Below are 70754 nucleotides of genomic sequence, written 5' to 3'. Positions count from 1 at the left end.
TAAGTAAACATAGGGACCACTATATGAAAATGCCAAATGAAACATGTCTTGGTTATGGTCCATATTGCTCGGACTCTTCGATAACATCAACACGGGTGTACGTTTGGAGAGTCCGAGCAACATAGGACTTATGGTTACCTGAATCTGAAGTTTGTGTCATTCTTGATATACAAACAATGCACCGTTCATCTCACATGCGCGTCGACTAATTTCTGTCGTTTTTTTTTCTTGTTTTACGCTGTAGTTCCTCGATGATGATAACAAATGCTATTTGGAGATCAACTACACATTTGATATCAAGAAAGAATGGCAGGCAATATGAAGAAAACAATCTGTCGTTGCTCGAATCGAACCTTCTTGATTTTATTTTTTTTCAGTTTTTCAGTAAGAGGAGATCTTTAGCAGTTAGACTTTTGTTTGTTGGTAAGTGTTATTCAAATAAAGCTTTTTCTTTTATGTGATTTAGGTGTGATTGGTTACTTTTGAATGTGTCTAGAAATCAAGAAGAGATTGTTTCTAAGTAAAATAGAAAAGTTTCCTTCACAATCTGTCATGATAACAATTTTACCAGTTACTCCAAAGCACCCCACGAAGGGGAGCCTTGGAGTAACTGGTAAAGTTGATGCTATGTGACCAGGAGGTCACGGGTGCAAGCCTTGGAAATAGCCTCTGGCAAAAATGCAAGGTAAGACTGCATACAACACACCCTTGTGGGAAGGAGGTCACGGATTCATGCCTTGGAAACAGCCTCTGGCAAAACTGCAAGGTAAGGCTGCATACAACACACCCTTGTGGTGGGACCCTTCCCCAAACATCACTTATAGCGATAACTTTAGTGCAACGGGCTGCCGTTTTACTACAAGGCGCCCCACCCCAACTTTCATGTTAAATTTTCTTTTACATAAACTGAACTTTACTGTACTTGCATGATTGTTCATCATTGCTGAAGTTTGAGAATTGATTGTTTGGTACCAACTAGAAATCAAGAAAGTTATTAGTTCATCTGTCTTCTTTTTCTTTCATCTCCTTTACTCCTTTCATACTCCATTTGAATCGCTTTACTTGTCATACTTATTAAAAATACTACAACGGCAACAACATATCCTCCTGCTCAAGACAAACACAAACTAGAAAAAGACGAAATGGAGGTACAAGAGATAATAAATAGTAACAAAAGCACCAGATAGTAAGAGAAATCGAAAAACAAGAAACTACAAGAGTAATCCTACGACTCTTGATACAGGCAATGCACTCTTGTCTACTAACCTTCTACTTTAATTCACGTCGTCTGCACCGTTCTATCTAACTAAGGTCGTGGTCCCAGATAATTGTCATTTTAGAAAATCAAGAAATAATTAAATACATTTTCCCTTCCTAATAATTATTCTTGGAAATAGTAAACATTGACTAATCAACATAGAAAACAAAGTGAAGAACACATATACTACAATATTGTGATGACTTAGATTACCTCTCTTTTAATTTATTGAAGAAAGATTAATTATTAAAAGAGATAAGCATCCAGTACCTCCTCCCCCTTCCGAACTGAGGCCAAAGCTGCTACGACACACTCTAATTTCAAAGGGGTTCTTATTACTTTCTGAACTAAATTTTATCGTATTTTTATCACCCTTTTACGTTGACGTGACACATTTATTACATAAAATGAGGTCCACGTCAGTTTAAAAGGTTGATAAAAAGTGCCACATCAACTAAAACGGATGATAAAAATATGCTAAAATTTAGTTCAGAAGGGTAATAGGACTCTCGTAAAGTTGGAGTGTATCGTAGGAAATTTGGTCATAATTCGAGGGCAACAGATGTTTTACTCATTATTAAACATGATAAAGAAGGGTATAATAGTTAAAAACACATTTCTTAAGTTGGGTGGGGTGGGGGTGGGGGTGGGGGTGGGGGTGACAAGTAAAGTTGTCTCAGAGGGAGTAACAAACAAGGACTAACTTGGCCAAGATATCATGGGAACAATCCTCCCATGATATTCGGTGGTCAGGTGCACATTCTTTGTCGAAAAATTATGTTGTGTATATAGGTTAAATGTTATGAATGTGTATTTAATTTTACACGCTCTTAACGCAACCGAGCAAAAAATTTACACACTCTTAGTCAAATTTCTGACTCCATCACTGGGATGACAAAGGATGTCAAACATTTAAAACAATACATAGAGTAACAAGAAGATGAGTCACAATTGAGCAAACCAAGACATAGCCAACTTTTACTGCAAACAACCACAATAAATAGAACTTAAATGCTTATAAAGACCAGGACCAAAGATTACTAAATTTTAGGTTAAAATCTGTGCCAAACCATGCATGAATTCTATCTATATATGAATTATCCAAAGGGATAACTAATCTCGGGATTAACTTTAGGATGAGTTTATCCCATGTTCGGTTGGGATAAAATAGAGATAAGCATCCAGTGATCCCCGAACTATGACCAAAGTTACTATAACACACTCTAATTTCACAGGGGTCGTATTACCCCCGAACTCCATTTTAGCTTATTTTGATACCCTTTTGTGTTGATGTAGCACCTTTATTATATTAAAATGAGACTCACGTCAAAGGTGTCACGTCAGCTAAAAAGGTTGACAAAAATATGCTAAAATTTAGTTTAGGAGGGTAATAGGACTCCCGTGAAGTTGAAGTGTGTCGTAGCAAATTTGGTCATATTTCAGGAGGGTACTAGATGCTTTTCTTGATAAAATGCATGGGATAACTCATCTGGGGATTGTGGTGTTATTTTTATCCCACCTAGAGGGTGGGATAACTATTCTCGTCTATCTTAGGATAACTTGTTTCCAACCAAACGAACCCTTAGTGTAAAGAACAGTCAAGTTACATAGGTGAAATCAGAATTTAAAGTTTATGAGTTTTGAATGTATCGTTAAATTCATAGCTCATTTTCGTTAACAATTTATATATATTCGATACCATGTTCATCCCATCTCGTACCTAATATTGTAGCTCCGCCCTGTTGATGTGAAGTGAAAGGATTGATTCTTGTATCTCTAATATATACTTCCTCCCTTCGTTCCCATTTACTTGTCACTTTAGTCTTTCGAAACCCTTTAAGAGAACATTTATGACACTCCCTTAGTTTACTTTTGCTTGTCCGTGTTTAACTTGATACAACATTTATAATACTCCCTCCGTCCATTTTTACTTGTTCATGTATGCTTGATTTGACGCACCCCCTAAAATGATAACAACGGTGTTCTACATTGACTACAACAGCAATAACACACCCAGTGTATTCCCACAAAGTGGGGTCGGGAGGGATGGGGGTGGGATGTAAAGTGTACGCAGTCCATACCACTACCTCATATGAAGTAGAGAGGCTGGCTGTTTCCGATAGACCCCTGGCTCGAGACAGATAAATGTTCTACATTGACTACCCTCTATAAATAGGTCATATCCCTCTAGATACCCTCTCATCACAAAGTCACAATAGTGTCTTTACGACATACATAGAGTACTTTGTATTAGAAGAAAAACAAATGGGAAAGGGAAAGAGACTAACAAAGACACTACTCTTTGAGTGTCTGATAATGCTAATAGTACTAGTATGTGACATGATCATATTGCCAAGTTTAGCTTGTCCAGCAGATGGTGATGGATGCAGAAACTGCATCGTAAGTCGCATGAAAGGCGACTGTCCAAAATGCGCGCCTATGATGCGCTGCATGGCTCGGTGTTTGTGGGGTGGAGCGTCGCGTTCCAAATGCATAAAGAAGTGTGATTGCAAAGGCGTTTATCCGAGGCTTTCGGATTGTAAGAACTGCTTGTCACCATGCAAATGTAGCTGCAGCTAGCTCTGTGTAAAACATGTATCTCATTTTGCAATATGCAAGTTCAATGTTGTTTTATCAAATGTAGAGTTACTGCATTTTGATATCTGTTATCTATCTGTGTTTATTGTGTTTCGGTTATTACGCTATTTCGTTGTTGTTACTTTCATTTCTAAATATTCTGTAGTGTTTTTCTTATTTAGTTGAAGGGGAGCCTTGGAGTAACCGGTAAAGTTGCTGCCATGTGACCAGGAGGTCATGGGCTCAAGCCTTGGAAACAGCCTCTGGCAGAAATGCAAGGTAAGGCTGCGTACAATACACCCTTGTGGTGGGGCCCTTCCCCGGACACCGCGCATGGCAGCTTCAGTGCACCGGGAGTTGTCATAGTTTCTTCACTTCTGTATTTTATTTTTTCATAAATGCTTGAATTTGTTGCAGTTGAGCCGAGGGTCTTTCATACTTTAAGAAACAGAAGGTCTGCGTACACTCTACCTTCCCAAAATGCACCTGTGGGATTACACTGGATATGCTGTTGTAGTTGTTAGAGTACTATGTACAATTGCTACAAGCAGTGACGGAGCCAAGATGTTCATTAAGAGGGTTCGAAAGTGCACATACCAACTAGTCGAAGGGGGTTCATCATATAATATATATACATAAAAATAATTTTAACCGTGTATAAATAGTATAATTTTTCGCCGAAGGAGGTCCGGATGAACCCCTGGATATATGCTACATCCGCCACTGTCTACGAGTCTATATAGATTTGTGGTTTACCCGATGTTAAGACCCCCATTTTATCTCGTCCACGCTCAAATGTTCAGTGCTAGGCGGGCAAGGGGTGATGGGTTCCCACGTCTGTGTGGGATGAAACGTTTGGTCGGTTTGCTTGGGGTCTGAGTAAGGAAAGAGCTTGCGGCCACGTTATTGGCCGGGCTTTGTCTTGTTGATAATAACCTTGGGATGGGTGCCCTAAACGGAATCTTAAAAAGCGGAAAATCTTTTTGGGAAAAAGTAAGAAGTCAGATTCTAATGTTGCAACGACCAAAGGGTCAATTATATGGTCTTGGACAAACCTCACCTCAGGAGCTAGCTTTTGGGGTTGTGTTAGGTCAAAAGTAGTTTATTTTCTTAGAATTCAGATCGAAGTTTCCGTATAATCTATAGAAAGCATACATTACAATATGTTATTAGAATTTAAGACAAGTAGGAAAGAGAACTTCATAGGCATACAACAGGATTACAATTCAGATACATGTAAAGATATATACAACAACAACATACCCAATGTATTCCCACATAGTGGGGGCAGTCCATATCACTACCTCCGAAGAAGTAGAGAGGCTGTTTCCGATAGACCCTCGGCTCAGGATATATATATGGATATATAGATAACATATTCACTTATCAAGATCATTGGTCGCGGAGAAACCTTTGTAGGCATCGCAAGCCCAAATGCTCAGCACAAAACGTCTCCAGTTCATTGCCGCCGCCTCTCTCTTTGCATACATCCATTTCCATTCTCTCAACGACATCATCCCAGTCCATCAGAAATCCATCCCAGTTTTGAATTTTAGTGTCGGAGACAGCATCTAGTATCTCTTGCAGACCCACAATCCTGCGACTCAGGTCTCGTCTCAGCTCCCTGACTGTTGGATCAACTCCTGGTACTGAGTCTAGTCTCAATAGCAGACCCATTAGTGCCTCGTTCATCTTGATTCTCTCTCGCTCACTCGACCTTACAGCATCAACTGTTTCCTGTCACGAACGTGTTCATAGTGAAATAATCTATTGTTCTAGCTAGTAGCTAAGTTGTCTGTATTCTTTGCAACAATAGTTGATAACACAACACAGGAAGAAGCCAAAAGGAGATTCAACGTCTACTATTATATACACAAAATAATTTTAACCATGTATAAACAGTGAAATTTTCTATTGAGGGTGTTCATTTACCTAGCTCCGCCCCTGCCTAGAGGTTTCATATCATAACGGTAGCTCCTATCTAGCTCCCTTTGCATTACGCTTTGGTAATATAGTCACTATCCTTGTTATGAGATATGGCATTATCGGTGTCTTCTCATACTTTACTACTGATCATGGGAGTTTACAGTTCGCTTAAAATTGTGAAAACAGCAAAAAGCCATGACCAAACTTTGTTCGCGAAGCATGATCTTGCCAAATCACGGGGGATGCAAGATTTCATCAATTTGCACTAATTGTCACTACAACCGGTGATTTGCACTCACTGTGACTGCAACAACAACGTGCCCAATGTTATCCCACTAGTCGTCTGGGGAGGGTGGTGTGTATGCTGACCTTACCCCTACCTTGTGCAGGAAGAGAGGGTGTTTCCGATAGATCCTTGTTTGGGCTCAGATGTGTGACATGATAAGGCAAAAGAGAAGCCCACCTCTTTATTTCGACAACTGGCTTAATATTCTGGATCCGCCTCTTCATTTCAAAGTATATGAACTAATATAAATAGCAAAAACCATGACCAAATTTCATTCGCGAATCATGAGCTTGCCAAATCATGGGGGATGCAAGGTTTTGGCAATGGTTGACCGCCCAGGGGTGGAGCTACCCTTAGGCCAGCGGTTGGTAATAGCAGATGTTGAACCCCCTTCGGTTAGTTTATATGTTTATTTCTGAACTCCTTTCATGAAAATCCTGACTCCGACTTGACCAGGACCCTCACTCTCGAAATATATTATACATAATGGCAACATTTCATCAAATTGCACTCATTGTCACAATTGCGACTATCTTAAAATTCTGGATCCACCTTGCAAAGTACGACACTCGGATCTAATTCAACCCCAGAAGCTAGTTCACGATGGAAAAATTGTCCAAGTTCATATAAGAAAGCCAAGACACCATCCATTCCACAGCCAATATGGAAATCTAACCCACTCTAACACGCCTCTTTAATTAACTAATGAAATTCTTTGGAATATAATTATTTCTTCAGTTTGAATTTGTTTGTCCTAGGTTCCTTTTATGGCGACTCTATCATTTCAACTTTCCATCCGACATGTTTAACACTACAAGATCAAAAAGTATCAGTCAATACCTGTCGTTGGATAAGACGTTGTAAGAAATTAGCTTCAGAATTAACGGCTGAGATCTTCTTAACAAGATTTCGAACTACGTATGATCTGTAAATTGACTGTATCTTTACAGCAGCATTATGATCTCCATCTTCGGGTGCAGACTGAACCGGAATTTGAATAATCTTCGGACCAGATTGGACGCCTTCTGTACAGTAAGCAATCGTAGCAGCACCAGCACCAGCACCAGCACCAGCACCAGAACACGAGTAGAAGCTAGTTCTACTAGAAGACTTCATACCTATGAGTACACTGTCTGATATTCGAAATTCACTGATTCGGCTAAATTTGGTTTGTAAGTATTCGAAATTTACTGACTCGATTGGATTAAATTAGGAAAGTGGAAAGTGATAAAAAGAAGATAATAATCGTAATACATTTATTAGTGCTGATATCATACTTTTTGGCGGGTAATGCGCATTGGAACCGTTATGGGACCCGCCTTTTTAATTTTGTGTGGGGCCCACTTTTTTTATTTTATTTATTTAACTTTACTTTAACGGTATTGTTTTGTGGGTTATAATTGAGGGGGGTGGGGGCCTGTGGCTGTCGGTTGTTTTTTAAAAAAAAAAAACTAGTATACCTTTTCGCGCGGAGCGCAGATAATATTAAAGAAAATTAATTATATTTTTCTAATTTAATTTATTTGATATAATTTTTTTCATCAAATTGACGTATATAAAATCAATAAATTTGTGAAGTATGAAATATGACTATCAATATTATTGAATTCAACATCATCAATGATATATACATTAATATAATATTAAAAGTTACGAATCGTATGATACATTGGATGGAATAACTAAGTATATCCCATAAGGTGGGTTATCTCATGAGATTATTTTATCTCTTCTCCCCATTGGATAGTAATCTCAACATTTTAGTATAATTGATGGGACAAAATAATTTCAGAATTAAGTAATATCTTATACCAAACATGGGATAAATATAATCTCAAAATTTATCCCGAAATTCCTCTTCTTATTTCTTCTATCAAACGACCCTTTAGGATCATATCACAATTGCAATTACTTTAGGGCTTTTATAACACTTAACCTCAAACTATAAATTCTATTACGCAGAAGTTTATGGAGACTCTCTCTATGCATGGATCCTCAATCCCCAAATCATGCTAAAATTAACAATCTAAAACTTCACTGAGTAATTTTATAGTTTTAATATTAAGATATAAAGTAATAAATCTATTTAATCTTTATAGATGATAGAAACTAATATACATTTGCACTTCCTACTTCCTACTTCAAATACATCAATGAATAAATCCAAAATATTTAGGACATTAATAGGCTAAAGTAAAAATAAAATATATTTATGACCAACACCAAATTCAAATAGTTCTATATAATAATCAAAATAATAAGTCACTAAGAATTAGAATTCTCATATTATTCCAAATAAAATAGTAATTGTGTTTTGTGAATATTAACTCCCACAATAAACTGAAGGTGCTAAATAAGAAAAGTAAATATAGCTATGAGTACAAATAATAGAGACAATCAAAAAGATCGAGATGATTATTCAAATAGAAAGTTATATTTCAATTCAAAAGATTGAGTCTAAGTTAAGCGGGATTAAATTAATTTTAAATTTAGTGTTGAAAATAATGATTGATCAATATTTTTACAAGTTGGATTATTACAATATGTTAGATTAGGAGTCAAATTTAAATATTAAACATAAATATAGTTTAATTTAGAGTATACATTTTATATACAAACACCTTAGAGTGTATTGTATCTTGTTTAGGCGCTATTGATTATCCTATCAAATTAAATTTATATTCTAAGTCAAAGATTATTTACACATCTGACTTTAGTTTAGCAAATCTTACAAATATATAAATTAGAACATATAATGTATGTGTAGTTATTTCAAACTGAAATTTCTCTTTTATTTTTAATAAGCAATTTTGAGATTTGATTTTAAATTCGTTTATTCTTTATATATGTTTATGTACCGGTATAACTATATAATGAAAAAGAAACACAAAACTTAATATGTTGTAGGAGCTTTTATGTATTTTTGTGGTGTCTGAATAACATTAAACATGTCTTTAAACGCTTAATTTTAAGATGAATAATAAAAATAAGTCAAATTTATAAATTAAAATCTTAAATTATGACTTTTCACTTATAAAACATTAGCTATAAACAGGAGCAACTCTATGCCTTTCATCGGCTTATGCCTTCAAATTTGAGGGGCCTCATTTTTTTAGGACTAACAGAATTATTATATGACTTATTAAAAAGAATATTTTTTACTATTTATTGTAATTTGTTTAACTTTTTTCGTTTGCGGCTTGTTTCTAAAGAATGTTTTTTTTTCTTGGCCAACTTTTTAATATTATTTTTTCACATTACATTTGTAGCATCATAAATTATGAACATTTTGATGTATTCTATATATTTTTAGTTTAAAACTGAAAGATTCAATAGACTTCTTTATTTTTTTAAACTTCAAACTCCATGTCAAGTCAAATTGACAAATAAATTGAAATGAAAAAAGTATTATTAGTAGAAAAAATAAAAAAAATACATACAAAAAAAAAGAACTTTGCATCTCAAAAAATACATATATTAACAACTTTGCATTTTAAAAATTAGAAAAATAAACTTTGAAGTAAAAAAATATTAATTTTTTTTAAAAAAGATTAAGGTCTTCAATTCATTTTTGCAAGCCACCAATAGGCTTGAGCCGTCCCCAATTATAAATCTAGTCAAATGGGCTCTAATTAAATAAAATTATTTATCTTCAAAAAAAAATCAGAAGGAAACAAAAAAAATGAACAACCATACTCCAAGTGTAATTCATTTTGAAATACTATAATTGCTTATATGGTTACCTACAACATAAACAATAACACAAAGAAAATATAAATTAAGATAACAATTTAAGGTATTTATTTATGTATTTAAACAATATATACAAAATTCAAATTTAAAGTCAACATAAAAGAAGCCAATTTTCACGTACAATTCAAAAAGAAACACCGTATTTTACAACCGCATCATTAGCAACATTAACCACGTTGATTATTTAACTAACTAACTTTATTATATTATTTATTTATCTTGTCTTAGTTTAAATATAAATAAATATGTTATTATTTTAATAGAAAGCCCTTTCCCAGTGACATCTACTTTAATAAAGGTAAAGTAACACAAATAATTACATTTACATTTTGAAATTTTTTAATCATTAAAATAATTAATTTTACTATTTCATTCAATATTTCTTAAATTTAAATTAAGATTTTTAAATTTTTTAAAATAATCTTTCACGTTTTTGTGAGATTTCGCAAGTCAAATTTAAATTGAAAATTGAGAAACGGACCAAAAGATCATAGGCATGTTGATGAAAAAATTACAATATCATACACGTGAATAAGAGCGCGTGATAAAAGAGCATAAAAATATTCTAATATTTGACAATCCCGTTAGCACAAAAGAGCACATAAATAAAAAAAGTAAGTTTAGCGGTAATAGATTGTCAAAAAACGTAATATGCATTTTAATTAAAGTAAAATTATAAGGACATAACTATGAAAAAGCCAACTTACACTATAGCATTTTAGGTCGATATATGAAAAGATTAAATATCTGACAATCATAACAAAACAAAACAAATAAATTGAAACCCAGATGATAAAATTTGTTCATTATTATAACTTTTATATTTTTAAGTACAAAAGTTAATATTTTGAGAGAAAAAGATAATGGATACGTTTCGGGTTGATTGAAGGAGAAGATGCTATCAAATAATTTCATGTTTATTTAAGAGTTGGAGACATTTAAACTCCAAATCTAAATTAACTATGTTGTCAAATGAAGTTTGCAAAGAGATTCCTTTCTTGCAAATATGATAATTATGATGACAGTTATGCATGATTTCCAGATTTTAAATTTTGAAATTTGAAATAATTTTTGTTTTTTGAATTTTATGTTTCAAAATAATTTGTGTGTTGAAATTTATGTTATAAGTTTATATTGAAATTTTTTAATGCAAATGTTGTTGTGAAAGACTGAAAGTAAATTGACAAATAACGTGACGTGGGGAGGTGGGAGGGTGCATGAAGCAGAGTTAGTGTAATGGGGCAGTTTAGTTATTTTTTCTTTTTTTAAAAAAAGAAAAACTTGAATTTCAAATGTAGGTATTTGAAGTTTTTAGAAATTTTTATTTCAATGTTTTTATAAATCAAATATCAATTTATTTTATTTAATCAGTTTTATTTAAAAATACGTTTATCTCTTAGTTCAATTTCAAACGGACATATAAACTCATCTAAACATTTTCATTTCAAAATTAATTTATGTTACAGAAAGCAATATATAATCTGAATTGCTTTCATAAACATTACATTTATAGTTTTGAATTTGAATTTAAAAATTCATATTAAAAACTTTATATTAAAACATTTGCATTTGTTTTTAAAATAGGACATTTGCTATTTAGTATATATAGAGAGAGAGAGGGGAGGGGGGGAGAGGGAGAGAGGATATAGATATAAATATAGAATATAGATGCTTAATTCAAAGAACTATAACCTTTGCTTAGATTACGTTATGATCAACGTCCATTTCTCTCTCTAAATTCATAAGTTTCTAAGAAAGAGAAGTTTATTTATTATCCATGTCTAAGTCTTATAAACATAGAAACACGTGAAATTATATAAATTGTGAGACGAATAGGCAGATACTATTGACGAATGAATCCACTGACAAGTTTTTTCATTCCTCTCTCAATAGCCATTGAATATTTTGAAAATATAAAAACTATTAGGCTTGACACTGATTTTTCAAAGCATTAGAAATTAGAAAAGTTTAACTGCCCTAAATTCGAAAGTATAATTAATCTTTCTTTTTTAGTTTAAAAAAATTACTGTAAACAATTTGCAATTTTGTTGCTACAAAAAAGGATTAGTTGCAAGACGTGAGCTTATTATTATGAACCTCATGCAATTAGATAAGTGATGATCCTATCATTTAAAAAGTTTATATATGTTCCGAATATGAACTAACTCAAACAATATATTTTATTTTCATTATTCAACTATGAATTTTCTAGTTACAATTCAAATGTGATATTTTTTACAATATGACTTATCACAATTCAAAATAAATTCTCATATTAAGTTTAAGTATTTTTATCTTTCAATCAAATAAAAGATTCTTTCAATTCATTTTTTTATTTTATCATTTATATTAGTCAATATATATTCTAGGAACATAGCTTTACTGACGAGGTTTATTAAGGATCTATAATCATAGATTACATTATAGAATGCTATTAAATAAGAATTTTTTAGTCCGTTTTAAAAAAAATGACTTTTTTTCTTTTTTTTGACAATATTTTAATTCTAATTTTTCACATGACATGTTTAATACCACAAAATTAAAGAATACTTTGATATAATTGACATAACTTTAATTTAATACCACAAGATTCAAAAACCTTCTAAAAGTCAAATTCAAATATCTTCCTATTGTGAATTTATATTTACTTGATTACATATTCAAATATTATATAGTATTTGTTTAGCATTTTTGCCACATGTATATGAACTTAAATCAAATAAATTCAAGTTTTGAGCATGTTCTATCTGTAGTGAATTTAAAATTTATTTAATTAGAAATTTACATGTATTTCTTTTGTTTTAAAAAAAAAAGATGAAGAAAAAAAAAAACTAACAACCCACATTTCTTTCTTTTCCTGTCAAAATTGTAGTAAAATATTTTTCATTTTTCTTTATAAATTTCTATAAGTATAAACTCTCTATGACTTAATTCGGCAGTTTCGAAAATTAGTAGACATTTTTGTTTTTAAAAGATAAACCATAAATATATGAAGTCGTGGGTCCTATCTAATGTGTACATAAGAATTTTGTTGGTAACCTATTTTTGAAATTCACGTTTTAAATTTCAAAAAGAATTGTTTACCATTTGTTTTTTTTTTTTTTAAATAAAAAATAAATGCACAAAATAAAGTAACCATCAATATTTGATTTTTTAAAAAATAATACCCATATATTCCTTTCTATTTCTTTTAATTTTAAAAGTGAAAATATTTTTTAATTCCATCTTTAAATTTTTTGCCACTTGGAAAATTCTGACTTAAAAATAATTTAAAAAGTTATTCTCAACACGACTATTAAAATTTTGAAAAAAATTTAAGCGTTTATAAAATTTGAATATTTTAATAACTGAAAAATCAAAAGCAATTATTAATTATAGTGTTCATGATTCCAACACGAAATAGGTTATTTTCTAGATGACTAATTTACATTAACTAAAAATAAACTATATAAAAATGAATGAAATAGATAACCATCAGTATAATTATTAAATTGTAAGAATATATATATTTTTTAAAATAAAAGATTAACTATCAAATTTAAATTTTTTAAAAGAGTTGTAGAAGTTAAAAAGTAACTACTAACTAATTTTTACCTAATAAACTAATTGTCTTAAAAAAACACATGTCAATTTTCTATTCTTCCACTTGGCAACAATCTAAGCAAAACTTTCTTGCTATTTAGTGTATATAGATTATAAGGGAAAATAATATAAATTTCGACAGTTTGAAGTTTAATTACAATAATTTTGATATTTAATATAATTAAAAATCTCGATTTTGAATCTGTCGAGCTACATAATTAACTCCCGATACATTCAATGAAGATACATAATTAGCTCCCGATATATTTTTTTCGAGTTTGGATCTGTCAAGATACATAATTAGTTCTTCATACGTGCAACAAAGCTATATTTTTTCATTTGAAATGATTCATAATTAAATCTCAATATATTTTATTCAAGTTTGGGTCTGTCGAGATACATAGTACACCCAACGAAGATATATTTTTTCCTTTGTAAAGATACATAATTAATTTCTAGTACGTTTTTTTTTCTGATTTTGGATATATCGAGACATATAATACATCCAACGAAAGATATATTTTTTCTTTTGTAAAGATACATAATTAACTCTCGATACATTTTTTCTGCTTTTGGATCTGTTGGCATACGTAATTAGCTCTTCGATACATCCAATGAAGATACATAATTAGTAGAAAATTTCGTAATTGCTTTGTAAGGGTAGGGATTTGTGTAAATATAGTAAGTTAAGGTGTATGTTTATAGTATTTTTCCAATTTATTTATAATCATTTAGGGTCGTTTGATATTTGATTAGAGTTATGCGAGTATTAATTATGGAGATATTAGTTACGAGGAAATTTATGTATTATTCTATATAGGTATTAGTTGTGCAGACAACAACCACCTAAGTTGTGTGGACTTTTTATTTTTGATCTCGCACCTAAGTTGTGTGGACTTTTTTTTTTTGATGTCGCACTTGTATCGGATTCTTCAAAAATACACTAATTTTGGCGAATCCGATACGCATCCATTGACATTTTTGACGAGTCCGAGCAACATAGACAACAACATACCCAGTGGATTCTCATGAAGCGGGATCTCGGTAGGCTAGAGTATACATAATCCATACCACTACCTCAGACGTGAGGCAGAAAGGTTGTTTCCGGTTGACCCTCGACTAAAGAAAAAAAGCCTTAGTATATGAACAACTTTCCTTAAATGTGCTCTTTATTTTCAATGATTGGATCAATACAATGAGTAAGTTCCATCTTTCAGAAATCCAGAGACGGATTCAGGATTTGAAGTATATGAGTTTTCATAGTAACGTCAAGTTAACTGTCAAATAGCTAATAGGTTTCGACAAAAGCTACTGAGTTCACGTGAACCTGTAACAACAGAAGGAAAACATAGTATAACAACAGAAAGAAAGAGCAAAGACATATTGCTGGAACTGATGATACTGCGTATATAGTTCGCGTTACAAGAACTACAAGTACAACGATTTCATGTATGTATTCGATGAGATTGGAGAGGAGAGGATTCGCGTGGCCGATTTATGTTCTCAGTATGGTGATGGAAGAATTTTACCAGAACATTTTCCAAAACCAACTGTATAGCCATTGCCCTGCAATGAATGAAATATCATCAATGTGCAATACACCAACAAACTATGTAAACTACATATTCAAGAATTGCGTACTCAGGATTTAGGGGTTGTGGGTGCTCGGAAGGTTGAACACACTTATTGACGTCCAAAGCTTAAAGCTTTAAGGTTCTGCCTAGAAACTAATGCACCGCACCCGGCTATCTTCTTGGCTTACTGGGTGCTTTTATAAATCTTACACCAGATTTTATATATAATTATACTTAGTCTGCGTCGAATTTAACAGGAGCTGGAGCACCAAAAGTTTGCTATAGGTCCGCCCCTAGGCAAGTATGTACTCCAACTCTGTGTATGCACGTCTAGGCAACTCAACTCGTCTTGATTGTATCAGTTGGATACTACAGATTACAAAATAATCATCTAGATACCTCCAAAATTTATGTGTCACGTCAGCGTCGGGTGTCAACGAGAAACAGCGGGGAGGAGTTGGATGTTTAGTTGCCGGTTGAGACCAAGTTGGGAGTGTCTGTATATGTATAACGCCTTATCATTTTGTAAAAACGAGCAATTTGTTATGCCTGAACGCCCTAAATCTAGCAGTAGTAGTTCTGAAGGGCAGCCCGGTGCACTAAAGCTACCGCTATGCCCGGTGTCCGGGGAAGGGCCCACCACAAGGGTGTATTGTACGCAGCCTTACCTTGCATTTCTGCAAGCGGCTGTTTCTAAGGCTTGAACCCGTAACCTCTTGGTCCACATGGCAACAACTTTACCAGTTACTCCAAGGCTCCCCTTCAGTAGTAGTTCTGAAGTACTTCTGAAATTTACATGTACAATCGATATTTTTACGCTCTTTCTTACATTAGTGAATCGCTCACGTTTAGGTCAATCGACTCTTTTAGTATATTTTTCTTTTTCGTCTTAGTTATCATCATTCAATGTTCGTTTTGTCAGCTTCTGCATATGATACCTGGTTATTTCGATCCCAACAATTAGGTGATAGATATAAAAGGCTTATGAAAAGACTCGTACTGATTATATCAGACCAAAAGAATATCAGTATATCGAACCTTGCAACACCCGGTGAAGATAACTTCATCTCCGTCTTCTATGAATGTACGAGTTGCACCACCTAACGACAGAGGCTTTGTTCCATTCCACGTTAGTTCAAGAAGGCTTCCGTAAGTTCCTGGTTCCTGGACGGAATATTAAGCATTACTTCGGAATATCAACAAAAGAAACACCTTCTAAGATCACTCGACTTAAGAAGACGACAAAACAAGGAATGAATCTTACAGGTCCACTCATAGTGCCGGATCCAAGAAGATCGCCAGGCCTTAGGTTGCAACCGTTGACAGTATGATGAGCAAGTTGCTGCGAAATCGTCCAATATCTGTACCACCGAGACAGAAACAATGTCAGCATATTTAACGAGACTTTGAACAGGTTGCTCAGCGAAAACCAAGACAATATTAGTAATTCAATGACATTTTCGGACTTTGTGATCAGGAGAAAGACAGTGGCGGAGACAGTAATCTTACAAGTGCTTGAAGTTGCTTTTCGTGACAGCATACGAGTGTTCTTGTCCAGCAGGTTTAATGAAAACCTGTAAGCGAAGAGATACACGTGAAGTCAAAATGACATATTGGAGGGACGTTGATACTTATACTAGCAGAAAATCTAGAATACCTCCAACTCTATTTCGTAGTTTCTGGATTCCTTCTCCGCGAGATATGGTAATGGAGGAGGATTCTGCAACGTAAGATGTGTTAGTATCTAAACGCATAATTTCTGCAGTGATCGGCCTAATACTTCTTTGACAGAAGCAGTAAAACTACCTGCGTTGGACCATCACAAACGAAAGGTTCCAGAGCATCTAAAGTCACAATCCAAGGCGATATAGTTGTGCCTGATACAACATTTGTTACCGAAGTTCTCAGCAAAATCGATGTAATACTTTGGAATGAACCGACAAGTTTCTCTATTCCTTACCGAAGCTCTTCCCAAGAAAGGGTCCGAGAGGCACGCATTCCCAACCCTGAATATCTCTAGCTGCAAAGTTCAGCTTCTAATTAGTATGTTATCGGCATCTAAAGCCGATAAAGTAGAAAATGAATCAAAATATGTAACGCATACCGCTCCAATCATTCATCAAGACGAGGCCAAATATGTGATCTGCAGCTTCGTTAACATTTATAGGCTTTCCAAGTTCATTTCCAGGTCCAACTACAGCAGCCTTCAACCACATATCAGAAAATTACGAAAAGGAAGTCTAAACTAGTGTTCTTGTAACGGTCGTAAGGACTCTTACCATTTCTAGCTCAAAGTCCATTTTACGAGATGGTCCAAAATACGGTGGTGAATTCCCTTTCGGGCGATCCTGTCCTCTAAACAAAGATGTGAACAGTGTAAAGGTGAGAACGAAGAAATACACCTAACATCGTCTATGAGGGGTAAGACTCTCAAGGCTCGGAGAAGTTCAATCAGAAGGTCTTAATACTCGCCATACAGAAAAATGAATGGAAACAGTTACATCTCACAACTCACATGATGTCTAAAAAGGGCATTCCGGTGCACTAAAGCTATCGCTATGCGCGGTGTCCGGGGAAGGGCCCCACCACAAGGGTGTATCGTACGCAGTCTTACCTTGCATTTGTGCCAGAGGCTATTTCCAAGGCTTGAACCAGTTATTCCAAGGCTACAAAATAATTAAAGACGGAAACTTCTATCTTCATATAAGAACCGAGACTTCTCTTAATCTTGATCGGAGAATATGTCTCACCTTGGTCTTATAATGTCAGTGCCTGATACAACAATAGATGAGGCACGTCCATGGTACGCGATAGGAAGGCAAAACCTGATAGTAAGTCGATAATCCCATGAGTAAAGAACACATAAAGGGAGAATATGAAGCTATTTTAGTCTCGTACCAGTTTGGTTTAATCGGGTTCTCAGAGCCACGGAACATGAGCCCACAATTCGTGGCATGATTTATGTTCGAATAGAAGTCTGTGTAATCTCCTACTGCAACTGGAAGAAGCATTTCCACCTTGTCCTACGAAATTTACGTATCATCAGCACAAGTCCTCTATTACACATCGATGAATCTGAAGATGTCGTACCATAGGATGAAGAGCTTTTCGCCTCAGACTTGCATCGTCACGCAATGTTGGTTCAGTATCTATACATGGAATAAGTAGAATACACAATCTTGTAGCGATCGAGCGTAATAAACTTAAAACAGATGTAAAAGCGTTACTAAAGAAAATCGCAGACCAGATAATAGCTTCTGTAATGTAGCACGAGCTTCCTTCCACGCAGGTCGTCCCAGTTCCAAGAACTTGTTGAGATTATGCTACACCATCGATGAGAAACATAAATATCAACGATCTAGCTACAAATCGCAATCTCAAATAAGCAAAATCGAAGACATGTCGTAGTAAATGAGATCACCAATATGATTAGTAAGCTAGTATCTAGTACTCTGAAGTCTTCAGTCTGTTATACTAAAATGGTACTAATCGTGTTTTCTTGCAGATAGTCGCGGAGTCAGGTAGGGCTGAAGGGGTCATTTGGATCCCCTTTGGCTTCTTGGTGACCGATTTAGTGAAAATTCTGGCTCGTAGAGTAAACGAGAAAGGCAAACACCATCAAACTCCTATGTAAATCGTAATCAACCAACTGAGCTACTAAAATTTTCACATTTATTTTTCAAATTGTTGACGGGTGATATTATGCAACAACAGAAAACAATACAATCTACACATCAAGACATTACATTATGAAACAGTACGCAACAACCATCCAAATAGAGTTTGCGCATAACTTTCTTAAGAGGTACGCAACATCCAAAAAACATCATTTATTTGGACAGGAGAATTTTTTTTCCGAAAAAATTTGATGAAACACCTCAACTCGCTGAAATAAACACTCTTACTTGTTAAAACCTCAGCTAAACGCGTTAAACCACTAAAATAATACTAGTAATCTAAACTCCGTATTTAGTCAAACATCATCTAAAAAAGCAAAGCTCCCGTTATACTTCGCCTTATACTGCATTTCTACAAGAAAACCCCCTCGTCATATTGCAACAACTTTACCGGTTACTCTAAATCAAACGCTGTCTATTTTTTTTCCTTAAAAACTTGATGAAGCACCTCAACTCGCTAAAATAAACACTTTTTGCTTCCTAAAAGCTCTGCTAAGAGCGTTAAACCACAAATATAATACTACTGAGTTAAACTCCCTATTCAGACTCCCGTTATGCATGGGGTCCACAGAACAGTCAGACATAACACGCAGTCTTACCATGCATTTCTGCAATAAGCTGTTTCTACGGCTTAGCCTCTGACCCTCCTAATCACATAACAACAACTTTACTAGCTACGTCAAGCCAAACACCATCTAAATTTATATTTGGATGCACTAAAGCTCCCGTTATGCATGGGATCCAGAGAGCAGTCCCATGCATTTCTGCAATAAGCTGTTTCTACGGCTTAACCTCTGACTCTCCTAATCACATAACAGCAACTTTACTATCTACGTCAAGCCAAACACCATCTAATCAGAGTGAAAAAACAAACGAAAAACCTGATTAAAACAATCTGAACTTTTCAGTACAGGACCATCAAAAAGACCAGCAGTAGCAATCACACAGAGATCCAAAACATAATCACCAATGGCAACTCCAATTCTACATTCGGAATTTGTTTTCTTAATCCTGAAAACTCCATACGGAAGGTTCTCTAATGGAAAATGTGAATCCGAATGAACTTCAACCAATGATTTCAGCACCATACTTTACTGGAGAAAATGGCAGTGTATTTAACTCTAATTCAATTGAATACAGTGTGTATAATGTATAAGTAGTAAAAGAAAAATGTAGCAGAGTGCAGATGAATAATGGAGGTTGAATTATAGTTGTTTATTTTATTGAAATGATTGAAGAAGAAGAAGAATATTACAAATTATTGAAACCAGACATGAATATAATAAACCCATACTTATTATATAAACATGTAATAATGCAAAAATCACCAAATATTTAACATATTTTTGTCATACGTTTTAGCTGACGTCCTATTATCTCTGAACTAAAATTTACCTTATTTTTGTCGTACTTTTTAGCTGACGTGATACCTTTTGTCAATCTTTTTAGGTGATGTGGGCTCCATTGTAAATACACTAAAATTGAGTTCAGGAGGTAATAGAATCCCTGTGAAGTTGGAGTATGTTGTAGCAACTTTAGTCGTAGTTCGAAAGGCTACTGAATACTTATCTCTATAACTTATTTTTTGTCAACCTTTTTAGTTGACGTGACACATTTGATATGGGTCCCATTGTATGCAATAAATGTGTCACGTCAGCACAAAAAAAAGGGACGACCCGGTTCATACCTACTCCGTAGCTGACGTGACACATTTGATGTGGGTTCCATTGTATGCAATAAAGATATCACGTCAGCACAAAAGGATGATAAAAATATGTTAAAATTGAGTACTTCAGGAGGTAATAGGATCCTGAGAAGTTAGAGTGTGTCGTAGCAAGTTTGTTCATAGTTCGAGAAACTACTGGATGCTTATCTCTATAAACGTTACAAATTGTCAAACTTGGCATAAGCTAATAAGAATTTTAATTTTAGAGGGACACTAAACTTGGTTTCAACTAGCAAATAAATACTCTAACTCATTTCTGTGCCTCGTAGAAGCCTGATATTGACGTGACATATAAGTTGTTAAGAGTGTTCAACTGATATATTAGAGACGAATTGAGGTGTATAGACGTATATGCTCAAACTTATCAGTTGAATTTAAATTTAAGTATCTGTTTATGTATCACCAATATAAATTATTGTGATGGTGATGATTGATATTCAATCATTAATTAATTAAAGGTCTCGAATTTGAATCTCTAAAATGAAATAAATTTTTGCTCAAAGGCTAACCTCAAAAGTGGACTCCACAGTTCGTGAATTCAAATTTAATCGAGTTTCAATACAATATAAATATCAAATAACGAATTGGACAGAAAACAAGGAAATAATATACTCCCTTCGTTTCATATTAATTGATCACCCTCTAATAATACTCGTCTCAAATTACTTGTTCATTTACTAAATTAAGATAACATCAATTGAAATTTTCACATTTTACCCCTTCAATTAGTATTTTTTGAAAGTGGAAAATTAAATTCGTAAAGTTTCAAGAAGTATTTTAAGGGATAAATTAATAAAATTATCTTTTTAATTTATGATTTTTAAAATACCGTGTAAAAATAAAATGATCAACTAATATCAAACGATGTGATTAGTCTGAAGTTAGAAACATGTGACAAAATCAGTGAAATTATTGCTACTATAAAGTTGGTGTATGTTTGTCCTTTGCATGAATCAAGATAAGACCTATTGTGAATATTGTATACTTCTTTACTTATGAATTTTATTAAATTTAACTAGTTTAATGAAATGCTAGTAATAGTTTTTTAAAGTTTGATTTGATTATATTATCGGAGCATTTTAACATATTTTAAAGACTAATTCAATATTATCGAACCGTTTTCAACATATATTTTTTTTATTTTGAAGAGATCAAATTCGAGACATTAGATTAAAAAGTTGAAGAGATTTCAATTATTTCATCATAATTTATATTGATGCCTTGTAAGTATATTATTACGCCAACATGGATTGTGGTGCAATGGATGAGGTTGTTTCAATCTTAATTAGAGGTCGAGAGTTCAGTGGCGGACCCACACTTTTCACTAAGTGGGTTCAATTAAACTGATTGTTGCATAAAATAATTTAAAAAATGCCCTACAAGGAATCAAACACACAACTTAAGTGTTAGGAATTGAATCCATAGCTGCTAGCCCATAGATAATATATACCGGGTTCAATATATAAAAGAAGTTACTTAAGTTGGTTGTTGCATAAAATAACCCATAGATAATATATATCGGGTTCAATATATAAAAGAAGTTACTTAAGCTGGTTGTTACATAAAATAATTTTAAAAAAGCCTTAGGCTGATTGTTGCATAAAATAATTTTAAAAAAGCCTTGATAATATATACCCAGTTCAATATATAAAAGAAGTTACTTAAGCCGGCTGTTGCATAAAATAATTTTAAAAAAAGGCTTACAAGGGATCAAACATGCAACCTAGTTATTAGAAATTGAACCCACGACCATTGCGCTAGGCACTCCTCTTGTGCTTGATGGGTTCAATAAATAATATATATCTTTTACATTTGTAAAAACTGCTTATATATACATATATATACATATATATATATATATATATATATATATATATATATATATATATATACCGCGTAATTTTTCGACAAAGTGGGTTCATATGAATCCACTTGAACATATGTGGGTCCTCTCTTGCGAGGGTTCGACCCTGGGTATGAAGAAAACTCTGTTAGGAGCTTTGCCACCTTAATTGGGCCTTGCAACGCGCAATCCGGTTTAGTCGAGGCTCCAATACAGACATCAAACACCGGATGGAAAACCAAAAAACGTATGTTATTACAGTATAATAATGGTTTACACATTAACAAAATGATAAGTAACTTACAAATTATAATTAATATATTATAACACAAAGTGTGTTATGCATTACCAAAATTAAATTAATATAAGTGGTAATAGTTTAATTAATACTAAATTAGTTGCTTCAACTTGTCACAACTAGCCAAAATGAACAAAACAAAAGTGGAATTAATTAAACAAAACCAATCAAATCAAGGGTGTCTTTTACATGAAAGACTAGAAGTGAAAGGCCCGTATCAGTACGGCGCCAACAATTTTTACGTTTTAGGATTTATTTTGGAGTAGAAAGTTTAAGCAGTAGAATATTTTCATTAGTATGATTGAGTTGAGGGATCACAATTAAATTTTTTTTTAACCGTCTTGTCGAATTTTGCGATCAGAAATATAAAGAAAGAAGAGGCATAAATCTGATGAAATAGCTTAAATCAAATATCCAGTAGATTATTGATTTTCAATATTGCAAAGAATAAGAATCATATAAACTTACCCGATAAAGATAATACACACCTTAGATTCGCTATTGTTTTGTTTAATTAGGGGTAATATAATAAAAAAATTATTAATTCTAATATATAAATGATTTATAATAATTAATTAGGGGTAATATAGTAAATCACGGAGCAACTAGGGATAATATAGTAAATGACGAAGCATTGGTCGAAACCAGTGCAAGCAGACATGTCATCTATTTTTTAAATTAAATATTATTAATTTTTAATACATAAATGACTTATAATGATTAATTAGGGATGATATAGTAAAATCACGGTTAAAGCAGCTGAAACAAACGTCATAAATATCTATTTTTTTAATTAAATATTATTAATTCTAATATATAAGTGATTGATAATAATTAATTAGGGACAATATAATAAATATATAAATGGCTTATAATAATTAATTAGGAATAATATAGTAAATCACGGAGCAATTAGGGGTAATATAGTAAATGAATGGGGGTAATATAGTAATTTAACTTTTGAATAAAATATTATTAATTTCTTAATACATAAATGACTTATAATAATTAATTAGGGATGATATAGTAAAATCACGATTAAAGCAGCTGAAACGAACGTTATAAATATCTATTTTTTTATTAAATATTATTAATTTTCTAGAAATGACTTATAATAATTAATTAGGGATAATATAATAAAAAATATTATTAATTCTAATATATAAATGACTTGTAATAATTAATTAAGAATAATATAATAAATTACGGAACAATTAGGATATAATATAATAAATAATGGGGGTAAAAAAGCAAATTCATGAAGAGCTGGTCGAAACCAGCTCTTATATATAATAGAAAAGAAAAGATATTTTTTTCGAAAGAAATTTTATTTCACGATCAAGGGAAATCTATTTTTATCGTGTGTTTTCTCAGTAAGCTAGTTCAACGAAAAATAAGTGAAAAAAATATACTTATAACACAAATTTTCCATTGAATCGTTCTGATAAAGTCTCTATTTCTTAGTAGGGAAAACAAGTCAATTATTTTTCAAAAATATTTTCCTTCGTGCCAAACACCAGTGGCAAAGCCACATATTCTTTAAGGGATGTGTCAACCGACGTTCTTTCATCGGAAAATTACGTTGTATAGCTAGGTAAAAATAATTTCTTTATGTATATATATATATATATATATTGCATGTCGACACCCATATATAGCTTCTTCATGAATTTACTTCTTGATATTCTGATCTTCGTAATGAAATTCTGGCTCTGTCGTTGTCAAACACAACCCTTATATATTCTCAGGAGCGAAGCCAGCCTTTGGCTAGGGATATCATCCGATCCCCCTTCGACGAAAAAACATATTATTTATACATGATTAAAAATTATTCTCTCTATATATAGCAGCTGTAATTGAACCCCTTTGATTGATTTTTCTTCAAATATTAAACCTCCTCAGTTGAAAGCCTGGCTCCGCATCTGATTATTCTTCAAAACTATTACTACTATTTGGAGAGTAAAATATGATAATATCAGCTTCTTGAGGCAACCTAAAAGTCACCTTCTTCTTCTTTAATTTTCCACTTGGACTTTTAGTACTCATTGCTTCAAAAAACCCTAATTCTCCACCAATATTATTATTATTATTATTATCAACCTTTCTATTAGTTGATAATCTTTCAGATGAAATACTAATTCTTGGAGAAAATAAATCATCTTTATTGATAATAAACTCTGATGACATGTAAACACTAACTTCTTTATTTGATGAAGCCATGAGAATATCTTTCAAAGTTTTGTGTATTTGGAGAGGACTACTTCTTGTGTTTTCAAGATTTTTTGGTTGTTGGACTTGTTCATTTGGTTGTTTGAGACAACAAAGTTTAGCACCCATGATTGGAATAATTTTTGTTATAACAAGGGGTTGGAGAAATATTTGTGAAGGGGTTGGTTATAAAGGAGAAAAATAAGCCAGAAGGGCCTGGCAAGTTTCCAATTAAAAAAAGAACATAAGTGGGTCGCACAAATTTGTCCCTTAAAAAATTAAGTTCCTTGAACAACTGAGATAGTTGTGTGACAACTACGTTAGTTGTCTGAACAACTTCGTGCAGTTGTTGAACAACTTCTCTCAGTTGTCGAGCAACTACGCCTAGTTGTCGGAACAACTACGCCTAGTTGTCGGAATAACTTCGCGGAGTTGTTGAACAACTTCTCTCAGTTATCGAACAACTACGCCTAGCTGTTCAACAACTAGGTGCAGTTGTAGGACTACTACGCCTAGTTGTCGGAACAACTTCGTGCAGTTGTTGAACAACTTCTCTCAGTTGTCGAACAACTACGCCTAGTTGTTCAACAACTAGGTGCAGTTGTAGGACAACTGTGCCTAGTTGTTGAATAACTTGTGCAGTTGTTGAACAACTTTGGTAGTTGTTCGACAACTTTGCACAACTTTGGCAGTTGTTGAACAACTTCGCAAAGTTGTCGAACAACTACCAAAGTTGTTCGAACGGAAAAACTCAAAAAAAAATTATCCCTCCCACTTAATTTAAAAAACTTGAAAGACTCCTACTTAATTGGATAATTTATTTATCCCTTTTAATCCAAAGTCCCAGTAATAAAGGGATTTTTTTTTTTGGAGAGACCTAGAGAAGAATATTAATAGTGGTGTCTTGCTCTATGTTGTCTTAGTTAATGTCATTTGAGAATTTGATTCCCAGGTTTGCTAAGGTTGGTGATAAAAGCAAAGAAAACTTGTCAAGGAACATTCAAAGCGCCACCCGCAAACTTCAACGAAAACTCTCTCTATATATAGCTATATATATAGACTTAATATTAAATCTGGCACCCACAATATTAAAGTATTATCTAGTGCAAGTGGTAAAGCTCCCCTTTTGTGGGTCATAGATCGTGGGTTTGATCTTGGTCAGTAGAACATTAGTTTTAATTTTTTTTTTCTTTTGGTTAAACATTGTTGATTTTTTAAAAAAAAAAATTGTTAAGCATTGTTGATTAAAACATCATTAATTGGTTGGTTAATTATTCTATAGATTGAAGAAAATGAATAATCTGATTAATTTAATCAATAAGTTTATTTGGCATCTAGAGATTCCGGATCCTGGATCCACCTCTGAGTTTGAGGAAGGATCGATCCATAATAACCTATTAGTTATAGAGATAAGTATTCAATATCCTCTTGAACTATGGTCAAAGTTATTACGACACACTTCAACTTCACATAGATCCTGAACTCAATTTTAGTTTTTTGTTTTCACGCTTTTGTATTGACATGACATATTTATTACATGAAAATGGATTCACATTAAAGGTGTCATGTCAGCTAAAAAGGACGACAAAAATACACTAAAATTAAGTTCAGGAGAATAATAACACCTCTGTGAAGTTAGAGTATGTCGTAGAAAATTTGAACATAATTCGAAAATACTAGATACTTTACTCCGTATTATAAGCAGTCCTACTCTGCATTTCTGCATGCAAAAGTTGTTTGCACATCTCAAGAGAAAGGATAAATTGTAAAATTATATATTGTAAAATCTCATAAACTTCATGAAAGAATCGATTCACAATAATATTTCGCAAGCAGTCTTATTTTGTATTTTTGCACGCAAGAGGTTGTTTGCACATGTCAAGAGGAAATATAAACCATAAAATTATTGAAAAAACTCATAAACTTCACGAAAGAATCGATCCGCAATAATCTATTGTAAACTGTCTAACTTTGCATTTCTGCACGCAAAAGATTGTTCGCACGTACCAAAAAAAGTATAAATTATAAAATTATTATTCATAAACTTTAAACCTGAATCACCTTCGCACATATCCAAGTTCTAGAACAAACAACAAACAAACTCCTGAAGTATAATTTGTACCATACGTTTCAAAAGTTTTATTAATTTTTTTTTTTTTTTGGCTAATTACGACTATATTTATTTAAATGTGTCACGTAAAATAGAACGGAGGGAATAATTTGCTCTCCAGCTAAGCACTTGAAAGAACTATACTAAGCTTTCCCATTAGAAAACAAAAGAGCACAAACAACTAATCGGAGAAAAAAAACCGGTTGAGTCCGGTCCGGTTCAGTATAAATGGATGGAGTAGTAGGAGCTCGACTCGGCCGGTCGTCAGCTAGATATGCACCAACAACTGTATTTACCGGTCCGGTTCGTAAATGGAAGAAGAAATGGATCCACGGTTCACCGCCGTCTAACTCCGGCAACAACCATAACCGAACCGGCGGAGTTAACGGTTCTCATCTGTTGCTTTTCAAGTGGATACCAGTTACTGTTAGCCAGAATAGTAGTGATAGTAAAAACGACGTCGTAGAGGAACGGCCACGGAAACGGAAATTCAAGTATATTCCGGTACTATTTTTTTACTTATTTTAGTTTTTTTTTTTTTTATTTGCAATTATTGTGTGAATGTATGCAATTATATATATATGTGTGTGTATGTGTTGTGTGTGTGTACCATATATATTCAAATTGGTGCTGTGTATTGTATATATACCATATAAGTATACTTTAATATTAAGCAATTTCACGAGCTTTAATGCTTATTTTTTCTTTTTGTGGGATAAATTCAGGAAAAGATCAGATTTTTTGAAGGAATTCTGTGTGTATATTACTGGGGATGAACTTAATCTACTGTGTATTTTGTGCGCGTGTTTTTTTTTTTTTTTTTTTTTTTTTTTGTGTGCGTATACTGTCCTAGCCTTGTCCATGGACGAGTTATGAGTTAACTGTTGACGGGAGGTGGCAGGTATCTTGTGGAATTAGTTAAGGTGCGAAAAAGCTGACCTGGACACCACAGTTAAAAAAAGAAGAAGAAAGGAACACATAGTATCCCAAATTTACTGGACCGACTAGTTCAAACTGGCGTTCTAAGAACCGGCCTATTTATTAACTTTGTCCATTTTGACCCGCATAAATTCAGTACAACCTGTACATTTGACACCTCTCGCGTAGTGTGTTGTATATAACATTTAAGTAAACTTCAATATTAACCAATTTCGATCAATTTTAATGTTTTATTTTTGTTTTTGTGGGATGTGTTCTAGAAAGGATTGGATTTTTGTGAAGAAATGAACTACGTGTTAGATGATGGTTTAGCAAAACTGTGTTGAGGGTCTGTTAGAAACAGTTTCTCTCCCCATAGAGGTAAGGTTGGGGGGAGGAAGGTCATCCTACCCGGTTGTTGTTGTTTGGTTTGGAAGAACTAGTTAGCATTGGCGGACAGACTGTTTCAACGATCTTTGATGTTTTTTTTTGTGGGATGTATTCTGGAAAAGATCAGTTTTTATGATGAAATGAACGAGGTGTAGATGAATTTTGGGGTTTTGGATTTATTGTTTTTCCTTTTTTCTTTTTTTATGTAATGGGGTTCGAAGAACTGTGCTGAGGGTGCATCGGAGACAGTCTCGCTACCCCCACAAAGGTGAGGTAGGGGTAAGGTCATCCTATCCACTTGTGGGATTAGGCTGAGGATGTTGTTGTTGCGGGTTTGGTTTGGAAGAACTAGTTAGCATTGGCGGATGGAGTTTTTGAACGAACTTTAATGCTTTTTTCTTGTTTTTTGTGGGATGTGTTCTTGAAAAGATCAGATTTTTCGAATAAATGAGCTAGGTGTTAGATGATGGTTTAGGTTTTTGGGTTATTGTTTTCCCCTTTTTTTTAACATAGTGAGGTTTGGAAGAACTGTGTCAAGGGTCTATTAGAAACACTCTCTACCCCCACAAAGGTAAGGTAGAGGTAAGGTCATCCTATCCGCTTGCGAGATTACACTTGGTATGTTGTTGTTGTTGTTTGGTTTGGGAGAACTATTTAGCATTGGCGGACAGAGTGTTTCAACAAGCTTTGGGATGTATTCTGGAAAAGATCAGATACTAGGTGTTAGATGATGGTTTGCATTCTGGGTTTATAGTTTTTCCTTTTTTTACATAATCGGGTTTCGAAGAACTTTGTCGAGGGTCTATCAAAAACAGTTTTACCCAGAGAGGTAAGGTAGAGTTGGTCATCCTACCCACTCGTGGGATTAACTAGGTATGTTGGTGGTGGTGGTTTGTTTGGAAGAGCTAGTTAGCATTGGAGGACAGAGTGTTTCAACGAGCTTTGATGTTTTCTTTTGTTTTTGTGGGATGTATTCTGGAAAAGACCAGATTTTTTTAAAAATAAATGAGCTAGGTGTTAGATGATGGTTTAGGTTATGGGTTATTGGTTTTCCTTTTTTTTCTTAGTGGTGTTTGGAAGAACTGTGCTGAGCTTTTATCAAAAGCAACCTCTGTACTCCACAAAGGTACGGGTGAGGTCATCCTACCCGTTTGTGGGAATACATAGGGTATGTTGTTTTTGTTTGGTTTGGAAGAACTAATTAGTGTTGTCGGACTGAGTGTTTCAACAAATTTTGATGTTTTATTTTTTTGTGAGAGGTATGCTGGAGAAGATCAGAGTTTTTTGAAGAAATGAACTAGGTGTTAGATGATGTTTTAGGGTTCCGGGTTTATTGTTTTTCCTTTTTTTTTTTTGCATAGTGGGGGTTGGAAGAACTGTGCTGAGCATCTCCGGGAAACGGCGTCTTTACTCTACAAAGGCAGGGGTAAGGAAGGTCATCCTACTCACCTGTGAGATTACACTGGGTATGTTGTTGTTGGTTGGTTTTGAAGAACTGGTTAGCATTGATGGATAGTGTGTTCCGTTTCGTGCACAGAAGGGAGGAAATTTAGTTCATGAGACCCTAGTTCACTTGAGTAGACTCGAAGTCTCTTATCTTAGCTAGATCTCGTTCACTCCACCTAATCAGAAGCAGTGGTGGAGCCAACATTATCATTAAGGGGTTCAAAATATATAAAGTTAAACACACGATGAAACAAGGGGATTCAATATCTATTATATGTACATAAAAATAATTTTAACCTTGAATATACAGTATAACCAAAACACTTGTCACAATTCCCTTTTCTAAAGTCAAACCAGCATTTAAGATGTATTTTTAATATGAGAAAAATTGCAGTTTATAGTACTTTCCATATAGTATTTGAATATCTAATATTTAATTAATCTAATCTAATTTAGCTTTGAAAATTAGTCAAATTGACTCTCGAGAAGCGAAAAGTGACAATTATTTTGGACTGGAGGGAGTATAATCTCCCTTCCTTTTCTCGTACATTAGTTTGACTAATCTATATGTAAGACCGAATCATTTTTTTCCTTTCCATTTCTCTGTCACCCTTTTCTGTTGTGCAGATCCAAACGTGACAGAAGGCTGAGAAGTATGCTTACGATATCTTACTGATAAAACAGAATTACAATTACTCTTCCTTATGTGGTTCTGCGGTTCTCATGACGCTGATTCGTTTGTTGTGTTACTGAGGAGTTTAGCAAGACAATTGCTGCGCTAGGGATTTTAATAAGTACTAAAATGTTTTAGTTGGAATGTGAACCTTTAACTTTGTTTTGTAATTATGGACATTCTCAGTATACCTTATTGCCTGGTGGATATGAAGAGGCAAATGTCAAATTAAATCCGTTACAGCTGATTGTCTGAGTTATGCATTGTCCGTATTCTGGTGGCAAAGCGTACTTGATCTATACCAAAGAAATATGCAGTGTGCCAGTATTTTGTATATTTCTTTCGTTCACTTGGATTGCTTCTTCTATGTCACTAAACATAATAGGATTAGTTTGTGCTGTTCCAGTTGACGTTTTACTTTTTTCTTAAAATGGTTGAGATAGATGAAAGTGATTGAAGAACAAAAGAATGATGCATCGGAACAAGCTGAAGATGATATTAAACCAATTGAAAGTGACACAAACAGTGAGGAGCCAACATCTCAGGCAGATGGTTTTGATGAAAAACCTGACATCAATGACATGCCCATGGAAGAGACTCAGGTACTTTAAATTCTTTGCGCCTGCTGTATGAATATTGTGTAAAAAGGAGCCAAAGGAAAAACAATCAAAGAAAAGGGCAGCATGGTTATTTGCTGTTTGCATTTTCATTTGTGTACGAATGAGTTGACGCTTTTCTAAATCAGAATTGGAAGGTATATAATTGTTGTAATTGCCATCTTTTTAACAAATCGGATTCACACAATGACTTCGTTTTAGATAATATATCATTCATTTGCCAAACTTGTTCTATTTTTCTTTTTTTGGTTCTATTTGATCTTTGTTTTTGTGTCCTTCCTGTTGATGCCTTTCTTTAGCTTCTTTGGAAGTGTCTAATACATAAACACACACTCAAACTTCGCTTCAGGTGGCAATAAACTCTCCAACTTTGAGTATGCACATCTATAGACCTCAACTTGTTGTATCCATTGTGTCAGTTGAACACTCCAACCTACAGAATAATCATCTAGACACCTCCAAACTTAATATGCCATGTCATCGTTGGATGTCCATGAGACACAATGAGGACGAGCTGGAGAGTGTAGTTACCAGTTGAGACCAAGTTGCGGTGTCCAGATGTCACGCTCTCAAAGTTGGATTGCTTGCTTGCCAGTTGAGGCCGAGTTTCAGTAAAAGTTTATGTATTATACGTCATGATTTCTCTCCCTCCCTCGTTTTTTCTTTTGTTTGAACTTGGTCTGGCTATACACTCCAGTTGTCTGGCTAGAAACACAATCCAAATTTCACGGGTCTAACAATGAATACGAGATAATGCGCACAATTGTCTGAATGAGTTTTTTTAATCTTTCAGCCTCCGAAGAGAAAACCTCCAGAGCGACAGGACTTAAACGAAAGGACTTTGGACTTGTCTTTGGGTTAGAAAGCTCGCGATGGAAACCACTCCGACTCGAAAATAGGTCAGGCAAGTGAACTCCAGGAGCACCACCAAAGTCATTAAGGCTTTTCCAAAAATGTTGCCCTCTGTGTCTTCATATGACACATAGGCCTAATGTAATTGTATTCTGAAATTATTGTGTACTTTGCAGAAAACCTTTTATGTTGTTCCATCACATTGAAGTGCTAGGGCACAACATGTGATGTGTGGGTTTGGCGTGCGTCAAGGGTTTGAATCTTGACGCAGGCAAAAGGCCGGGTATTTAAGTAGCGGTGTGTGTACCTATTATCCATCGAGTTTCAAACTGCGCTCGATGATTTCTCTGATTATAAAAAAAAAATCACATTTAAGTGCACATTCATTTCTTTTCTTCTCATTGCTTCTAGTGTTTGATGAATCTTTGATAATCATGCTTGAGAAGGCAGGACAGCCTGGTTCACTAAAGTTGCCGCTATGCTGGGGAATGCAAATTAAAGTATATTATGGCATCACAAAAATGTACAAATGAAGTCTGAGGAGAGTATATTCAAGTAACAACAAAATTATCCTATAAGTGAAGTTTGACGAGAGTTAACGTTATCTTGGAATATGTAGAAATGTTATTTTTGCTAGACCTTTTGACTTTGTTAAGTAACTTATATATATAACCACAAGGGTTGGCGTGGTGGTTCAGCACCTTACCCCTTAAGCAAGAGATTGGGGGTTCGATTCCTACCTCTGGTGAATAGAAAACACTCTGTGGCCAGTTTCCTACCGCTTAGTGCGCTGACCCTAGGAACGGAGGATTAGTCTCACGGTTGTCGGCTGTAGGCATACCTTGGGAAACCAAAAATATGTCTCACGACTGCTGACTATGGGGTTATTTTGGGAAACAAAAAAATAATAATTATATATATATATATATTGTAACAAAATCAAACGACCAATATAAGTTTTAAAAAAATCATATACTGAAAGCAATCGACTTATGATTTTAAATTTAGAAATGAAATCCTTAAACTGTTTGAATTAAAATTTTTACATATTCGAACAACTCAAAATACTTGTTTACCAAAAGGAAAAAAAAAAAGAAAAAACTCAAAATAGATATTAAATATTTTTGAGTAACATGAGACTTTTTTTATGGTGGTGGTATGGACTGTTTACATTTTACCTTTTCCCTCTAATTTGTGATAGAGATAAATAGTAGGTGATTTCTTCGAATCTGTTTTAAATAGTAGGTGATTTCTTTGAATCTGTTTTACTCTCTTCGTTTTAAAAAGAATGACCTACTTTCTTTTTTAGTTCGTTAAAAAAGGAATACCCTTTTTCTTTTTTGATAACTTTTTAATTTTAACTTTTCGTGTGATATGTTTAAGACTACAAGATTAAAGAATATTTTAGTACATTTGACATATTTTTAATTTAATACTACAAGATTAAAAAGTTTCTTTATTTTCTTAAACTTTAGGTGCGCTTGATCCAAATACCATAATTATATATTAAAAAGGATGAAATTCAGAAATAACATACTTATCTCCTTAATTATGAATTTCATAGCAACGGTTTCATAATTACATAATATAACAAGTTGTATTTTGTATTTTTACGAACTGTTGCTATAAAAATATAAATACGATTTCTACTGCCTTTATGGTCGATATGCATTTTGTTTTTTTACAAATTGTTGCTACAAAAATACAAATATATATGTTATAAAATATAATTTGATAAAAGTGTTGTTGGTTTTTTGTAATTTATACTTAAAGTAAACTTAGAATTAAAAAAATATTGTAATTTGAATCTCGAAATCCAAGTGAGTATATAAGCCCCAAAATAAAATTTAAAAAAAAAAAAAAAGGGTGAAGCAAAAGCAACTCATAGCAGACTCCATCTCCGACCGACCCGCCGGCGACTGCCGTTAATTCTCGCCGTCGTTGAAGGTAAAAAATTAGCTCGTTATATATACATATATTTTTTAAAATTATTTATTTTCCTTTTCCAGCTATATAGTTCGAATAATTTTTGTGTATAGATTTATGAACAAATTACTGTGAATATTAAAAAAAAAAAGAAGGATTTTTACGCGAATAGCGGGCAGATATACTGTTTATTTAATCTAGCTGGTAGACATAGATTATACACGAAGATACATATCTTTCTTTGAAAAAAAATGATGACATTTTTGAAGAGTTGGAGCAACATAGTTCCACATGATACTGGGTACCTAACACCAAGTACTGGTAACTCTGTCCACGAGAGGCGGAGCCAGGATTTCAAGTAAGGGGGTTCAATATTCAAAGAAAACTAAGTCGAAGGGAGTTCAACACCTATTATAACCACATAAAAAATAATTGTAATCATGTATAAATAGTATATTTTTCCGTCGAAGGGGGTTCAGAAGAACCCCTAAAGAGGGCTGGCTCCGCCTCTGCTGTCCACATGATGATATGCATATTATACGTGGATTATTATACATGTATTATATATCTGTCGGCTATTTTTAGTTTGATCTCTGGAAAATAACATAAAAATACACCTTAACTAACGATATTACTTATATCTCCACCCTTACAAAGTAATTACAAAAATCTCAACTATATTATGTATCTTCGTTGTTGGATGTATGAGGATTTAATTATGTTTCTTGACAGATCCAAAATCGGAAAAAATTTATCTTCGTTGGATTTATTGGGAGCTAATTATGTATCTCGATGAAGGGGAGCCTTGGAGTAACTGGTAAAGTTGTTGCCATGTGACCAGGAGGTCACGGGTTCAAGCCTTGGAAACAGCCTCTGGCAGAAATGCAAGGTAAGGCTGCGTACGATACACCCTTGTCGTGGGGTCCTTCCCCGGACACCGTGCATAGTGGTAGCTTTAGTGCATCAGGCTGCCCTTTTTTAATTATGTATCTCGACAGACCCAAAATTGGGATTTTCAGTAATTACGTAAAATGTCGGGATTTTCTGTAACTAAGCTTCAAACTGTAGGGATTTATGTTGTTTGCCCTTAATCTATTGGGTGGACGGCTATTTGGGTTAATTCTTTGAAAAATAAAGGATCTTTATGTGAGTAGACGAGCAGATTTATTGTTTACTTTTTCTAGCTGGTATACATAGGTTATACATGATCATACACATATTATATGTGGATTATACATATATTATATATTTGTCGGCTATTTTTAGTTTAATCTATTGGGTGGATGGCTATTTGGGTTAATTCTTTGGAAAAAGTAAAGGGAAATGAGAGAAGATGAACAAAAAAATGGAATATGAAATTAGTGCGGTTCTGTGTGACTGGGTGTGGGAGAAATAATTATGGTGAATTAGAGTAGAGGATTAGCAGTTAGGGGAGCAGCGTTGTCTGGCTATCCTCCGGATTACACATATATTATACATTTGCTGCCTATTTTCCGTTTAATCAGTTGGGTGGACAGCTATTTAGGTTAGCTCTTAAAAGAAAGAGGGGGTGGGGGGTGGGGGATATTAATAAAGAATTAATGAAGTAAATGGAGTATGAATTTAGTGAGGTTTTGAATTGTAGGAGAAATTGGAATAGAGAAGAAGCAACATAATCAGGTTAAATAATTAGTCAAAGTTTTATCTCCATTATATTAGTTTAACCACCTAAGGGTGCGTTTTGGTGCAATCGTTAGCATTTTTTGTTTGGTTTTCTGCTGGTCTCGGGTTTGAGTGAAATGTTAGTATTGCTCATTTGATAACCAACATGTCTGGTGGAGCCAGGATTTGAAGTTTTGAAGTTTATGGATTCAGGACTATAGCCCTTTTGAGTTACAGTTCTAAATTGTTGATTCTAACCGAATTCATACCTTGCTCTCTGACTCTGCCCCTGCTTGCGATTTGAGTGTGGAAATAGTCACTCTGTAGAAATGCAAGGGGAAGATAGAGAAATAGTAGGATTGTTGGTTTGCTAACCAGCACGTTTTGGGGGTAGAGGCGGAGCTAGGATTTGAATTTTATGGGTTTCAGGATTCTATCCCTTTTAATTTACTGAGTTCTAAATTAATAATTTGTAGATATTAAATAGATTTCTTAAGACAAATACGGAGTTTGGATGAAAGGTGTTGATTTCGTCTGACCCGTACCTTGGGCTCTGGCACCGCCCCTGCTTGGGGGTTTGAGAGTGTGGAAATAGTCTTTTCCCATAAATGCAAGGGGACGATAGTGAAATGGTAGAATTGCTCATTTGATAACCAACATGTCTGGTGGAGCCAGGATTTGAAGTTTTGAAGTTTATGGGTTCAGGATTTGAGTTACTGAGTTCTAATTAATAATTTGTACATATCAACAGATTTCTTAAGATAAATATACAGTTTGGACAAAAATTGTTGATTTCGGCCGACCCTGTACCTTGGTCTCTGGCTCTGCCTTGTGTGGGTGATTGAGTGCGGAGATAGCCTTTTTGCAGTAATGCAAGGTGGAGACAGTGATGGGTACATGCCCGCTCTTCCCCTATCCCGTTCAAGCCGGGGAGCATTTCGTGCATGAGATGATCCTCCTTTTTCTTTTAGATACTACGAATACCAAAATCCAGATACTAATGTAGGCTTATTGAAATTGAAAAAATTGAACAACCGAGAAGTTGATAGAGCTTCAACGGTAATTGAAATCTTTAGAGATGTAGATTCTAGCATTTGACTTATGGAATTTGTCTGTGTTACAAGCAATGTTGGACGCATCACCTTGATTAAATGGTGATTCGCTGCACACTGTGATATATGCCACTTGATACCAAGTGTTGCTGCTTCAAAGGCACTATTCATGGATGATCAGATGGTGAAAATCTTTAGACTGGCGCCATTTCCAGGGAAGAAGCAGCGGTAACGTTTGTGCTTCATTGTTAAACATTCAATACATGGAGTAGCAATGGATGAACTTTTGGCTATTCCTATTAAGGTTAGCTACCCAGGGGTTTCCCATATAGTGGGGTAGCACAAAATGTCACTGTTCTGGAATCCTGGATTTCCATTATTATGTAGTAGCCTAGAACATAGTAGTATGGTCTACTACTTTTCCTAACTTCCTTTCAGGGGATAACCTTTGCGCTGAGTTACGAGGTATCAGCAACTAGCAATCCATGCTAATAAGCCTAAGCCTAAGCCTAACATCCTGTCAATCATGTTTCACTGACTTTGTTAAAGAATTTCCATGCAGCCCGTGCAATTCCACTCTCAACTAAAATGTGCTTGAGTCTTTGCCTTGCCAACTCTTTTTGTTCCTTTATCATTTTCCCTAACATTTTCTCTTAGGAACAAAAGGAGAATAAGAAACAGTTTTAACTGGCTGCAAATTTACTTATGTTTTGTCATCCATTGAGTTTCCATTTAATTGGTAAGTTTTCCTTTATCTTTCAAAGAGTAAATCATGGCTGGCCATGGATGGTTTCATGCAGAGTAGAGGTAGGCCAAAGAAATAGTGGAGGGAGGTGATTAGGCATGACATGAAGTATTTGCCGCTTACGGAGGACATGTTGATAGGAAAGTGTGGAGAACACGGATCAGGGTAAAGGGTTAGTGGCTAGGAGTGCGTCCTTACTAATAGAGAGGAGTGCTTTGTGTGTAGTTGTGTCTGTAGTCATTATGTTACGCATATGTCTTGTAGTTTCTTGTTTGTGGTGGTTTGGTGTTGGTGATTTCGATTAGATAGTTTATAGTATTACTCTATGGGTGTCTTGTTTCTTGTATCTTGTATCATTCTGTAGTGTGTCTTTATGTTTTTATAGTTATATTCTGAGCCGGGGTCTATCGGAAATAGTCTCTCTACTTCGTCTGAGGTAGTGGTGTGGGCTAAGTATACTTTACCCTCCCCAGACTCCACTTTGTGGGAATACGTCGGGTATGTTGTTGTTGTAGTTAATCATGGTAAAATATACTTCGAAAGGGTGTTGTTGTTGATTACCTATTAAAGTGAAAGGTGGACTAAAATGTGGGAATCCTCTACTAATTTTGTTGTTTTCAGTCAATGACTATCCTAAAAATGGAGCTCAAGCAAACAACGTTGTTATTCGTTTTGCAGAGTACAAGCTAGTTGTTTAGAAAGGATATTAGGCAAGCTAACAACGTTATTCCTTTTGCAGAGTACAAGCTATCTGTCTAGCAAGAATATAGGTACCTAAGTTTATATTTTTTCTGTGACCATATGTATTATGTGTAATATGGCTTTGATTTAATTGCTTCTAATTATTGTACTGTTCAATATTCTCCTTTTGTAAAACTGAGATGAATTGAATATACAACAACAACTGCGCCTCATTCCTAAACAAGTTGGGTCGGCTATATGACTCCTCACTTCTCCAAATAAAAATAAAAATGTATATAACATGATAATTCTTTCCACGTCTTTCAAACTGATCAATTGTTATGAATAGCTAATTGTTTTACAGAACTGTCAACTTCATAATATTATTTCTTTATTTTTCTTACGAAATAGAAATTTATCAATTTGATCTCATACTTGAGGTGGGGGGGTGGAAAGTTGAATGTCTCTCACGATATTCAAAAGAAAAACTCATTTGTACTATTTAAATTCTCTGGAGCAATCATCTAGTGTCCATTCACCAGAGAAACACACTTTTCTTTCCACAAACCCGAAAGAGGGTGCTTGGTCTGTTCATGAAGGAATATTTTGTTTATAAAACTCAAAATAGTGGTCCTGATAGTGTTTGTAGTATTGGAAGGGTATAGTGGTGGTAAGTTTAACGTACATAAAACTTATTAGAGGTAGGTTTCTCTTCTATTCTTCCCGGTGATTACACAAGGTTTCTCTCTGATTGTCCTTTAATTATTTGACTGCAGAGACATCAGAACTGCACTGAACCAGGTTTTCTAGATTCTGTTGAATTTCTCCACGTATAGCTCGCTCTTTGGCATTGCAATTCAGTCATCTTCTTCACCACTACGGACAGCCTCCCTCAGAACAACATGGATTCACCAAGCCAGAATACTTCGTTGCAGCGACTGCAAAATGTTGAGAAGGTAAATGCTTTACAGAGTTATCGACTTAAGATGGGTCGATTTTCTGTAGCTGCTACATTTGTATCTTTGTCGTCGAAATACTTTTAGTTCTGATTTCAGTTACTGATACTACATTATTGTTCCCTCCCTACCCGAGTCCTTGTTACTTGCTCTCCTATCCCTTATACCAATGTTTCAAGAAAGAAAGAGAGGGAAAAGAAGAGAAAGAGGAGAGTGTTTTCTGAATGTAGGAGAAATCCATATCTCGTTGATTGGGTGAAACACATAGACTTGCTTGAGGAAATATGGATGGTGTTAACGGAGTGCCCCATTAAGCTCTCCTAAGCCTTCTGGAGTTCTGGATCCTTCGTTTCCTGGTACAAGAGAAAAGAATGTGAACAAGAGCCGCTTGACCTGGAAACCATGACTAGGAAGTTCATGTCACCTACCTATGTCTGCAGTTTCCAAGAAAGTTCTAGCTGAAAGGAACGAAACTTTTAGCCCTTGTGAAAACTATTCTCACGAAGGCTCAAATCTTTGGTCGCAAAACAGTTCAGTGAATTCAGCTTTTCATTGTTCTTGAAGATTAACTATTTCTTTCTAAAGTATGCATCTGAATCTGGCGATGGTCAATATAATAACTCTATTTTTATTCCTCCTATTAGCCGTACGACCTTCTGAGTAATTACCTCTCCCCTATAGGCTGAATTTTTTAAACTACCAGCCATATAGGTGTCGTGGGATCTTTCTCCGTCAATAGAACTTGAGAGAATAGTATGACTATGCTGTAGGATTCAAACAAGGCGGTTCTCTTGATTCCCAGAAATCTAATGATAATCAAGGGCCATTGCAGCATGCTCTAGACTCCTAAAATAAAATATAACTCGAAGCCAGAGAATGAAGATGGGGATGGTGTTGAGGATGACGGTGATGATGAATAAATAAAGAGATTGTGGAGTGAGAATAGGGTCTGAAAGGGCTATTCAGACTTCTGTTTGTATTGTTTGTTTTCTTCCTGTCTGGTTCATTAAGTATCTTCCACAAACACCAGGCTGACCTCAAACAGTTAGGTAATCAAATCGAAATCAAGATCGTGCTATCATATCCCCTGAATATCTGCTGACACGAGTTTTTCCTGGTCTAGCAGAAACAGCATCGCTGTTGTTTCCTAGTCTTTGGTCTTCTTCAGATTAAAACTCCGGGGTGATTGTAGCATGTCAAGTGCAAACGCAACTAACTGTAACTTGATGAGGAAATTATGATCATAACTTTCAACGGGGAATCATTAATCACTTATCGTGATAAATGTAACTGAAACATTACCGACACATACCGGCTGCTGTTTTATCTTCCTTTGATGCTTGCAGAGGATAGTCAGAGTTCTGGAGTTAGCAGGAGGTGTAATGGATGAAATGGCAAATCCAAGCGGCCCCAGGAAGGAGCTTATTAACAACCATTGCAGCGAGTTCATGCAACTAATCAAGGTTTGGATACTCTTTACTTCTTTGCACCTGGATATTCGTGAAACTGGAAACAAAACCATGTAAATCTGTAATAAGAAGCCGTTAAACTTTCTTCTTGTCATTCCTGGCATTTGAATGTATGATTCGATGACTCCTGGCATTTGGTTTGGATTTTGAACTTTACATTGCAACCTAGGAAACAACCTCTCTACTTCTTCGGAGGTAGCGGTATGTGGACTGCGTACATTTTACCCTCCCCAGACCTACCTCACTTTGTGGGAAAGACACTGGGTTTGTTGTTGTTGTTCTTGTTCTTGTTGTTACAGTGCAACCTAGTCGTCCAGGATTATTGAGTCCGTACCTTTTGTTCTGATTGAACGTAGATTAGCTTAAGAACTAAATGGATGATATTTTACCGATTACAACAGGACATCCAGGTAACACTACGCGAAGAAATCAAAAGTGCATGTGAATATCGTCCATTTGAGAAGTGCGACTATGTACCAAGAATATCAAACGAGATCTGTTGCAAGAAACTAGAGTATGTCATTTCTCAACTTGATGATATGAAGCGAACAATCGAGGGGTATCATGCTGCAGCGTCAGACCATATGGTCCTCGATTAGTAGGTAAGTTACTCAGTGTAGCGCTGCTTCCTGTTCACATGACAACAAAAGTATCTACAACGACTACTACGCCTCAATCCCTAGCACGTTGGGGTCGACTACTTTGCCATAAGCAAAGATGAGTTGAAGTAACTGAATTTTTAAATGTCCTTGTAGTGTTGGATTTGTACCTATCAAGTACTTCAATTCAGTTGTAGTCATGGCAACTTTTGTGCCCACCTTGTTAATTAGAGTTTATTTTTTTATTTTTTTTTTGACTTGCACCGGGTGTCCGAGACTCTTCGAGTCCCGACTAATCCCGGGGGTGCACAGGCCCTTGGCAAGGAGTTTCCCGCAAATGCACCACGGGTAATTTAGGGTTTCACCCAGTCCGATGACCCTCAGATATTGTTTGCACCCAGTGGGTATCGAACTTGAGACCTTGAAAGGGAGCACCCCAAAGCTCAAGCCAATTACCACCAAGCTAAGCCCTAAGGGTTAATTAGAGTTAATTTTTTTGTGCACCAAACTACTATAACATTTCAATTCTAAATGAGTTGAAGTCAGTTATATGAATCTCATTATCGTTATCGCTCTATGTACTGTCAGTTGAGTGAGTTCAATACCAACAACTACAACATACCTAGCGTAGTCTCAACTACAACATACCTAGCGTAGTCTCACAAAGTGGGGTCTGGGGATGGTAGATGGTAGAGTATGCGTAGTCTCTACCACAGCCTCAGAGAGGTGAGGCAGAGAACCAAGTTGCGCGGACTCTTCATTTTTTATGTTGCACGTGTAATGGATTCTTCAAAAATACACTACTTTTGGTGAATTCGACATGCACTCAATGACATTTTTGATAAGTTCGAGCAACATAGGTAGAGAGGCTGATTCTTATGGACCTTTGGATCAAGCCAAAAACAGTTTAGAAAAAGACATAATATAAGAATAATAAACAATAGGTAATAACAAAACAACATATAGTGATACAAACATTTCGACCGCTCAAAATAATACTACAATTGATTGATCTACCTGAAATAACAAACATCACTAAAACTCCAAGAATAAAGAACTATAAGCATAGCAATATGACTACTAGTACGGACAACAAAACATAGCATGGACACACTTCTTCCTACTAACCTTCAACCCTAAGATGTTGCTCAGACTCTTCAAAAATGTCAGTGGGTGCATGTTGAATTTTTCAAAAGTAGTGTATTTTTAAAGAATCAGATACGGATGCGACATCAAAAGTGAAGAGTCGCCGCAACTTAGCTCACACCTTCCTATCTAATACCAACATGAAAAGTTCATACTTAAAAGTCTAATTAGTAAAGAGTACCAATATACTCAAAATTCAAAACTACACACAGTTTTAGTGCATAGAAATTAAGGTAATTCAGGTAACAATTTTGAAAAAAAAATAAAAAAATCATTGCCAATTCTCAATTGAGTTAACTAAATCATAATTTAGGTCAAATTTAGACCTTTTTCCCAAAGAAATGTTGGATTTAGTCTTACTCAACTTTTCAAAGAGAATATTAGTGTAGAAGTCCTTAGTCTTCAATAAGCTTAACCAATTAAAACCCTCCAACATTGAAGGGTTTGGCAAATAGACTTAAAAACTCTTGCTTTAAATATTCCCTGGTCCGTGCTATTTTATGTGTCGCTATTTTTTTATCCGTTTCAAAAGAATGTCATTTTTCCTTATTTGATAATGACGTCATTCCTATTTTATTTTACTTTATTTCGATGTCGCACTCGTGTCGAATATTTCAAAAATACCCTATTTTGAGAGAAATCAGCATGCACCCGTTATCATGTTTGAAGAGTCCGAGCAACATAGGTTGCAGAGATGTGAATACTAAAATTTGATATCTTTATTTGATATGTTAATGATGTTTATTCAACTTTGATATGTTAATGATGTTTATTCAACTTAAATAAAAAGAGTAGTATCTTGAAATATGATTAAATTTGCTATGACATATTTCAATTTTATGGGGTCTCTATTATCCCTCTGAATTAAATTTTAGCGTATTTTTATCAATATTTTTAGCTGATGTGTCACCTTTTGTCAACTTTTTTAGCTGACATCGCACCTTTGACGTGGGTCCCATTTTATGTAATAAAAGTGTTATATCAGTGCAAAGGAGTGATAAAAGTACGTTAAAATTGAGTTTAGGAAGTAATAAGACTCCTCTGAAATTGAGGTGTGTCGTAGCAACTTTGATCATAGTTCAAAGGATACTTCATATAGCCAACTTTAACTTATTCTCCTATATAATAAATGGGAGTGAGCAGACTCCACTTCGTCGACATGTCTGCTTGTCACCTGCTCTGTATCATCCCTAATTAATTATTATATGACATTTAAATATTAAAAAATTAATAATATTTAATAAAAATTTAAAATAGACATTTAGGACAAGTTTGCTTTAATCGTAATTTTACTATATCACCCCTAATTAATTATTTAAAGGTCATTTAAATATTAAAAAATTAATAATCTTTAATAAAAAGGATAAAATAGACATAAAATAATAAATTACTTTGATAATATTTTAAATTAATTTGACATCTTATATAAGGTCTACTTAGACTTTTTTTCATGAGTATTTTTATTGCATCAATTCTAATTAGTTATTATGAATCATTTAAGATATGTCTACTTTGCTGCTTCAATCGTGGTATTTGATTGACATCAAAATTATATCAATGTCGTTTAAAATGAAATAGAAGAAAAATTATTATAAATCATAATAATTAAAAATTTAAATGATTTTTAAAATATAATTGACTATCAATGCCACAAAAATTTGAATAGGGAGAGTTATAAATTAGCTAAAAACTTAAAATAATAAATTACAATGTCAAAAAGATATTCTAAAAAAATAATTGATCAGTTATATATTCAAAAAAATATATTATTTATAAATTACATAAAAAGTACTATAAATTGTTATAATTAACAATTTAAAATATCTAAAAAAAATAATTAATTTGTTATATATTTCAAAAAAATACGTCAAAAAATATATTAATCACAATAATGAACAACTAAAAAGATTTTAAAATATAAAATATTTGATTAACTCTCGAAATCTTATTGTTGTCATATTAACAACTTAAATTATCAACAAAAATAAATAAAGATTTTAATTAAATACTAAAATTACATATATCATTAAATTTTTACGTATCAACATTGGCCGTAGCAAAGCCATCTAGTTTCAAACTAAGTCATAATAATTCATATGACAAAGTTAATTCTTGTCCACATGTGCACATTTCCCAAACCCTATCATCATTCATTTTACTATAAAAAAACTCTAAATATTATTCATCAACTTCTAAAAACAAAACTAGACTTTATCAACTCTTCAACCACAAAAAAAAAAAAAAAAAAAAAAGAACTTCATTTCTTTCTTTGAATCAAGTCATTTCACTATGAAGAACAATCTTTATAGGAAAAACACAATTCATCCAATGACATCATCTTTAGTATTACAAGACCAACTTTCTTTGTTATTACCAACTACAATCTTGACACTAACAACATCTTTATCTCAAGAAGACAAACAAATATTGTCATACTTAATCTCTTGTTCTTCTACCAACTTCTCCAACAACCTAGGAAACTGTGCCACTCATAACAACAACAACAACAACAACAAAAGTTGTTATTGTTTCAATTGTTATATGAGTTATTGGGTGAAATGGGATTCATCTCCTAATAATCAACTTATTCATGAGATTATTGATGCTTTTGAAGATATGGTTTTGAAGAAGAGAAAAGGTAAAAACAAGAAACAAAAGAAGAATAAGAATAGAAGTACTTGTGATGTTAGAAAAAAATATGAATATTTGGAGGAAAATTCAACAAGCCATGATGGTGATAGAGAAGAAGAATTTGGAAAGGGTAAAGGCTCTATTAGAAAATTTGTAAGTTTTATTGGTGAAAGTTTTTGGAATGTTTGGCATGTTTGAAAAAAAAAAATATTAAGGTAATTTTGGAGAAGCTTAGGTTGGTTTTGTTAGCAGGTGTTCGGTAGTCGTACTGGAATTCGATGAAATATGAAGTGTCATAATGGGGTAAGAGCATCTTATGAAGGAGATTTCGTATTCCTCTGATCAAGGATGAAGGAACAGTTATCATTCCACCGCTGTCCTTGTCGATGGTATTGTTCATTTTCTTTTTTATGTTTTTTATCTGGTGTTTGGTACTTGTATTGGGGCTCGATGAAGTCTGAATTAGTGTCAGTTGGGGGCAAGCGCTTCCTAATAAAGGAGACTTCGTACTCAAAGCTCGTATTTGAAACATCTAATTAAGGATAAAGGAGTAGCTATCATTTCATCAGCGGGGGCGGAGCCACCTCTAGCTTATACTATTTATTTTTATGTATATAGAGTTGACGTTGAAACTTCTTCAATTAGTTCGTATATTTACTTCTAAACCCCTTCGGCTAATTCATATGTTTGCTTTTGAACCTCTTCAACTAGTTCGTATGTTTATTGATATTTTTTTTTTTCTTTTTTCACTTGAAGTACCCCCACCCCCAGACCCCAATCACCCCCAACATCTTTTTGAGCAATACCTTTTGTAACAATGTAAAATATGGTCCTTTTTGAATTTTTACTTTTCAATTTTATTCTCTAATCTCTATTTTTTTTTTTTAATCAACACCCTTTTTATTTTCCCCTTTTGCTTAATAGTTATCTATGGAGTAATTGACATAACAAATAAACCAAAAATAAAAAAGGTGAGTGTGCTTCTATTTGAGGAAATATTTTGCAAATGAGATACTATTTCAATTTTCACTTAAATATAGACTTAAAGAGTATCACACGATTCGAAATGTTATAGATAATTGACATATTCCTTTGTCTTTTTCTACTTAAATATACATTTAGAGAGTGACATACGGTTCAAAAATACAGGCTTAGAGCGCGACATACGATTCGAGGTTTCATGGATAATGAACACGTCCCTCTACTTTTCCTACTTAAAATACCAAAGTTAAATATTTTTGTTTATTTATGGCCAATAAAAGAGGATGGAAAAATTCTTGGTCATCTTTGAAGAATTAGAATAGGTCAATTACCACTATAAATTGGTCATTCTGGAGTAATCGGTAAAGTTATTGCCGTGTGATCAGGAAGTCACGGGGAAACAGCCTCTAGGAAAAATGCAAGGTAAGGCTGCGTACAGTACACCCCTGTGATGGAGTCCTTCTCCAGACCCTGCACATAACGAAAGCTCTAGTATATCGAACTGTTTTTTTTAACATTGACCTTTTATTGGCTCTAGAAAATGACATGGTCTAAAATGTGATCCATAAATGGCACCAATTGTTTTTTTGCCTATTAAAATTCCTCATTTGGCTATGGAGAAAATGAAAAGGGTACTTCTAGTTTTGGTCATGTTGTGTGTTTCCTAAACTAACCTTAAATATTTGTGTATATCTAAGTTTAGATAAACACATCAAATATTTATATGTTGTAGGCAATAGTTTGGTACTAACACTTATATATCAAGTTATTCGATACATGTACTGATGAGACATTATATATCAAGTTATTCGATACATGTACTGATGAGACATAGCAGATTTTGAAACCACCAGCAATACTAACACCTAATCAAGCACGTAAAATCGCTTGATGTTAGGTGCCTCCGCCCTCGATAAACACTACTTAAATGTGTTAAGACCTGCATGACAATATCGGTAGACAATGGATCCACCTATATACTCTTATCTACTTAAAGAGAAAATGCTCTGTTTCCACCCTGAATTATACACGAAATTGTTGAGACACACCCGAACTTTAGGAGGGTCCTATTACCCCCGTGGACTAATTAAAACCGTACTTTTGGCAACCTTAGTGCCTACGTGGCCTATAGTTATAATTGGGATATGTCATGATTCCCTCTCTCTCCCTACCATCAAACTTGCTCCCTAAATCAACACTATTTTAATTTTAATTACTTGTTAAAATAATTGTAATTTTTTTCATTAATTTAATGACCAATTATTGTTACTTAATTAAAGCCTCTTTCTTTTTGTTTGGTGAAGAATGTTGGTATCAACTCCTACTCCTCCATAATTAAATTATTGAATGATGTTATCACAACCAAATCTCTAATTTAAATATTTAATGATATTATAGATCATTATTATATGTCCATGAATAGAAGTCTTGGAGTAACGGGTAAAGTTGTTGTCATGTAACGAGTAGGTCGTGGGCTTAAGCCGCGGAAACAATCAAGGTAAGGTTGCGTATAATAGACCTTGTGGTGCGCTCCTTTTTCGGACAGGGGCGGAGCCAACCTTTGCCATGGGGTTTCACCGAACTCCTTCGGCGAAAAATTATACTATTTATACAGTCGCTAAAATTATATTTTATGTATATATAATAGATGTTGAACCCCCTTCGATTAGTTTTTCTTCAAATTTTGAACCCCTTTGTGAAAATCTTGGCTACGCCTCTGTTTTCGAACCCCACACATAGCGAGAGCTTTAGGGATATATGTCATTGTAATTTTTATATATTTTTTTCAACATCAAATTATTAGATGTTATAATAAAAATAATAAGACCCCAATCTTTAATTTAATGGTATTATAATTCCTTGCTATATGTCATTGTAATTTTTATATATTTTTTTCTTAAGAACATTGATCTCAACTTCTATTGCCTACATCATCAAATTATTAGATGTTGATAAAAATAATACAAAACTCAATTGTCAATTTAATAACTACTTGCCATGTGTTTATTTTTTATATATATACACATATTTTTGGTTCGAAACAAATACATTATAATTTTTCGACGAAGAAGATTTTGTACCCCTTGCGCCTCTAAGCTCCGCCCCTAGTAGCATATTGGTCCCCATTCGATGCTTTCGACTCAACCTCTAAATTTACATCGAATGTTACAATTGAGTACTATTTCACATGTAATAATTTAAAATTTTGAATCCGTCTATAAATGGATAAGAGAGCGCCTACGTGGCTAACGCGTAGTGTGTATTACAGCCAATGTACGACAAAAATGGTAGCTCGATGTACTAAAACTCTCGTTATGTACAGGATATGATCTGAAGAAGGATCGAACCACCGTAGTTATCGTAATAAAAGTGGAAAGAGACAACCATGGACTTAATCTTTGAATTGGTCATTTTAGTCAATGTCTATGACTAAAAATTAATCAAAAATTACATGTAACTATCATAAAGGCTTTAATTTTCTTTTTTTTTTCTTTGATTTATGAGTGAATTATGACTAAGTCAAAATTAAATCTACTAAATGTTGAAGGAGTCTTTCTATGTATGAAACAAGTCAAGAAAAATGTTGAAATTAGTGTCTTTTGGTACATGATCAATATGATATATATTACAACAACAACATATCGAGTGAAATTTCATAAGCGGATCTGGGTAGGATAGAGTGTAAATAGACCTTACCACTACCTCGTGGGGGTGGAGAGGCTGTTTCCGAACTATATGATATACATTAATCGATAATTTGATAGAAATGATAACTAATCGTACATTATTAAACAACATGAATCGTATAGAAAATATTTACACTATCAGAACGTATAAGTTATATCCATTTTGATTTACAAGTACAGGATAGTCACTATTGTCCCGGAGTTTCAAATTCTATAGGTGAAACTTCGAACTATACAAGATAGTGACTTTTTCAAAGACATGCAAGAAGTGGCAAATGGGCTCTAATTTTACATGAAGAGATCATTCACATAGTGTTGAATTTCTTCAACACGTGTTACATCATCTGTCCTGAGTCGGGGATCTATCGGAAACAGTCTCTCTACTTTATCTGAGGATAGTGGTATGGATTGCGTACACATTAGGCTCCCCAGACCCCACTTTGTGGGAATACACCGGGTATGTTGTTGTTGACGTGTTACATCAAATTAACTAGAATATACTATAGAAGTATCCTATGTTGCGCGAACTCTTCAAAAATGTCAGACAGATACGTGTGAGATACTTGAAAAGTAGCGCGTTTTGGAGAGTCCGAGCAACACAGCAAGTAGATAGTAATGAAACAGAATTATTATTGATTGATAAAAGATATTCATACATTTACAGGTATAGATGAAGAAGAACTCATTGATACACAACCTTTCAAACGTTCAAGAATGGCGTTCCGGCTAACTAGCCCTGAATGAAGGGTCATTGGAAGGCCTTCCTTGACACATTCGTCGTATTTTTCTAGTGCAGATACAATGTAGGTGAAGTCTGGCCTTTTCGATGGGTTAGCAGCCCAGCAACGCTTTATAAGTTGTGCAAGCGCGGGTTGACAACTTGCTGGCATGGGTGGTCGTTCATTCTGCAAAACAGCGATGATTAATCAATCAATGATGGTTATATTGCTACTAAAAGGGCAGCCCGGTGCACTAAAGCTCCCGCTTATATTGTTACTATCATCCAAAATTTACAGTAAAGTGCAAGTGACGATGATGCTAAAGATGTTGAGTCCCATATCGATGGGTGGGAGGTAAATCTGTTTCCTTATGTGGTCATGGACCATGATGCGCGGGGAAACAGATCACTCATTCTTCCAATTGGGACAAGTGCACGAGGCACCAGAGAGATCCAGCTAAGGTAAGGAAGTATCGCGGCTGCTCCACTCCGCTGCTTCACCTCTAGAGTTAGCTTTTGGTATAAAGTTAGGTCTAATATCCATCTCGTCAACGTGATCAGAGTCAAGCTGACCATCCTCTACTCTCTAGATGTCCAGTCTGGGGTGTGCGGGGGAGTGTTAAGTCCCACATTAGCCGGTGGGAGGCAAATTTGTTCCGTTCTATGATCTCGGCCAGTCCTCACCTCTCGAGCAAGATGCTCCGGAATGGATCTTTATGCTGACAATGGCTTGTTCCTTGTAATGCTGCAAATGAGAACAGTAGTGGATGCAAGTGACGTAATGGCAGGAAGAGATGAGTGGACAGAAAGAAACTGCCGCGGAAGCTGCAGCTGCTGAAGCGTATAAATTAGTACTGGCTGGTCCTCTATACTACATCTAGCAAGAAAGAAATACAAGAGGACTGTCGAAGCCATTTGCACCCTAAGAAGTAACGTGTAACGGAGGCCATTTGCACTTACTACTTGGCCTAGCTCAAAACACAAAATCAACTAACAAGTTCAGTATACGAAGAGGAAGAGAGAGTTCCGAATCAGGCAAACCTTTTCGGCAACAGCAAAAGCAGCCTGCACCGGTGTCATTCCTTGAAATGGTAACAAAGCTGTTGTGAGTTCCCACAGCACAATACCAAAACTGTAAACATCAACTTTCCGCGTATAAGCTTTCTCCTTGATCATCTCCGGTGCCATCCATCGATATGTTCCCATATTACCTTTGGCCTCTCTACACTGTGTTTCAAGACATGACGTGCCAAAATCTCCGACCTTAACGCGCATCTCATCATTTAAGAGTAAATTACTCGATTTCAGGTCTCTATGGATCACCCCTTGTGAATGAAGGTACTCCATTCCTCGCGATATATCGAGGGCTAACCTCAGAATTGTTTCTGTTGAGAGTGAATATGGCTCTTTCTTGTTGAGGTACATCCTCAGAGTTCCTTGTGACATGTATTCCGTGATGATACAATATACAGGAGGCTTCCTACACGCCGCGATGAACTGTAAGATAAACCAAGAGATGTTTTAGTAAGAAAAGTTGGATTCCTTGGCAAGCATTTATCAGTAGCTATGTCGCTCGGATCCTCCAAAAATGCTATTGCCTCCTTGTCGTATCCTCGATAAAAGCATCGCTTTTGGACACACATTGACTGACCGTATTTTTGAAGAGTCCGAGTAACATAGGTCAGTAGGCTATGCATTGATTTGTTGAAGCTGCATCTCATTGATCAAATTGCAACAACAACATTACCAGCGGAATACAACAAGTAGGATCAGGGGAGGGTAGAGTGTAGGGTAGAGAGACTGTTTCCGATAGACCCTCAGCTCCAGAAAAAAGAATTAACAGGAGTACAGAAGTCGTGTCAAAATGCTACAGAGATCAAGTCAAAGCATGCTGAAAAAAGAAACGTAACTACAACAAAATAACACGATAATCGAAGTGCAAGAAACGTGTAATAACAGAAATCAAAGGACAAGAAACTACCTGAGTACTACTACTATGACTAGTCCACTATTACTAAGACATTGATTAAATTGATAATGTTAAAATATAGTCAAAGACAAAAGACCATATGTAAGTGTTTGACCTTCTGTTTCAGTTTATGTGTCAGCATTTCCTTTTTAGTACGTTTCGAAAAAAGATGAGGCATTTCTATATTTGAAAATAGTTTTAACTTTATACTTCCCATTTTACCTTGAAACGAGAAGCTTTTATAGATGCACAAATGTTTCGAAATACTTAAAGACCACTAGTTTCAAAAGTTTTATGGCTATGCAAATCATGTTTAAGATAACAAATTTCAAAAGCCTTACAGCCACAAGAATGTTATGACATGTTTAAGACAACAAGTCTCAAAAGTCTAATATCTAGACAGATGATATGACATGTTTACGGCCACACAAACATCACAAAATATAAGAACTAAAGTTTTAAGACGCTTATAAGACGGTAAGTTTCAAAAGTCTTACATCCACACAAATGTTACGACACGTTTTAGACCACAAGTTTCAAGACTCTTTATTTCTATATGGGATAAAGGTGCGAAATATATCTAAACCTTGGCGAAATTTGCTATAACACGCCTCAACTTTGCGGGGATCCTATAACCCCTATAGATTACATTTTACCGTATTTCAGTGGCATATATTTACTTAACTAGACCACTTCAGACCCTTACGTGCTCAGCGTGCGCATATTCACGCAGTGGTGCGGCCGGCAAATATATGCCACAGAAATACGGTAAAAAATAATCTTGGGGGGTCATAGGACCCCCGCAAAGTTGAGGCATGTTACAACAAATTTCGCCAAAGTTTAGATATATTTCGGACCTTTCTTCCGATACTGAACTTCATATCGAGTCAAACTACGTCATATAAACTGAAACAGGTGGAATATAAGTTGATGAAGTTTTGACCTGAACTATATTGGGATTATAAGACAGTAAGTTTTAGAAGTCTTATAACACAATAAGTTTCGAAAGTATTACATCCACACAAATATTACAACACGTTTTAGACCACAAGTTTCAAGACTTTTTATTTCTATCTTGAACTTTGTATCGAGTCAAACTACAACAACAACAACATATTCAGTGTAAAGTGTACGCAGTCCATACCACTACCTCAGCTGAAGTAGAGAGGTTGTTTCCGATAGACCCCCGGCTCAGGACAGATAACAGATATAACAAACAAAAAACATAAAAGCAAACAATAAAAAGGAATATCACACCTCTAGTTTCAAAAGTTTTACAGCTATGCAAATCATGTTTAAGATAACATATTTCAAAAGCCTTACAGCCACAAGGATGTTATGACATGTTTAAGACAACAAGTCTCAAAAGTCTTATATCCAGACAGATGATATGACATGTTTAAGACAAGAAGTTTCGAAAGTATTACATCCACACAAATGTTACAACACGTTTAAGACCACAAGTTTCAAGACTTTTCATTTCTATCTCGAACTTTGTATCAAGTCAAACTACAACAACAACACATGCTCGGTGTATTCCCACAAAGTGGAATCTGGAGAGGATAAAGTGTACACAATCCATACCACTACCTCAGCTGAAGTAGAGAAGTTGTTTCTGATAGACCCCCGACTCAGGATAGAAAACAGATATAACAAACAAAAAATATAAAAGCAAACACCAAAAAGGAATATCACACCGCTAGTTTCAAAAGTCTTACATCCAGACAAACGTTACAACACGTTTAAGACCACAAGTTTCAAGACTTTTCATTTCTATCTCGAACTTTGTATCAAGTCAAACTACAACAACAACACATACTCGGTGTATTCCCACAAAGTGGAGTCTGGAGAGGATAAAGTGTACACAGTCCATACCACTACCTCAGATAAAGTACTGAGGCTGTTTCTGATAGACCCCCGGCTATCGAGTCAGACTACGTCAGATAAATTGGAACAGCTTGAATATAAGTTGGAAGAATTTTGACCTGAACTATATTGGGATGATAGAGTCTAGAAAGCAAAGCAACTTCAGACTTGAACTGTTGTTCAAGTTTAGCTCTAGTCTCCTCCTTATGAGTTGGAATCCTCACCATTTTGACAGCAACTGCTCTTTGCTTGTAAATCCCTCTATAAATCCTGCTATGTGCACCTGATGCAAACTTGTTACCAATAAAAAGCTGTGATAAATCAGCTGTCCATTCTTCTTTTTGATCTTCTTTTGAAGTTTCCCAAGTTTCAACATTATCAGATTCCAATATCATTGACCATGATTCTAAACTATCAAACCTCTTCTTCTCCATTGTATCTATAGTACTAGATGAATTCCATTGTGTTCTTGATGACGATGATGGAACTGATAACGGTTTGCTCCTCGATCTTCGTAGCCTAAATGGATTGAAACAAGAAGTAGCCATTGAAACTTTGAAAGTTACTGAGTTCCCGGGAACCCCCCACTAGGTCCGTCCACCCCTTGCTAACAAGAAAGAGACATTGAAATAGAGACCAACTTTTTTTGGTTTACCCTAAAAGGAAAGTGTTAGTTAGCAAGAAGTAGTAACCATAATAATGAAAACCAATTGTTTGTTAGAGATCAAATCATTTCCACTAAAAGGATGTCACAAAGTGTTAACAACAAGTATCCATTGTTTGTTAAAGATCAAATCTTTTTTCAAGATGTTGGCAAAATGTTTAACAAAAAACACTCATAGACATAAACCAAATATTGGGTAAAGATCAAATCTTTTTTCACCTTTCAATATTTGCATATTCATTTCAAGAAATGCATGAACTACTATAATCTATCAAACAAGAAGGAAATATGAGTTTTAATTATCTCAAAAGAAGAAAAAAACCCATCAAAACTACTACAAATTACAAGTAAACAGCCTAAAAAGATGTTGAAAATTGTCAAAATAAAGATGCTTTCAAAGGGTGTTTGTCTTTTTTGTCTTGTGAATGTTTGCATGGATATCAAGAAATGCATGAACAAATTCAAGAAACATGGATATATTCCAAAAAAAAAAAAAAAACGTTGGAAAGAAATGAAATTTATCAAAATGAAAGATGAACAAAATGGTTAATATCCAAAGAAGGAAAAATCACATGAAGACTTACAAGTTACAAAAAAAAAAAACAGAAATGGAAAAGAAAAAAAAAAGTAAAACTAATACTCACTCCGTCGCAATTTATGTGTCTTACTTTCATTTTTAGTTCATTCAAATTAGTGTTAACTTTTAAATTTTCTTTTTTACGGTTCATGAAATGATTTATAGTCACACAAATGGTCAACGAGTATTTTATATCACAAGTTTCGAACATTTTTTATTAGAATAAAGCATCTAGTACCCTTTGACCTATGACTGAATTTGCTACGACACACTCCAACTTTATGGGGTCCTAAATTTTAGCGTATTTTTGTCATCCTCTTTTAGCTGACGTGACACCTTTTGTCAACCTTTTTAGTCGATGTAACACCTTTGACGTGGGTCCCATTTTATGTAATAAAGGTGTCACATCTGCACAAAAGGCTGACAAAAATACGCTAAAATTGAATTCAGGGGTGATAGGACGCAATTTTGGCTATAGTTCGGGAAAATACTGAATGTTTTATCTCTTTTTATTATGTTTTTTAACTTTATATCTGGTCAAACAGTACCACATAAATTGAAACGGGAAATAGTAAAGAAGAAGAAGGCTCATGAAAATGCAATTAATTAAAAGCATAGAGTATTTTCATGGATGTCTCGTGAAAGAGGAAATTGGAAAAAGTTCTTTTTGTAAGTAAAAATACAACTCTTTTCTCTTGTTTTCTTTTGTATCAATCAATCAATGCTATAAAAGTTGGCAAGTGGTCACATTGTCAAAAGTTTTATAAACACACATTTATTTATCTCTTTTCTTTTTTTGATAATTAATCAAAATTAAAAGCATGTTTAGATTAATAATACTTCTTAAGGTTGAGGGTTGCGGCGGAATGAATATAATTCTTTCAGTATATGGATTTAGAATTTAAACTTTATGAATTCACTACACCTTAATTAGTGAGAATTGCATACGGAATAATTTCAAAAACTATTTGTAAATGTTATTAGCACTATAAATGGTCATTTCAACACTTTTTTATATTCTCATATCAAGGATAACAAAAGCCTCAATTAGGGCTCGGCATAAAATATCGAAAACCAAATTATCGAATCGAACCAAAAAAATTGATAATTGATATTCGGTATTTGGTATGGTATTTGTGAGTAAAATCTCAATATTTCGGTATTCGGGATTGAGTTCAGTACAAGATATTAATACCATTTGGTATTCGATATTTACCAAATATCGAATATATATATATATATATATATAAAAACTCAATAGACAATAGTATTAGACATCCCAAAGAATCTCTTGGACCTTAGTAATATATTCGTAAAAAGCAACAAAAAAAATACTAAAAAGGGTTTCTATTATACTCTTTGAAATTCAAAAATACATTTGCACATCTCCAACTTTAATATGGTATTATCAAATACCGCAATTTATCAACTATCAAACTACCGAACCGATGTTTATAAGTATAGTATGTGGTATCTATTTCAAATACCGATTACCAAATTATCAAAATCGAACTTTAAAAATACTAAATTGAATACCGAACGCCCACCCTATCTTCAATAGCCAATCCTTTACTAAAAAGTTTATTATTCTTCTTAATATTATATTGCTTGATTTGAAAAAAAAAAAAAAAGTTTGAATCAAGATAAATTAGCCAAAGGAATCAAAGTATAGTCTATGTGTATACTATTCCAAAATAATTCTAATAAGCTTGGAATTTTTTCAAGTAGAAATAATATATTCTATTCTTCAAATGACAAAGGGCAAAGATTTTGAGTCCGTTGAGATGCGTAATTAGCTCCCGATACATTTTTTATAATTTTTGGTTTTGGGTTTGTCGAGATACATAATACATCCATCGAAGATACATTTTTTCCTTGCAAAGATACATAATTAGATCCCGATATATTTTTTCGATTTTGGGTCTATCGAGATACATAATTAGCTCCCCGATACATTTACGGAAGATACATAATTAGTTGAGATTTTTGTAATTACTTTTAAGAGTTGGAATTTCTATAAATATGGTAAGCTAAGGTGTATATTTATGTTATTTATATTTCATTATTAAGTAAGATGGAGAAACATAATAAATATTTCAGCTTGGGCCTTAAATTTCAGCCTTAGAACAACTAAACAAGGCCCATCAGGAAGATGATGGATCTGGAATGACTTCAGGCCCAACCCTTGAAAGGCCCAAAACTATTTTGGGCTGGAGAGGAGGCCCAAATCAATCTCAGTTGAAAACATAAGTTGTGTATTTGTGTAATTTTTAGTTTATTATTTCTCGTACAACTTATGGACATTTTAGACTACAGTTAAAAGATCTTTGTTGAATAAAATTTTTAAAACTATGACAAAATATTTGGCAAACAATAACAATATATCCAGTGTAATCTCACATATAGGGTCGCACGCTACTCCTGGTCATACTCTATGAGGACAAAGTGGTTGTTGCTGATAGCCCCCTGTTTTCAAATAAAACATTGCAAAACACGTTTGAAAAGAAAATACACTAGTAAAAAAGTTGTATCAAATATAATGAAAAAATGCTAAACGACGATCTAAAATTTTGTAGAACTTTGCTCGTAAGTGTCCCCAACGTGGGATGATTGAGCCTTCAGTTCATACTGCACAGTCGATCAGATCAGTGTTGCCGCCACCTAGGAGTGGTGCACACGGTCATGAGGGTGGTCCCTAGGGTTCCAGAGGTGGTCCGCATGGAGGTAGGATGGTTGATCGGACAGACGCCCAATCCAGTAGTGATCTATTATTTAGTTAAAAACGCAAATTATATAGAATGATTTTGTAAACTAAAAGGTGATCCATCAAAGATTACGGGTAAATTTATTGTCATATGATCAGTAGATCACGAGTTCAATATGTGAAAATAGTCTCTTACATAAACCCTTGAAGCACGTACATAGTGAAAATTTTAGCGCACACGACTGTCTTTTTCTAAAACATATTCCTCGCTCGAAAGTCACTTTGTTGTGCCTAGTTACTTATATGGATGGAGCTTTTGCGTGTGTTGGGGTTCGATTAATTTTTCATCTAAAAATTGCATTGTATATAAAAGCTTTAGTTTTATATATATTATATGTCAAGTTTTATTGATTTTTTTTGTTAGTGTGCAAACAACATAAATTTCGATAGTTTTGAGCTTAATTACAGAAAATCTCGACATTGCAGAATTATTGTCGATTTTGAGTCTGTTGAGATACATAATTAACTCCCGATACATCCAACAAAGATACTTTTTTTTTTCTCTGTAAAGATACATAATTAGCTCCCAATATATTTTTTCTAATTTTGGGTTTGTCGCGATTTCTTTTGCAAAGATACATAATTAGCTCCCGATATTTTTATTTTTTTTTGGGGTCCGTCGAGATACGTAATTAACTTCAGATACATCCAACAAAGATACATAATTAGTTGAGATTTTTGTAATTAATTTATAAGAATGAAAATTTATATAAATACGGTAAGCTAAAATGTATGTTTATGTTATTTTTTCCTATTTCATAATTTGATTTAGTACAAAAATTTCTACCTCCACCGCTGATTATATTATAATATAATATCAATTGGTAAAAGCTAAGTAGATATCATAGTAGTAGCTAGCTATTATAAATTGTCAATAAATAATGAGTACCAAACATAGTATACAAAAATAGCTTTCTTAAGCCTAAAGTTAGGTGTTTTGTTTATTCATGCATCTCAAGATTCTTTACAATTTTTTTTTATTTTTTTTATGTCTGGTGTTTAATATTTGTATTCAGATTTAACTAAATTAAAATTCGCGCATTGTACGATCTATTTCTAGTGACGATTAGGGGTGGACATGGTATAATATGGTACGGTATTTGAAACTTTGATACGGTAATTTTGGTATTCGATTTTTAAAAACACTATACCATTATCATATCATATTAATTCGGTATGGTTTGGTATTTTGACATTTGGTTTCCTTATGCGGTATGATAATCGGTAACCATAGTTTGTTTAACTTTGACAATATATACTCGTATACTAGAGTATTATTACTTCGACCTTTCAAAAGTGTGTCTTAATTGTATCATAAAAATACATTACACATGTAGAAATATTGAAAAAGAAGTACAAACGATTCTTTTTATTAGTCAATTACACCAAAAAGACATTTCAATCAAGATAGAGTAGCGAAAGTTTCAAAGTCTAAATATTTTTATACTAATACTAAGTTATATATATATATATATATATATATATATATATATATATATATATTACTTATGTAACTATATATACTTCGGTATGGTATTCGGTATGTCATTTGTAAATATCGTATACCATATTATATACCAAAAAAATTGAAAACGTATATCATATAGCTTACCAAATACCATAATATCAAAAACTACGATATCAAAAATTTCGGTTTGGTATGGTAATTCGGTATATACTATACCATGCCCACCCCTAGTGATGACGCTCTCGACATAATTTTTTTCATTCCCAAAAGCTCGAACCTGAAATCTTTGATTAAGAAGTATAAAATTGTGAACTATCCAATCACAATTCATGTTAGATTCCCTACCATGATTGGTGTTTTATTAAAATTATAATATTGTTGATGAGCATATGATTAGCTCTAAGTTATTTAATTAGAATGATTTGGTTGTACCATATAAATAAATTTTTAAAATTAGAAATTTTGCCCATGTTTAGTCAACAAAATGCATTAACTTCTGTCTACGTCAAATAACAACCTTACTATTTTAAGAAAACATTAAATAAATAAAATAACTACAAGTTATAAATAATAACAAATTACACATTGTACTAATAAATAAATAGAAAAAAAAAATACTCCTAACTAATTCAAATTTAAATAAGGAAAAATTAGAGAAACTAGCATCCTTAAGATTATAATTACAATAAATAGCAACACTTTTTCAAAATTACAACTTATAGCAAAAGTAGTAATATTTTACCCACTTCATAGTAATAGAAGAATATGTATTTTTCAGTTGTGCATATGTATTTATGAGTAATACATATATATTTGTATATGTATTTATATAGCAACATTTTACTTAAATACAAATACAATTTGCTATTTTTCGTAATTATGAAACTGTTGCTATAAAAGTTATAATTAAAGTTACAAAGTTGCTATTTCTGAAATTTTCCCATTATAATCCCCACTAATGGTTGCGATGGGATGAATATAAATCTCTTTATTTTTAATTAGAGATCTCGAATTCGGATTCTATGTGTAGAAAAGTCACAATAGAAAGCAATTTTTTCTTGAATAAATCTGATACGATTCAAATTTAAATTAATCGATCTCTATACGGACATTTTCTAGACATCAACAGTAACAAACAAATAACAGGAAAAAAATTTGTCAAAGGTAATTTTCATTTTCAGAACTCGAATCGAATATCTATTATAAGTGAATAAGTACGACATCGTCATAACTTAGGTGGAAAATTATTTTAATTGATTGTTGAACAATTATAGCTTGGTATATTTTTATAAAAATGTGATAATTACAAAATATTCCCATATTAGAAGCTTACATTAAGCTTGAAAAAATGAATAATGTTTCATTAATTTTGAGTCTAAATTGTGACAACAAAAGGTTAACTACCCTTTTTGGACACAAGATTTGAAAGTGACTATATCACTTTACTAAATAATTTTCTTTATTTAAAAGTTGATTAATATGAGTATAATAGAAAAAAGAGAAAAGACATCTTTTCCCGCTGAATTTGTCGTCACAACTCACTTTAGCATTTAAATTTAATTTTAGTTTATTTAGCCCCCTTAACAACTTTCAAATGAATTAAATTCCCCCTATAGCTGACATGGCAAAAAAAAAACGAGTGATTTTTTTTTAAAGAACACTTTATTGCTATTATTATTATTATTATTATTATTATATATACATATACATATATATATATATATATATATATATATATATATATATAACATTAAAAGAAAAATGTCTTCATAGAAGACATTTTCATCTTCTTCATCACCCCCTTCCCCACCCCACCCCCAACACTCCATTTCTTTATCTTCTTCATACCCCCACCCCGTTTCTTCATAATTCCCTTCCTATCAAGTCCTAATTAATCCAAAATTTTATTTTTCGACAATCAAAAAGGGTTCAAGATTGATGAACAAGTTTGATTCTTGGCCAAGAATTTCATGTCATGCAAATATCATCTATGCCATTTTCGAATTTCGGACCGTTTACGCCATTTCTGTAGACATTTTTGAGTAAAAAATTAAAAATTTAGGAGTTTTGGAATTTTAGATTTTGGTTAATGTGAAAGAATTTGGATTTGAGATTTTGTGTATTGATGTGTTTTTGTGATCATGTACTTGTATTTAGTTCATTGATGGATTTGCTCAAGCTAATTCAAGTTAATTTTGCATTTGATAAGAAAAAAATTCATTGAAAAAACTTGTGGTAATGGTGAAAGAAATAGAAAAAATGGTGTTTTTATGTGAAAAAGAAGAAGAAGGAGGAGGAAGGGGAGGGGACGGGGGTTGCTGTCTAATGAAGAAGTAGAAGGAATTGGGGTGAGATGGGGTGGGGGCTGTGAAAGAACGAAGGGGGTGGGGGGTGTGATGAAGAAGAAGGAAGGGGGTGGGGTCTATTTTATTTATATAAAATATATTTTTTGATAAAAAATATTCTCTTTTAAATATATATATATATAAAAAAAATATAATTATATATATATATATATATATATATATATATATATATATAAAATATATAAAAAGTTAATGTGTGAGATTATTAAAAAAAAAAAAATCTTACGTGGCAAATGACATGACACTGATTTGGCAATGACGTGGCGCGTGTGTAGCGCACTCTCCGTCGTGAGAGTGGTATTCAATTTTGAGGGGTGAAAATAATTCACTTTAAAGATGTTAAGAGAGGTAAATAAACGAAAGTTAAGTTTAAGTACTAAAGTGAGTTGTGACGACAAGTTCAGGGGATAAAATATGTCTTTTCTCTGAAGAAAAAAAAAACTAATTTATATTAAGTTAAAATATAAATTATACAAAAGGCAAGAATTTAATGAAAACATAATTATGTAACTGAAAAGCAAAAAATCCGTTAAATACGATTCTATAATAATCATATTTCGAAATAACATTTCACTATAGCGATTAGGTTATTTCTGAAATCGATTTTTCATCATATGTTCTACTTCGTATTATTCTCTAGAACAACGTTTTTTATAACTACGCTAAAAGTTATTTAGAAATGTCGTCGTTATAAAGTGGTTTGATTATATCATTTTTATAATATAATTTTTAAGGAAAAATATTCTATTAGCACCTTAAACTATACACAAAAATGTTGAGACACACCTGAATTTTAGGAGGATCTTATTACCCTTTTGGACAAATTAGAGTCGTATTTTTGACAATCTTAGTGCCTACGTGGCACTCAGTGTGTTGTGTTTCCTAAAGTTCGGGTGTGTCTCAGTCTTTTCGCGTATAGTTCAAGGTGGTAATAGAGTATTTTCTCAATTTTTAAAGTACTAGTTTAGGTGTACGCGCCTCATGCGTGTACTTTACTTTAATGAGTTTACATGTTACACTAAGTAGAATATTTGTTTAAATAATAAAGAAGAATACAATAAGTAAATTCAACATCTTTTGAACATATAAAGATGGAGAATTTATTTAATTAAATCTAACATATACGAAGAAAAAAAAATTCCAACGCCAACAAAATTTATCTACCACTTGTAAACTACAATAAAATAATACGATAATAGAGATATCAAAATAATATAATTAAACCTAACCTTTGCAAAAGATTTTTCTCAAAGTCGATCGACATCTATATACCACCTGTCAATTACAATAAAATAATACAATAATAGCGATATCAAAATAATCCAACTAAATCTAACCTTTGAACACATACAAAAAAAAAAACTCAGAGTAGAGACATCAAAATAATACAATTAAATCTAATCTTTTAAAAAAATTAAAAAATTCAAAGCCACAAAATTTTATTACCCAAATAATGTATGTGTATAAACCTAAAAACGAACTTGTAAAATTAAAAAAAAGAAAGAAATATAAAGACTCCTAAACTAAAATATTATAGCAAAAAATATAATAATCCTATCCTTTTGAAAAAAACAATACCTCTTGTTTTTTTTTCTTTTTTTGAGAAATCCACTTACCTTTTTTAATTGGGGTACACGAATTCCATTTATTTTTTGAAAGATTTTTTTCTTCTTCTTCTTTCGGGAGTCTTAATCTATTTTATGTAAAATAGTTTCTCAATTTTTCTAAAAATATTTAGAACTTTACCTTATATAATTTTTTTTCTCATGTAATAATTTTTTGAAGTTGGATTTTCTTTAATAATTTATTGCCATAAATTTAGAAATTCAACTAAAAGTAGAAAAATTTCATCATTTAATTTTTTTTATATATATTTATTATAGTCAATATTTAATATTAAAAATTAAAAAAAATGTAAAAAGATAATTTTATCTATTACAGAGTCTTTTAATGAAGGGCAAAAAGTTCAAATCACTTTTAAAAGGGTCTTCACACTTTTAATACATTATAGATTATAGATTATAGATAATCGAGATTGCTCACTAATCAAAATTTTACGAGTTTGCCCAATATTATACCCTTTACTCACTAATCAAAATTTCAAATTAAACACATTATTTACAAAAGAGTTTATTTATGTCAATTTAGTGATTTATTTAAAGTTTGAATAATAATAATAATAATAATAATAATAATAATAATAATAATAATAATAATAATAATAATAATAATAATAATAATAATAATAATAATAATAATAATATGTAGGGGACCTTAGCTTAGCTTGGCCCAAATTATTCACATGATAATTCTAGTCTAGGACATAGAGATCCCAATAGTTTTATTTGCCACCGACACAAACAAATAATAATATAAATAAATAATAAAATATAAGAATTATTTAAATTATTTTTATTAATTAAAATTATATTTTCATAAAAAGCCAAAAATGATGTGATTAAACTGTCAAATCAAGATCTGCTGTCTAATGTCATTTTAAAAAAAAAAATATTAACAAACAATAGTAAATTAGAAAATGCATGTTTCCTTAATTTGTTCTTTTACAGCATATTTTATGACCACAATTATGGCAAATAAATAAAGTATATATTCAATAAAGAGAGTTGAATGTTACGGATTAGAGTAGAAGGTTAATTGATAATTTAAGTATTCTCGTATAAAATACGAGACATGCTCGATAATCGTACTTATACATTTTTTATATCAGTGTATTAGCATTAAGGGAATTTTTGTTCTTCAATTTTGATTATCATATTATTTTGTTATAATTATTGTTTTATTGTATATATATGTTGTGCACTAGTCTTTATTTCATATTATTTTATTGTTGTTAGAGCTCTTATTTTCATATTCACGCTTTCAAACTGCTTGAAAATAATTTATTCAAACCGAAAGTCTATTGAAATTAATTATTCTAACTCTACAACTACAAGATAAGAATAAGGTCTGCATACATTATACGCTTCCAAAAATTCAACTTATTGAATTAACTAGGTATATTATTCTTGTTCTATTATTCAGTAAAGAGATATTACATCTTTATTTTTTGATTTCTTGCATCACTTGTATTTTCACATACTTCAATTATCGTATTATTTTTGTTATCGTTATTGTTCTCTCTTCTATATGTTATGTAGTGCTTTCCATTTCACATTACTACGTAATTGTTGTTATTCTTGTTTTCATTCTCACTGCTTCAAACTGCTCAAAGATACTTTTTTAAGTCGAGAATTTATTGAAAAACAACCTCTCTACAACTATGAAGTAGTTAGTGATGAGATATGAGTACATAGTACCCTCCTAGATTTCGGTTGTTAAATTATATTGGATATATTACTATTATTGTATTATTCAACATAGAAAAAATATATCTTAAGATATAAATAAAAATATTTTTGAAAGGCACACAAATATATTGAGTCGAAGGAATTGCCCTACTCTAGGTGAATAGAATTACTTGATATTTATCGTTGTGGAGAAACAACAGATATTCTATAAATTTAATCGAAGGAAACAAAGATAAATCCGCCTCTAAGGTTAATTTTTGAGTGCTTCAACACTCGTTATATTCGACGCAAATTAGATAAAATTATATTAAAAAAGTATTAAAATTGATACGAGACTTAAGAAAATACCTAGTATAATCATGAAGATAGATAAGTATTTTAATTTTTAGGCAGAATTTTAAAGCTTTCAACGTTAATATGTATGTTCGAAACTCTTACACATCCACAACTTCTAAATTCTAAATTAGCCATCATAAATATTACTCCCTCCGTTCCATTTTATATATCGTCATTTGATCGGGCACGAAATTTAAGATATAAGGGAAGACTCATCATATTTACCAAATTGTCCTTTATAAAAAAATGTGTTACTATTTTTTTTTAATTAAGTGGACTCAATAAGGATAAAAGTGTAATTATATTTTTAAATATTTACTAAATAAGGAAATACGACATTTTTTGAGTCGAACTAAAAAAAAAAAACCATAAAATGAGCGGAGAAAATATTATTTTTCAAATATCCATAATTTTTAAATTCAGAATCCGCCACTCAAATACCACAATCAATTTGAGTCGAAGAAAATTTTTAAACTTAAATATTAAGACCGCGTAATATAGCGACACAACAAAGAGTAGAAAAGACAGCTCACAAGTGTACTGAAAATTCAATTACTAGGGACATTTTCGTCTTTTCACATTTCCAACACCTCCATTTTCTCTTCACTTCACTCAAAAACAACACACTCTGCAACTTCACGCACTACACACAGTGCACACTTTTTCTCTTTCCAGAAAAAAATTTATGGGTTCTCGAACCGGGTCACACCAGTTAAGTAACGGGTTGATTGTCTCGGGTCGACCCGAACAGCTCAAAGAACGTCAACCTACAATGGGTTCACGTTCAGTGCCGTATACTGGTGGTGACGTTAAGAAGTCCGGTGAGCTTGGAAAAATGTACGGTGTTGGTGGTGGTGGTGGGCCGGGAGCGGAGTTTTGCAGTGTTCCCGGCCCGCCACCTGTGTTGAAACCCTCTTCGAGGGGATCAAGTGGAAGTGGATCCATAAGATCAGGCCCGAACTCCGGCCCGGTTGGACAGAAATTAACCAATTCGGGCCCTTATTCGGGCTTGAGTGGTAGTAAAAGCGGTAATTTAGGCTCGAATTCAGGCCCGGTTGGTCGGAAGCTGACGAACTCGGGCTCGATGCCGAAGAAGTCTTCGGCGTCTTCATCGGGTCAGCTAATGACACCGATACAACCTACGGGTTTGATTACCTCCGGCCCGTTGAGTTCTACTACGGGCCGGAGGTCGGGCCAGCTGGAATCATCAGCTGGCTCATTTAAGAAAGTTGTGTACGGTTCGTCTGTGACGAGCTTAGGGAATGAGATAAACATGGGTTTTCGGGTTTCAAGAGTGGCAATGTGGGTGTTTCTGGTGGTGGTGTTGATGGGTTTGGTTGTTGGTGGGTTTCTAATGGTGGCGGTGAAGAAGGCGGTGATTCTTGTTGTTGTAGCTGGTGTTTTAGCTCCAATGGTGGTGATTCTGCTATGGAATATCGCGTTTAAAGAACGAGGATTGTTGGGTTATTTGAAGAGATATCCTGACGCTGAGCTTCGAGGTGCCATTGATGGACAATTTGTCAAGGTTACTGGGGTAATTTCACATCGATATACTCTCCCATTTCATATTACTTAATCCACGTTGATCTGGCACACCCATTAAGAAAGCTTTAACTAGAGGTGTATTTTACAAAACTAACCTTATAGTGATGTTGAAGGGGAGTAACCGGTAAAGTTTCTGACATGTGACCAGAAGGGCATGGGTTCAGGCCTTGGAAGCCTCTGGTAGAAATGCAAGGTAAGGCTGTGTAGAATACACCCTTGTGGCGGGGCCCTTCCCGGACCCTGCGCATAGCGGGAGCTTTACTGCACAGGGTTACCCTTTTTATAGTGATGTTTTGGAACTCTAAAATTGATTGCTACTATTGCTTTACGTAGATATTTGATGCTAAGAATCTACGTTGTTCAAACTCTTTAAAAATGTCGATGAGTGCGTGCTGGATCTTTTCATAGGTAGTACATTTTTGTAGGACCCGACATGGATAAGGCGTTATTTTTAGAGAGACCGAGCAACATAGTTAAGGTTAGTATGGGAAAAAATTAATAAAACTTCTTGTTTTGTTAAAATAGACAAATAAAATGAAAATCTATTTTTGGTATAGGGGACAAAGTAAAATGAAACCGAGGGAGTACTAGCTTTGTTCATCTGGTGAGGTTGCTGTGTCTAATTCTTGTCTTTAGTTATGGTTGTCATTAGGTAGTAGTTAATAGTAGTTGGTTGAGAGGTGTTGTGGATGATGGCAGGTGTTAGGTTCCCCGTGGAATTAGTTGAGGTGCACACAAGCTAGCTCGAACACCACGGTTATCAAAAAAAAATAGTAGTTGGTTTAGTCGGACATAAATTATGCTAGTTTTGAGATTTACCTTTTTGTCCTTGGAGGGGTATAGATTAGTAAAGATTACTTATGTTCTGGAATGAGATTCTATATGTGAGGATCTTTATTGTGCTTTGATTTTGAGTTAGAAAATATGCCCATATTGGTTTCATTGGAAGTAACCAAGATTCTGCTTCAGGGTGGGTTAAAGCATATAACTTTATCTGTGGTTGCGTAAGTATGGGTATTCTAAAGGGTCGTTTGGCAGCTGGTTAGAATTTTGCAGGTATTAGTAATGCAGATATTAGCTAAACAAGTATTAATTATGTGTGTGTTAGATATTCCATTTTCCTCCCTGCATAAGATAATACACCGATTCTCTGACAACGTATACATGTATTAGTTATACGGGTTTCTAAAATGCCAACTAAACATCGTATGAATTTTATACATGAATGAATAACTTACTTAATGGGGCAGATTTGTTGTAGGAATGCCCGAGGGGATAGTGTCAGGACACAAATCTATGGGATACGTGACAGGCACCCGGACAGTACCCTTGCCGAGCCAACCCTGGTTTATTAAAATTCCAAGGCAGTAAATAGTAGTTTAAATACCAATTATCAAAAAAAAATATAGAGTTAACTAGCTAAATAAAGCCGACAGTATGCTTATATAATCCAAAGGACATAGTAAGTATCTCAGGCATAATATATTAATTGTAAACGGAATTCGTACAGCTGTGTATGCTTAATTTCTATGTTTGTTCCATTTATGTCATCGAGTTGTGCCCGCACTAGTACTCATAGATGCTCCGTATACAATTAACATATTAAATATATTTCCAATTTAAGGAAAATTCAAATACATTGAGTCAAGGAGAAAAGTTCAGTGGAGAAACAGTATGTGAATATATGGAGGGTAGAATATATGGAGAAACAGTATGTGACCGAGAAATTCGTCTAGGACCTACCTCAGTCTTCTAAACTAGGGATTGTTGGGCCCACCCCCAACAATATTAGGGTTTAGTTTGCATGGCGCAAGACTCAAACATACACATGTGTGTGCCTAAGTCACAAGTCCCTCAACCTTTGCCAATTGAATTAAGCTCCGAGAGCTATGATTGAAGGCTCTTTTAAAAGCCAAGTGCTATAGTGGGACAACTCTTGTGTAAGTAGGCGAGGAGCTTAGAAACTGACACCATATTTATAAAAAAGTGATTTTAATAGGATTGTTTAGATCAATGTGACAACTTCATCTCATGAATGGTATCTTTTTTTTTTTTTTTTAAAAATGGTAAAATTATTATTAAGTAAGTTGAATTGGATATTGCGATAAAAGCGGAGTCTCTTTTCATCCCTCATCGTTGAGAGGTACCAAAAGATTCTAAACTACGTCATATGTGCTTACTACTTCTGTCCTACTAACTTTCTAGAAAATCTATGCACTGCTCCATACTATCAATTTGGCTACTTTTAATAGATTATGAGCTTGTTCTTAATTCTAGAAATATGACTTGTTTGGCCTTCAAAACAAGCTCTTTCCAACTATAGAGTTCAAAAGATGCGTAGAGGAAAATGGAACCGTATCTGTTCCAGATCCTGTTTAAATTCCTGTCCCTGCCAGCACTCTGACAAACCCCTAATGTTTTAAGCATTGTCCAAGGAATACCCACAGATATTTAGGCTGTATTATTTAAGTGGCAAGCTTGAAAAGGAAGTTCTTTTGCTGGTCTAAGTTTGAGGTTCATGAACCTTAAGCACTCCTAAGTCCTAAATAGAAAAGTAGATTGATGAATCTGGACTAAACGGCATTTATGTAGCCCCCGAGGACCTTTCGTTTAGTGATAAGAGAACAACGTGTGATGTGTTGTTTAGACATACTTCATGACTTTGATTCATGCAGTGAACTAAAAAGCTTGGTATTTAAGTGGAGAAGGATAGAGGGGCAAGTCCATTATTTACCAAGTATGAAACCTTGTGTTGGCTCTCCCTATGGAAATCTCTCGGTTATCAAAAGAAAGTTGCATTTTTGTAACCCCCCCAAGATGGTTATGAAATATGCATATTTACTGAATGTAAGTGCCCACTTTTTGATAACCAAGAAATTGTGAGGCCCATGGTGCACGGTTTCAAACTTGGTGGATTATAGCTCTTAAATCTACCCTTCTCCATTTAAATACCAGGCTTTTGGTGTGCTGCACTCTTACCACTAGACCAAAGCCCTAGGTCCTTGAATGTATGGACCTTATTCTGGTAATTGCAAGCAGGTTTTTAACCCCTCCCCCCTTCGTAAGCCAAAGAAAAATTAAATATCCAGACAGAAGTTTTCTTTAATGAAATAAATGAAGTAGAGCGGAAGAGAGAAAATCCAGGATGTGTATTGGTCCCCAAACTTCCCATTTTCCTACGACATAAGATTTTTTAAAACTTGTGGCTGGAGATTGTGATCAGTTTCCAGGTGTCTTATCTCTGAGGTGCATGGTAACCATCCTTCTCAAACTGCACTTACAAGTATGATGGTTAACCTGTGGAATTGAATGCCTAGGTCTATCATCCAAAAATGATTTTTTTTACTTTTGTTCCTCCTTAAAATTAATCGAGTTCAGAAACTGGGTATATGAGGTGGGTTGTGCATATTTGGCTGGACATTTTACTTTCTTACACATTTTCCTGATACAAAATATTCTCACATTTAAGAGCCTTTGAAAGAAAACTCCACAGAAATTAGCTCGCAGTTATTAATGTTAGTTTTGAATTTTCACAACCCGCCAATTCTACATTAAATTCCAAGAACAGTATAAAGCGTATCATATATTGTTTCATGTAGGTTGTCACTTGTGGAAGTATCCCACTTGAAACTTCTTTTCAGCAAACTCCGAGATGTGTATACGCTTCTACAGAACTGTATGAATACAAAGGCTGGGGTGGAAAATCAGCACATCCTAGCCACCGTTGCTTCTCATGGGGATGCAGGCATTCGGAGGTTAGTTTTGTATATGTTAACTATTTCCTGGCGGACTGAAGGCTTCAGCTGGTTAGCTTTTGCATGGTTGTTGACTTTCTATTGCTGTAGTATTAGTGATAGTAAATTCCAACTCCCAAGACGTAGATGCTTTTTGTATTGGCCCTAACTTCAAATATTCTTGTCCAAAACTCCTATTGGAAATTCATGGGTAGTTTTTTGCCTCTTGATAACAGAAATATGTGGCTGATTTCTATATCTCGGACTTCCAGTCTGGATTAAGAGCTATGGTGAAGGCAGGTTATGGAGCAAAAGTTGTCCCATTTGTCAGGCCAACTACAGTCATTGATGTAACAAAGAATAACAGAGAGTTGTCTCCCAACTTCCTGCGCTGGCTTTCTGATAGGAGCCTCTCAAGTGATGACCGCATAATGCGCCTTAAAGAAGGGTAAGTTGTGGATTGTGAGTTTATCTCTGCAACAAGCGAGTTTGATAGCTCATATTTGTGACAACTTTCTGAACTCAAACTGGTTCTTTATGGTTGCTCCTAATGACAGTTACATCAAAGAAGGAAGCACCGTAAGTGTAATGGGGGTTGTAAAGCGCCATGAGAACGTCCTAATGATTGTTCCACCAACAGAGCCTATTTCAACAGGATGTCAATGGACCCGTTTTCTTCTCCCTACTTACATCGAAGGTCTCATTTTGACATGCGACGACAGTCAAAATGCAGATGTGATCCCCGTATAAGTTTGCTCATATAGTTTCAATTTTGAGTTCTGGTGAGTCATGGCGAAAGATTCAAGCAGATGGCAACGTGAGGACAGCAGAGCCTCGGTTGTAACCCTGATATTCCCATAGGAAACTCGAGCAGAGAAAAACTTCAGACTGTAGATGTCCAAAGTTGATCTTACCACGTTTTCACTGTTTTAGCTGAGATCCAGAAGGATGAGGAGGATAAAAGCGTGCCACCTTAAGCAGCTTCGCGTGTTGTATCGTGCAGATCTCTATCTGGTTTGGTTTCAGCTACTTTATTATATGTACATAAAACTATCCAGGTGTTTATATATGTTCATATCTTGGCTTCAGCTTTCATTTCATATGGTGGAGTTCTCTGTAGAATAATTAGTTTCCTTATCAGTGTAATAATTAAGCTTCTCTTATATTAATTGTATAAGTAAATACCATTACTATTTCATTAGTTCCTAATA

The 70754-nt window shown here is 33.9% G+C and overlaps 8 protein-coding genes across 14 annotated transcripts in view; 5 read left to right on the top strand and 3 right to left on the bottom strand.

Annotated features, from left to right (window-relative positions):
• Nucleotides 1-461, top strand: part of LOC107870108 (rho GDP-dissociation inhibitor 1) — a gene marked incomplete at its 5' end in the record, with an annotated part of 2196 nt that extends 1735 nt beyond the window's left edge. The window contains 1 exon segment of the mRNA XM_047412389.1: nucleotides 245-461. Within this exon segment, the coding sequence (XP_047268345.1) occupies nucleotides 245-322 (78 nt within the window).
• Nucleotides 462-5023: 4562 nt separating this feature from the next.
• Nucleotides 5024-7278, bottom strand: LOC107870107 (BAG family molecular chaperone regulator 5, mitochondrial). The gene is made up of 2 exons (XM_016716522.2): nucleotides 6888-7278; nucleotides 5024-5572 (listed from the first exon to the last, which is right to left on the bottom strand). Exons 1-2 carry the CDS (start codon nucleotides 7161-7163, stop codon nucleotides 5228-5230), a joined length of 621 nt encoding a protein of 206 aa, XP_016572008.1. The 5' UTR covers nucleotides 7164-7278; the 3' UTR covers nucleotides 5024-5227.
• A 7470-nt stretch (nucleotides 7279-14748) lies between these two features.
• On the bottom strand, nucleotides 14749-19903 carry LOC107870106 (fumarylacetoacetase). The gene is made up of 14 exons (XM_016716521.2): nucleotides 19515-19903; nucleotides 18201-18279; nucleotides 18047-18105; nucleotides 17855-17979; nucleotides 17707-17781; nucleotides 17236-17311; nucleotides 17061-17160; nucleotides 16917-16976; nucleotides 16763-16833; nucleotides 16614-16676; nucleotides 16466-16530; nucleotides 16221-16317; nucleotides 15995-16120; nucleotides 14749-14948 (listed from the first exon to the last, which is right to left on the bottom strand). The coding sequence occupies exons 1-14, from the start codon at nucleotides 19719-19721 to the stop codon at nucleotides 14886-14888; spliced, it is 1266 nt and encodes a 421-aa protein (XP_016572007.1). The 5' UTR covers nucleotides 19722-19903; the 3' UTR covers nucleotides 14749-14885.
• A 6859-nt stretch (nucleotides 19904-26762) lies between these two features.
• On the top strand, nucleotides 26763-32094 carry LOC107870105. Of its 2 annotated transcripts, none has more exons than XM_016716520.2 (3): nucleotides 26763-27322; nucleotides 30689-30847; nucleotides 31656-32094. In XM_016716520.2, the coding sequence occupies exons 1-3, from the start codon at nucleotides 27047-27049 to the stop codon at nucleotides 31722-31724; spliced, it is 504 nt and encodes a 167-aa protein (XP_016572006.1). In that variant the 5' UTR covers nucleotides 26763-27046; the 3' UTR covers nucleotides 31725-32094. The 2 variants fall into 2 exon arrangements, with proteins under 2 accessions (XP_016572006.1, XP_047268344.1); XM_047412388.1 differs by having other exon boundaries at nucleotides 26908-27322; nucleotides 31212-32094.
• A 1185-nt stretch (nucleotides 32095-33279) lies between these two features.
• On the top strand, nucleotides 33280-41028 carry LOC107870104 (mediator of RNA polymerase II transcription subunit 11). Of its 5 annotated transcripts, none has more exons than XM_047412386.1 (6): nucleotides 33557-33661; nucleotides 34373-34529; nucleotides 37818-37848; nucleotides 38536-38715; nucleotides 40062-40178; nucleotides 40586-41028. In XM_047412386.1, the coding sequence occupies exons 4-6, from the start codon at nucleotides 38662-38664 to the stop codon at nucleotides 40781-40783; spliced, it is 369 nt and encodes a 122-aa protein (XP_047268342.1). In that variant the 5' UTR covers nucleotides 33557-33661; nucleotides 34373-34529; nucleotides 37818-37848; nucleotides 38536-38661; the 3' UTR covers nucleotides 40784-41028. The 5 variants fall into 5 exon arrangements, with proteins under 5 accessions (XP_016572002.1, XP_016572004.1, XP_016572005.1 ...); XM_047412387.1 differs by having other exon boundaries at nucleotides 37757-37848; XM_016716518.2 differs by lacking the exon at nucleotides 34373-34529 and having other exon boundaries at nucleotides 33514-33661.
• Nucleotides 41029-43976: 2948 nt separating this feature from the next.
• Nucleotides 43977-45286, top strand: LOC124898660. Its single transcript, XM_047412385.1, has one exon. It carries the CDS (start codon nucleotides 44219-44221, stop codon nucleotides 44756-44758), a length of 540 nt encoding a protein of 179 aa, XP_047268341.1. The 5' UTR covers nucleotides 43977-44218; the 3' UTR covers nucleotides 44759-45286.
• Nucleotides 45287-48844: 3558 nt separating this feature from the next.
• On the bottom strand, nucleotides 48845-54039 carry LOC107870103 (serine/threonine/tyrosine-protein kinase HT1). Of its 2 annotated transcripts, none has more exons than XM_016716515.2 (3): nucleotides 52901-54039; nucleotides 49988-50443; nucleotides 48845-49691 (listed from the first exon to the last, which is right to left on the bottom strand). In XM_016716515.2, exons 1-3 carry the CDS (start codon nucleotides 53327-53329, stop codon nucleotides 49608-49610), a joined length of 969 nt encoding a protein of 322 aa, XP_016572001.1. In that variant the 5' UTR covers nucleotides 53330-54039; the 3' UTR covers nucleotides 48845-49607. The 2 variants fall into 2 exon arrangements, with proteins under 2 accessions (XP_016572001.1, XP_016572000.1); XM_016716514.2 differs by having other exon boundaries at nucleotides 48845-49133; nucleotides 52901-54028.
• A 10699-nt stretch (nucleotides 54040-64738) lies between these two features.
• On the top strand, nucleotides 64739-70741 carry LOC107870102 (uncharacterized membrane protein At1g16860-like). The gene is made up of 4 exons (XM_016716513.2): nucleotides 64739-65798; nucleotides 69409-69564; nucleotides 69780-69991; nucleotides 70101-70741. The coding sequence occupies exons 1-4, from the start codon at nucleotides 64950-64952 to the stop codon at nucleotides 70291-70293; spliced, it is 1410 nt and encodes a 469-aa protein (XP_016571999.2). The 5' UTR covers nucleotides 64739-64949; the 3' UTR covers nucleotides 70294-70741.
• Nucleotides 70742-70754: the final 13 nt, after the last annotated feature.

This window comes from Capsicum annuum, chromosome 5 (genome assembly GCF_002878395.1).
Source record: "Capsicum annuum cultivar UCD-10X-F1 chromosome 5, UCD10Xv1.1, whole genome shotgun sequence".
Lineage (NCBI taxonomy): Eukaryota > Viridiplantae > Streptophyta > Magnoliopsida > Solanales > Solanaceae > Capsicum > Capsicum annuum.
The sequence above is the reverse complement of the archived record's forward strand: the minus strand, read 5'-3'. Positions and strand labels throughout refer to the sequence as shown.

Excerpts from the sequence above, each read along its gene's own strand:
- LOC107870104 (XM_016716516.2), top strand. The coding sequence starts at position 38,662 with ATGGATTCACCAAGCCAGAATACTTCGTTGCAGCGACTGCAAAATGTT. Across the intron at positions 38,716-40,061 it reads GACTGCAAAATGTTGAGAAG|AGGATAGTCAGAGTTCTGGA; the intron begins GTAAATGCTTTA and ends TGATGCTTGCAG. Across the intron at positions 40,179-40,585 it reads AGTTCATGCAACTAATCAAG|GACATCCAGGTAACACTACG; the intron begins GTTTGGATACTC and ends CGATTACAACAG.
- LOC124898660 (XM_047412385.1), top strand. The coding sequence starts at position 44,219 with ATGAAGAACAATCTTTATAGGAAAAACACAATTCATCCAATGACATCA.
- LOC107870107 (XM_016716522.2), bottom strand. The coding sequence starts at position 7,163 with ATGAAGTCTTCTAGTAGAACTAGCTTCTACTCGTGTTCTGGTGCTGGT. Across the intron at positions 5,573-6,887 it reads AACGTCTTATCCAACGACAG|GAAACAGTTGATGCTGTAAG; the intron begins GTATTGACTGAT and ends CGTTCGTGACAG.
- LOC107870103 (XM_016716514.2), bottom strand. The coding sequence starts at position 53,329 with ATGGCTACTTCTTGTTTCAATCCATTTAGGCTACGAAGATCGAGGAGC. Across the intron at positions 50,444-52,900 it reads ATCATCCCAATATAGTTCAG|TTCATCGCGGCGTGTAGGAA; the intron begins GTCAAAATTCTT and ends TTTATCTTACAG. Across the intron at positions 49,134-49,987 it reads CTTTTGCTGTTGCCGAAAAG|AATGAACGACCACCCATGCC; the intron begins GTTTGCCTGATT and ends GCTGTTTTGCAG.
- LOC107870102 (XM_016716513.2), top strand. The coding sequence starts at position 64,950 with ATGGGTTCTCGAACCGGGTCACACCAGTTAAGTAACGGGTTGATTGTC. Across the intron at positions 69,565-69,779 it reads GGGGATGCAGGCATTCGGAG|AAATATGTGGCTGATTTCTA; the intron begins GTTAGTTTTGTA and ends TCTTGATAACAG. Across the intron at positions 69,992-70,100 it reads ATAATGCGCCTTAAAGAAGG|TTACATCAAAGAAGGAAGCA; the intron begins GTAAGTTGTGGA and ends TCCTAATGACAG.
- LOC107870106 (XM_016716521.2), bottom strand. The coding sequence starts at position 19,721 with ATGGTGCTGAAATCATTGGTTGAAGTTCATTCGGATTCACATTTTCCA. Across the intron at positions 18,280-19,514 it reads GTTCAGATTGTTTTAATCAG|CATAATCTCAACAAGTTCTT; the intron begins GTTTTTCGTTTG and ends TCGATGGTGTAG. Across the intron at positions 16,677-16,762 it reads TTTGTGATGGTCCAACGCAG|AATCCTCCTCCATTACCATA; the intron begins GTAGTTTTACTG and ends CTTACGTTGCAG.
- LOC107870105 (XM_047412388.1), top strand. The coding sequence starts at position 27,047 with ATGGATGGAGTAGTAGGAGCTCGACTCGGCCGGTCGTCAGCTAGATAT. Across the intron at positions 27,323-30,688 it reads GGAAATTCAAGTATATTCCG|ATGAAAGTGATTGAAGAACA; the intron begins GTACTATTTTTT and ends TGGTTGAGATAG. Across the intron at positions 30,848-31,211 it reads TGCCCATGGAAGAGACTCAG|GTGGCAATAAACTCTCCAAC; the intron begins GTACTTTAAATT and ends ACTTCGCTTCAG.